Consider the following 72,089-nt stretch of genomic DNA (forward strand, 5'->3'; position numbering starts at 1 on the left):
CCTTTCAACTCTTACAACTTTGCAAAGTATGACTCTTGTTTTCTATAATTAATATTGTCAACTATGCAATACTTGCCTTAATAATCATACAATCATAACATTTATGCTCCCACTATCATGATGATTATTATAAAACATAACACTTATGCTCCCACTAGCTTCGACATATATTCATAAACATCTTAACTTTCAGAAAAACAATACCTATTGAATTTCTTAAGTCCATGTTTCTAATACTTAGTGCTTTGATAATCTTTTATCAAGGCTTCTTGAACTAATACACATTTTTCTTAGATAGTTCATATGTGTGTCTTAACAATTAAGACTAATTGCCAAACCTCACAATTCAAATTATGGAAAGGGATAACGTAACCATGATCGAATTCGAGAATGCAATTTTACAATCACTATCTTCTTAAAATCTTTCTTAGTGAAAGCATTTCCTCACAATCATTTTCATGAAGGAGGAAATCTTATGACACTTAGATTTTAAATGGTGTATGTGCTTCTATTCATGTGAATTTGTTAAAACCAAAGTTTACAACAAATTCAAACTCATATGGACCGAGCCTTTTTTTTTAAATCTTGATTTCTTGCCTTATGGTGGCACAGCTGCCCACCACGTCTTCCAAGTAGTTAAGCATCTCACCTTTTCCTATCAACGTACCTTTCATTGATTAAGGTGCCTTGCCTTTTATGCGTTCAAGATGAGAACTCATAGGACTCACATGCATAATTAACTCGATCGGATTGGCACAGAAACAAAATAATGTCAACACGCTAGGTTGTAAACCTCAACTCGTGTGCTAGTGATGATCAATAAGGTTTATTTGATTTGTTCTTGAAACCTTTCAAGACCATTAAGACTCCCAATGACTCCTTGACATATAAGATTCTCTTGTCAATAAACATTTGTTGACAACCAAATATTCAAGAGTTAGTGTAGCTTTTATCAAAACACTTCATAAAATGGTCTTAGTTGGTCTTTGTCTTATCCAAGACATCACAACTTTCCATAATTGATGAATGTTATAAACCTTCTTAATACTATTCACTCAATGTCACAATCTTAACTTTAAGACTTGTTATTGGAACGAAGTATGATTGTCTTCTTGATTTGACCATTTCATCAATCTTTGATTCCTCTTCTTGGACATACAATTGTACCAAGACTCACTTAGAGGATCAATTGAGATATGGTTCTTAATCATTAAGACCTATCATATAGCATAAAAGCTACTCTCCCTTCTTCTTAGAATGGAGAAACTCTTATCTTTCTGCCTACTTGATTCTTCTTATTCGTTTTGCTATTGATCTAAACCCTTTAATCAATTCAAAATTACACTTAATCTTGTAAGTGTAATCATATTTACTAAGCTTAGTAAATCATGACGAATATCTTTGTTACTCTTATGGTGAACTTGATCAACACACAACTTTGTGTACTCGATCTCCTAGTCCTTTCACTTGACACTTTGTCAATGAGTTAGTCTAATTTCCAAATACGTAATTTCTCATTCATCGTGCAACCAAGTTGCATGATTCCAAGTTTTGGTCCAATTGAAACTTGGGCGATGAGAAACTCTCCCTATTTGGTAAATTCTTGACCCTTCCATAAATAACATAACTAAGAATCATATCCATTCGTTGTAGAAATATGCAAACATCAATTTTCATAACAATTTCATTGCAAGGAAGTAAACAAATAAATAAGTCAAACAAAATTTATTTTATTTATAAAAGCAGCGGAAAAACATTTGTCCTTACAATGCAAAATCTATTGAAAACTATGTAAAAGAAAATTTCTAACAACTCTATCATAACTATCTAAGCTCAAAATCCAATCTTCAAGTACATGAGATCGAGATCCATCTCTTGTGATTAGATTCATCTTGCTCTCTTATCAAACTTCCTTTCTTTTCACCGATCCTTCAAAACATTTAAATGCAATCTTATCACATCATGTATTAAGAATCAATGAATAGGAACTTAATGGAGTTAGATAGTGGATTCTTACCTAAAGCGTAGTCATACTTTTGACTCTCCCATCTCTTAGATCTCTTAGGTAAATAGGGCAACTTCATCTCCAATGCCCCTTCTCTTGGCAATAAAAGCAAATTGACTCTTTTGGAACAACACATGGAACTACTTCATACATCGCCTTTCTCTTATGATCAAACTTTTCGATCATTGCATGTCTTTCATTGCCATTGTCTATATCCATAGAGGTCTTGAAGGCAGATTCACCAATCAACTTTGCTTTTCTATTGCGCCAAACCATTGTTGGTTCAGCAGCAATAAGCATGTAGGTGAGATCTATAAGGGTCACGTCGTGGTCTATCATATAGTACTCTCTTGTGAACTCACTACATGAGTTAGGAAGTAACTGAAGAACCCAATCAACAGCCATCACTTCACCAACAACGGATCCCATCATTCTTAGTCTATCAATGTGTGACTTCATCCCTAAGACGTGTGCACACACCGACTTGCCCTCTTTATGTTCACTTGCCAAAAGGGCTTGAGTGATATTGAACCTTTCAATTTTACAATCTTGTAGGTTAGGGAGAACAATTGGAGGAGGAGGAGGAAGTGAAGCATGATTTCTTGTTCCTCGATCGAATCGTGGAATATCATTTTCATGTGGAATGCTTGTTCCACGGGATTTGGGAAGACCATGATTGTCGAACTTTGACATCTACAAAACGAGAGAAAACGAATTCAAGTTAGTTGATTGATTGAGTCCTTAGTAAATCACCCAAATGAAATTCCAAGGCTAGGACCCAACACAATATCCTGCAACTCGGGAGAGGGATGCCGTAACCCAAACTGCAGAACATTTGAAGGTAAGTGAATGACGATTCACTAGTTTCCACCATGAAAAACGAAAAAGAAATTTAAGTTTTAAATCTATGAAAACTCCTAGATCCTTTGAGATTCATTGAACATTTCAATGGCATGTTTAAATCTCGATATGCCCCTCTTGTTTGTGACTGGGATGCCGAGGATCACAAAGCGGGTGTGAATAACCATGCAAACTACATGGTGCCCTCACATGTTACAATCACCTATTCGATGTGCCGGTAAACCACACACGCTCCACCGAACTATGACAAACATTGAGTCACCCTTTGCTACCTTTGCTTAGAACCATTTAGTGTGCCGGTAAACCACACACGCTCCACTAACGTCTTCGCAAGGGCACAAAGTGTAATTTCATGGAATTGCATCAATTCACTTTTGCCTAAGTAACTAAGATTGGGAATTAGAAAAACATTTAGTTACTTTGTATTTCATTATACTTATAATGGAAGGTTTCATCCTATCCTACCCGTTCGGCTAACGACCTTCCACTAGTCAAGAGTGCGGTGGGTAAAAGTGGATACCCATTCAATCGCCATTTTATAGGCAATTTCCTTAAACACCCCTTATAGACCAGCTTCGTGAATGAGGCCTACTAACGGTAAGACTGACTTTTACTCATACATATATATAATGTTAGACCTTTAATGTTATATATATAGTATAGGGTGTATTTTATACCTTTAAAATACTATATGGTTAACTTTAACAATTACACTTTTAATTCAATTAAATGGTTAACCTAAACTCTTATGGATTTATTAAATCTCTTTTAATTATACACCTTAATTAATTAATAAAACCATAAGGGTGTGATTTGAACCTTTTTCAAAACAATACAAGAGTTTTAGAATTTAATATTTCTAATTAACCTTTTAATCAACCTTTAAATTCCATAACTTGAGGGCAAGTTTTGAAACATTTCAAACCATAAGGGTTTAGAATTTAAATATGCATTAAAATTAAACTATTCAATCAAAATTTAAATTCCAAAACTTGAAGGCAAGTTTTGAAACCTTTTTCAAAACATTAGGGTTTTAACTATTTAAATTTCAAAACAACAAAACTTTTGGGGTTCAAATTTAAACTATAAAACCTAAAGGGATTAATTTGAAACTATTCCAAACTTTGATAAGAATATTCTAGATCACATAATTCAAATAAGGCAATTAACTATAATTGGTGGTTATCTAATTAGATCTAGTTCAAATTCTTGCAAGATAATGATCAAATAATTTCAATAACTTCACATATATCAAATAAGGTAACAATTATCTAATTAGATGACCAAAATCTTTTATTTTGACAAGGATAATCATAAAGGATTAACAAAATTCGAATTTTATTAAGTTTAAACAATTATGGTAATTATCCTAAGTCATAATAGGTAAAAATCCCGAAAATCCGCCTGTCTGACGAGTTGACTCGTCGAGTCAGCCTTGGACTCGTCGAGTCTGCATGGACTCGGCGAGTTCAGCCATGGACTCGGCGAGTCCAACCTCCAGAATCCAAAAAATCGAATTTTCCAGTTATATCAAGTATCAATACAATAGAAACCAATCTAGGCTCTGATACCACTGATGGGTTTTGGTCATAAGACATCCTATGTGCTCATACAAACCCTAATGCTTGGATCTAGGTTTCTCTATTGTACATGCTTTGAATCCAAGACTATAAACCCTAATTCTAGCATACATATAATCATATTAACATGAGAATAAGTTTATAGTGTTACCTTGATTGTTATGTAGCAATAACAATCCCAAATCTCCCTTGGATTGACTTTGGAATGCTTAGAGTCACAAGTGTCACTCCTCTAATGGTTCACAAACACCATAAGCAAGAGGATGAAGAGGAGAGAGGTTGGAGGCTGCCAAAACGTGTGTAAACCCTTACAAGAAGCTTAGCCACGTTTTTGAGCCTTAAGGGGTCTTTATATAGTTGGGCTATTAGGGTTATCTAACAAGGAAACCCTAATTTGGATGCTTAAGCCCTAAGCAACCCATAGACTCCTTTAATTAAGCCCATGGACGATTTCCTTATGGGTTTCCCATTAGAATTCGTCCATCCCTTAATATAAGGCAATCCATGGCCCAAATTGCAATTATCCTATAATTACAATTCCAGTCCCTTAAGTTTAATTAATCTCTTTTAGTCACAAAACTAATTACCAATTAATTATTGACTAATATTAATTAAACAATATGATTTCTCCTTTAATATATTATTCCCATAATATATTAATAAATCATATTTAATCCTTACTCTCCAGAAATCATCCTATCAAGTTGCTTTGGTGAAGGCAAACCAAAAGGACCATGCACCATCGGGTCAAGTACATACCAAAATAGTTATGGACTTAGACACTAATCCAACAGTCTCCCACTTGGATAAGTCTAACAACTATTCTGCGTATGACTTCAGATCCTGATCTGCAATCGTAGCTTTCCAAAGCCGCTGTCAACTCTGATCATATCAGATACGCGTGTCCTTAGATAAGGGATCATATATTCCTCCATTCTAGATATCGTATGAGATATGATTTCAAATCATTCTCTTTGTACTACTTCTCAATTTCCGATTTATGACAACAGACTAATTGAACAAATCAAATTAGCCCTAGCCCGGCCGAGCATTTACGTATGTCATCACTAAACCATCGAGGGGCCCAAAGATATCGCTTTTATCCTACTTTGGATAAAAGGAACAGATAAACTTTGATACAATGCTCGCTTGCACTCACTAACCAAATCACACACAACAATATGTTTTATAACACCAAGTTACTAGTGCGTTTACATATTATCAATGTACAACCGATTAGCAAGATATAACTCACACATCTCGGTTTCAAGAATATAAGATGTTATCGTCTCACTAATCACTCGAGATAGTGATCCAAGTGAGCGTGGGTTTAATCCAATGCTCAAATCATATTCATAAGCACTCATGAACGTTGCAGCAAACATTTGCTTATGTCTAATACTCTTTTAGACAATCCACACACCAATTCACGACAATCTTCATTCATACCTACTTCCAACATATGAACGACTGTGGCCCGTTTGAATAATTCGATTATTCTTAATAAACTCAATTATTCTGGAAGTCAAAACATGCAAAGTGAAACACAAGAATAATACTAATCCCATATGGCCTCAAACCTTTGAGTATAAATGAAACACGTTTTATTTATCACCATATCGATTACTCATTATTTGTCGTTTCGGGTAATCAACTTCTTACTTGAATTATTACACTTGTCCCATGCTCCTAGCATGCACACAATGTTTACCTATGGTTCTTACTTTTGTGAAATAGACAAATTGAACACATTTCCAATCATTCTCATTTTACAACTCCAAATCCATTTTCTTAAGTGTAAGAATATCAAATTCTTGTTACTTATAGAATATACTAGATTCTAACACTTTATGCAACGATCCTTTTATAATGTCACTACACCAAAGTCTCAAAGACTATTGCCAATGATATTACAAAGTCCTCTAACGTAGATTGTTACAAGACAATTCCTTAGATATGATGTCTCTCACTCAAAGTACATTCCTTTGAACATCCTTTCGCATAAAAGTTTCTAATCTAGACATAGATTTTCAATATTTACTTCCCAATATAGATACATTTCCATACTTTCCATATGACAACTCATTTCTTAATAGAATCTTTTCTATTCATCATAATGTCAATATGGTCCATTAATACCATGCTTCCAACTACTCACAAGCAACCAATCCTCGTCGAACTTTGGATTGTTCTTTGACAGTTGTTTAATTATTTTAGTCAAAATCGATTCTAGTCCCTTTTCCCTCTAAATGCGCTAGACATTTGGAAAATTTTAGAATGGTCAAACATTAAAGCATTTGCAATCGATCCTATACTCGAAGCGTATAGGACATGATGCACAATGTTTTATTTGCTATGTTCTCAAAATTCGAATTGTGAAGAGGAATGCCGTAATCATAATCAAAATTTTAAGAACACACTATGTACCTTTGACTAAATTTATTAACATTCCACAACCTAATCCTTTAGATTTGAAATGAAGCATAATATTCTCTCCTTTAATTATAGCAAAACAACCTTTCAACTCTTACAACTTTGCAAAGTATGACTCTTGTTTTCTATAATTAATATTGTCAACTATGCAATACTTGCCTTAATAATCATACAATCATAACATTTATGCTCCCACTATCATGATGATTATTATAAAACATAACACTTATGCTCCCACTAGCTTCGACATATATTCATAAACATCTTAACTTTCAGAAAAACAATACCTATTGAATTTCTTAAGTCCATGTTTCTAATACTTAGTGCTTTGATAATCTTTTATCAAGGCTTCTTGAACTAATACACATTTTTCTTAGATAGTTCATATGTGTGTCTTAACAATTAAGACTAATTGCCAAACCTCACAATTCAAATTATGGAAAGGGATAACGTAACCATGATCGAATTCGAGAATGCAATTTTACAATCACTATCTTCTTAAAATCTTTCTTAGTGAAAGCATTTCCTCACAATCATTTTCATGAAGGAGGAAATCTTATGACACTTAGATTTTAAATGGTGTATGTGCTTCTATTCATGTGAATTTGTTAAAACCAAAGTTTACAACAAATTCAAACTCATATGGACCGAGCCTTTTTTTTAAATCTTGATTTCTTGCCTTATGGTGGCACAGCTGCCCACCACGTCTTCCAAGTAGTTAAGCATCTCACCTTTTCCTATCAATGTACCTTTCATTGATTAAGGTGCCTTGCCTTTTATGCGTTCAAGATGAGAACTCATAGGACTCACATGCATAATTAACTCGATCGGATTGGCACAGAAACAAAATAATGTCAACACGCTAGGTTGTAAACCTCAACTCGTGTGCTAGTGATGATCAATAAGGTTTATTTGATTTGTTCTTGAAACCTTTCAAGACCATTAAGACTCCCAATGACTCCTTGACATATAAGATTCTCTTGTCAATAAACATTTGTTGACAACCAAATATTCAAGAGTTAGTGTAGCTTTTATCAAAACACTTCATAAAATGGTCTTAGTTGGTCTTTGTCTTATCCAAGACATCACAACTTTCCATAATTGATGAATGTTATAAACCTTCTTAATACTATTCACTCAATGTCACAATCTTAACTTTAAGACTTGTTATTGGAACGAAGTATGATTGTCTTCTTGATTTGACCATTTCATCAATCTTTGATTCCTCTTCTTGGACATACAATTGTACCAAGACTCACTTAGAGGATCAATTGAGATATGGTTCTTAATCATTAAGACCTATCATATAGCATAAAAGCTACTCTCCCTTCTTCTTAGAATGGAGAAACTCTTATCTTTCTGCCTACTTGATTCTTCTTATTCGTTTTGCTATTGATCTAAACCCTTTAATCAATTCAAAATTACACTTAATCTTGTAAGTGTAATCATATTTACTAAGCTTAGTAAATCATGACGAATATCTTTGTTACTCTTATGGTGAACTTGATCAACACACAACTTTGTGTACTCGATCTCCTAGTCCTTTCACTTGACACTTTGTCAATGAGTTAGTCTAATTTCCAAATACGTAATTTCTCATTCATCGTGCAACCAAGTTGCATGATTCCAAGTTTTGGTCCAATTGAAACTTGGGCGATGAGAAACTCTCCCTATTTGGTAAATTCTTGACCCTTCCATAAATAACATAACTAAGAATCATATCCATTCGTTGTAGAAATATGCAAACATCAATTTTCATAACAATTTCATTGCAAGGAAGTAAACAAATAAATAAGTCAAACAAAATTTATTTTATTTATAAAAGCAGCGGAAAAACATTTGTCCTTACAATGCAAAATCTATTGAAAACTATGTAAAAGAAAATTTCTAACAACTCTATCATAACTATCTAAGCTCAAAATCCAATCTTCAAGTCCATGAGATTGAGATCCATCTCTTGTGATTAGATTCATCTTGCTCTCTTATCAAACTTCCTTTCTTTTCACCGATCCTTCAAAACATTTAAATGCAATCTTATCACATCATGTATTAAGAATCAATGAATAGGAACTTAATGGAGTTAGATAGTGGATTCTTACCTAAAGCGTAGTCATACTTTTGACTCTCCCATCTCTTAGATCTCTTAGGTAAATAGGGCAACTTCATCTCCAATGCCCCTTCTCTTGGCAAGAAAAGCAAATTGACTCTTTTGGAACAACACATGGAACTACTTCATACATCGCCTTTCTCTTATGATCAAACTTTTCGATCATTGCATGTCTTTCATTGCCATTGTCTATATCCATAGAGGTCTTGAAGGCAGATTCACCAATCAACTTTGCTTTTCTATTGCGCCAAACCATTGTTGGTTCAGCAGCAATAAGCATGTAGGTGAGATCTATAAGGGTCACGTCGTGGTCTATCATATAGTACTCTCTTGTGAACTCACTACATGAGTTAGGAAGTAACTGAAGAACCCAATCAACAGCCATCACTTCACCAACAACGGATCCCATCATTCTTAATCTATCAATGTGTGACTTCATCCCTAAGACGTGTGCACACACCGACTTGCCCTCTTTATGTTCACTTGCCAAAAGGGCTTGAGTGATATTGAACCTTTCAATTTTACAATCTTGTAGGTTAGGGAGAACAATTGGAGGAGGAGGAGGAAGTGAAGCATGATTTCTTGTTCCTCGATCGAATCGTGGAATATCATTTTCATGTGGAATGCTTGTTCCACGGGATTTGGGAAGACCATGATTGTCGAACTTTGACATCTACAAAACGAGAGAAAATGAATTCAAGTTAGTTGATTGATTGAGTCCTTAGTAAATCACCCAAATGAAATTCCAAGGCTAGGACCCAACACAATATCCTGCAACTCGGGAGAGGGATGCCGTAACCCAAACTGCAGAACATTTGAAGGTAAGTGAATGACGATTCACTAGTTTCCACCATGAAAAACGAAAAAGAAATTTAAGTTTTAAATCTATGAAAACTCCTAGATCCTTTGAGATTCATTGAACATTTCAATGGCATGTTTAAATCTCGATATGCCCCTCTTGTTTGTGACTGGGATGCCGAGGATCACAAAGCGGGTGTGAATAACCATGCAAACTACATGGTGCCCTCACATGTTACAATCACCTATTCGATGTGCCGGTAAACCACACACGCTCCACCGAACTATGAAAAACATTGAGTCACCCTTTGCTACCTTTGCTTAGAACCATTTAGTGTGCCGGTAAACCACACACGCTCCACTAACGTCTTCGCAAGGGCACAAAGTGTAATTTCATGGAATTGCATCAATTCACTTTTGCCTAAGTAACTAAGATTGGGAATTAGAAAAACATTTAGTTACTTTGTATTTCATTATACTTATAATGGAAGGTTTCATCCTATCCTACCCGTTCGGCTAACGACCTTCCACTAGTCAAGAGTGCGGTGGGTAAAAGTGGATACCCATTCAATCGCCATTTTATAGGCAATTTCCTTAAACACCCCTTATAGACCAGCTTCGTGAATGAGGCCTACTAACGGTAAGACTGACTTTTACTCATACATATATATAATGTTAGACCTTTAATGTTATATATATAGTATAGGGTGTATTTTATACCTTTAAAATACTATATGGTTAACTTTAACAATTACACTTTTAATTCAATTAAATGGTTAACCTAAACTCTTATGGATTTATTAAATCTCTTTTAATTATACACCTTAATTAATTAATAAAACCATAAGGGTGTGATTTGAACCTTTTTCAAAACAATACAAGAGTTTTAGAATTTAATATTTCTAATTAACCTTTTAATCAACCTTTAAATTCCATAACTTGAGGGCAAGTTTTGAAACATTTCAAACCATAAGGGTTTAGAATTTAAATATGCATTAAAATTAAACTATTCAATCAAAATTTAAATTCCAAAACTTGAAGGCAAGTTTTGAAACCTTTTTCAAAACATTAGGGTTTTAACTATTTAAATTTCAAAACAACAAAACTTTTGGGGTTCAAATTTAAACTATAAAACCTAAAGGGATTAATTTGAAACTATTCCAAACTTTGATAAGAATATTCTAGATCACATAATTCAAATAAGGCAATTAACTATAATTGGTGGTTATCTAATTAGATCTAGTTCAAATTCTTGCAAGATAATGATCAAATAATTTCAATAACTTCACATATATCAAATAAGGTAACAATTATCTAATTAGATGACCAAAATCTTTTATTTTGACAAGGATAATCATAAAGGATTAACAAAATTCGAATTTTATTAAGTTTAAACAATTATGGTAATTATCCTAAGTCATAATAGGTAAAAATCCCGAAAATCCGCCTGTCTGACGAGTTGACTCGTCGAGTCAGCCTTGGACTCGTCGAGTCTGCATGGACTCGGCGAGTTCAGCCATGGACTCGGCGAGTCCAGCCTCCAGAATCCAAAAAATCGAATTTTCCAGTTATATCAAGTATCAATACAATAGAAACCAATCTAGGCTCTGATACCACTGATGGGTTTTGGTCATAAGACATCCTATGTGCTCATACAAACCCTAATGCTTGGATCTAGGTTTCTCTATTGTACATGCTTTGAATCCAAGACTATAAACCCTAATTCTAGCATACATATAATCATATTAACATGAGAATAAGTTTATAGTGTTACCTTGATTGTTATGTAGCAATAACAATCCCAAATCTCCCTTGGATTGACTTTGGAATGCTTAGAGTCACAAGTGTCACTCCTCTAATGGTTCACAAACACCATAAGCAAGAGGATGAAGAGGAGAGAGGTTGGAGGCTGCCAAAACGTGTGTAAACCCTTACAAGAAGCTTAGCCACGTTTTTGAGCCTTAAGGGGTCTTTATATAGTTGGGCTATTAGGGTTATCTAACAAGGAAACCCTAATTTGGATGCTTAAGCCCTAAGCAACCCATAGACTCCTTTAATTAAGCCCATGGACGATTTCCTTATGGGTTTCCCATTAGAATTCGTCCATCCCTTAATATAAGGCAATCCATGGCCCAAATTGCAATTATCCTATAATTACAATTCCAGTCCCTTAAGTTTAATTAATCTCTTTTAGTCACAAAACTAATTACCAATTAATTATTGACTAATATTAATTAAACAATATGATTTCTCCTTTAATATATTATTCCCATAATATATTAATAAATCATATTTAATCCTTACTCTCCAGAAATCATCCTATCAAGTTGCTTTGGTGAAGGCAAACCAAAAGGACCATGCACCATCGGGTCAAGTACATACCAAAATAGTTATGGACTTAGACACTAATCCAACAGGTTTGTCCCGTCTTTTCGCTTTGAATTTCCACCGCCCCATGGTTAAAGGTCTTAATCAGAATGAAAGGTCCAATCCATCTTGACCTTAGTTTGCCTGGGAATAACTTCAATCGTGAATGGTATAGTAAGACTCTATGCCCCGCCTCAAAATGCTTCCGGGAGATGGACTTGTCGTGGAAGAGCTTTGTTTTCTCATTGTAAATCCTTGCGTTTTCATAGGAGTCATTTCTCAATTCTTCTAGCTCTTGAAGTTGAAGTTTCCTATGCCTTCCCGCCTCATCAATGTTGAAATTGCATTGCTTGACCGCCCAAAATGCACGGTGCTCTACCTCGACGAGAAGGTGACATGGCTTTCCAAAGACCAACCTAAACGGGGACATTCCTATCGGGGTCTTGTACGCAGTCCGATAAGCCCATAAAGCATCATCAAGTCTCAAACTCCAATCCTTCCTTGTTGGATTCACTGTTTTCTCTATAATAGACTTCACTTCACGATTTGAAACCTCCGCCTGACCATTCGTTTGAGGGTGATAGACTGTGGAAACACGATGGGTCACGTGGTACTTCTTCAATAGAGCCTCCATCATTTTGTTGCAAAAGTGTGTCCCTCTATCACTAATCAAAGCCCTAGGCACACCAAACCTTGCAAAAACATTAGACTTTAAAAACTCGATAACCGTTTTGGCATCGTCCGATCTTGTGGCTTTTGCTTCAACCCATTTAGAAACATAGTCAACCGCGAGTAAAATGTAAACATTGACAAATGAGACGGGAAATGGGCCCATGAAATCGATCCCCCATACGTCAAAAATTTCACAAACAAGGATTGGATTTTGGGGCATTTGGTTTTTATGCGAAATGTTTCCCGTCCTTTGGCATCGCTCACAACTTTTGCAAAACATATAACAATCGCGTGACATGGTTGGCCAAAATAATCCACACCCAAGGACTTTTCTCAAAGTCCGATTAGGTCCAAAGTGTCCCCCACAAGCGAATTCATGGCAGAATTGCAAAATGGATTGGTGCTCTTGTTGGGGTACACATCGCCTAATTATTTGATCGGGACAATGTTTCCACAAATAAGGCTCATCCCACACATAATATTTTGCATCATTTTTCAACTTGTCTTTTTGAGCACGTGTGAATGTGTCGGGATACCTTTTGTGACCAAAAAGTTAACGATATCGGCATACCAAGGAATAGATTGAGTAAGGGAAAATAGATGCTCATCCGGAAACTCGTCCCGCAACGGGAGAGGAGTTTCGTTTGAAGTGATCCGACTTAGATGATCGGCCACAAGGTTCTCGCACCCGCTCTTGTCCCGGATTTCCAAGTCAAATTCTTGTAACAGTAGGATCCATCGGACGAGTCTCGGCTTTGCATCTTTCTTTGTCATCAAGTACTTGAGAGCCGCATGATCCGAATACACTATGACTTTGGTGCCAAGTAGATATTGTCGAAAATTCTCCAGAGCAAACACTATGGCCAATAGCTCCTTCTCTGTGGTAGAGTAGTTGCTTTAAGCATTGTCTAGTGTTCTTGATGCATAATAGATCACACGGGATGCCCTCCCATTCTTTTGACCCAAGACGGCGCCTATCGCGTAATTGCTTGCATCACACATGATCTCAAAAGGAAGATCCCAATTTGGTGCTTGCATGATGGGAGCGGATGTAAGCAACTCTTTAAGCTTGTCAAAAGCTTCTTTGCATGCCTCGTTGAACTCAAAATCAACCTCCTTTTGCAAGAGCTGGCACATTGGTCTTGTTATCTTTGAAAAATCCTTGATGAACCTTCGGTAAAAACCTGCATGGCCCAAAAAAGAACGAACTTCCCGAACACAAGTCGGGTAAGGTAAGCTTTGAATAACATCAATTTTGGCCTTATCTACCTCAATTCCTTTTTTAGACACAATGTGACCCAAAATGAGACCTTGACTCACCATGAAATGACATTTCTCAAAATTCAAAACCAAGTTTGTTTCAATGCATCTTTTTAAAATTTTTGTGAGATTGGTCAAACATTCTTGAAAAGAGTTGCCATATACCGTGAAATCATCCATAAAAACCTCAATTATGTTTTCAACATATTTCGAAAAGATGCTAACCATACAACGCTGGAAAGTGGACGGGGCATTACACAATCCGAATGGCATTCTACGGTATGCGAAAGTGCCAAATGGACATGTAAAAGTTGTCTTTTCTTGGTCCTCCGGTGCCACCGGAATTTGGTGAAAACCAGAGTACCCGTCTAGACAACAATAATGGGATTTCCCAGCCAACCTTTCTAACATTTGGTCAATGAAAGGCAATGGTAAATGATCTTTTCGTGTGCTTGCATTGAGTTTGCGGTAGTCAATACATACTCTCCACCCGTTTTGCACACGGGTGGGGACCATTATACCTTTGTTGTTTTCGACCACCGTGATCCCCGTCTTCTTTGGAACGACTTGCACCGGGCTCACCCATTTGCTATCCGAGATTGGATAGATCATCCCCGCATCTAGGAGCTTCAAAATCTCTTTCTTGACCGCTTCCATCATCGGCGGATTCAACCTTCTTTGTGCATCCCGTTTCGGCTTGCATTCATCCTCCATTAAGATCTTGTGCATACAAGTGGAGGGGCTCAATCCCTTGATATCCGCAATCGTCCATCCCATGGCTTCTTTATGCTCCTTCAACACCTTGACGAGTTGTTCTTCTTCAAATTCGGTTAAGTGAGTTGAAATGATAATTGGAAGGGTTTCATTCTTCCCCAAATAGGCATACTTCAAGTGTTAAGGTAAGACCTTCAATTCCAATTCAGGTGGTTGAATAAGGGATGGGGGCAATTTTGTATGAGTTGGGGGCAATTCAACTTGCTTGACATCTAATCTTGTGGATTTCTTCATCTCCATTTTATTTACTAGCTTCTCAACTTCCGGATTCAAATAATAAAGCTTTAATTGCTCGGCTAGCTTTCCACAATCGAACCCTTTGCTTAAGATCATCTCCAATATATCACCGTTGGATAACTCGAATAATTCTTGAGTAATTGGCTCGACAACATCAACAAAGTACAAAGATGAAACATCACTAGGATATCTCATGGCATCATAAATATTAAAACTTATTGTTTCACCATCAAACTCCATTGTCAAACTTCCCGCATACACATCGATCTTTGTCCTAGCCGTCTTCAAGAACGGTATCCCAAGCAAGATTAGAGCCGATTTGGATGATACTTGCTCATCTAGATCAATCACATAGAAATCCGCCGGGAAGACCAATTGGTTCACTTGCACTAGGACATCTTCCAAAACACCTCTAGTAAAGACACTTGATTTATCCGCAAGAGAGATAATGACACCGGTTTCACTTAAGGGTCCGACATTCAATGATTCATACACCGAGTAAGGCATAACGTTGATAGAGGCACCAAGATCAAGCATAGCACTACTAAAAGTGACATCCCCAATCTTGCAAGGAACCGTGAACATTCCAGGATCTTTGCATTTTGGTGGAAGTTTCCTTTGTAAAACCACGGATGCGTTTTCATTCATCAAAATTTTCTCATTTCCCTTCAACTTCCTCTTGTTGGTGCAAAGTTCTTTCAAGAACTTTGCATATCTTGGAATCTGCTTGATCGCATCAAGTAGAGGGATGTTTACTTCCACCTTTCGGAAGGTATCCAAAATCTCTTTCTCCTCCATATTCTTCTTTGAAGTTGCAAATTGGGAGGGGAATGGTGGTTGAGTGGCTATTGGTGTTACTAGAGGGATGGACTTCTTTGGAACTCCGGCTTGTGCATTGTTCTTGACTGTATGTTCTTCAATGGGAATGATCTCTATTTCTTCCTCTTCTTCCCTTGGCTTCTTCTTTGAACTACTTTCTCCGGCTTGCTTGCCACTTCTCAAGGTCACCACATTGACATTTGGGTTCTTTTCGGTTTGAGAATGGAGTTTACCACGAGATTCCAACTTGCTTATAGATGTAACTATATCTCCCATTTGTGCTTCAAGGTTGGAGATACTAGTCTTTGTCTCTTTTTGGAATTGTTGGGTACTAGTGGCTAGAGATTTGACAATGTCTTCAAGAGACATTCCGGAGCTACTTGGTTGAGATTGAGGAGATTGTTGATGATGATGTGGAGGGTGCGGTTTGGATTGATAGTGTGGTTGTTGATGTTGGTATTGAGGTTGTGGTGGTGGATAGGACGGTCTAACCAATGCATTGTGAGGCAATGGTCTTGGGTTGTAGCTTCCGTTGGGATTTGGCTTCCAACTTGAATTATATGCATTTTGGTACCCGGATGGTTTGTTGTGGTAGTTTTGGAATTCTCCTGTGGCATTCACATGCTCCGCATCTTCTTGAAGGATGGGACACATATCCGTAGGATGTCCCATGGTTGCACATATTCCACAAACCATCACTTGTGGAGTTTGTCCCATGGCTAGCTTTTGGACGACGGATGTTAGATCTTTTATTTGAGACTCAAGATTCGATGTTCCCACTTCATTAACTTTGTGTTGTGTGTCTCTCTTCATGTCTTGGCGAGGGCCAAAATGTTGTGAATTTGCGGCTATGGTGTTGAAAAGTTGTCTTGTTTGTTGTGGGGTTTTACTAAAGACATCTCCACCACTTGAGGCATCAACTAGTCTTCTCTCCATTGGCAAAAATCCCTCATAGAAGTGTTGAATGAGGAGTTGTTCCGGAATTTGGTGTTGTGGGCAACTATAGCACAAGTTGTTGAACCTCACCCAATAATCATGGAAAGTCTCATTTTGACCTTGGCGGATTCCGCAAATCTCATTTCTAAGACTCGAGACTCTTGAGGTGGGATAGAATTTATCAAGGAAAGCTCTTGTCATGTCGGTCCATGAGTTGATCGACCCCGGTGGGAGATAGAATAACCAATCTTTTGCTCTATCGGCTAATGAAAAAGGGAATGCCCTTAGCTTGATTTGGTCATCGGTTGACCCTTGTGGCTTCATGCTAGTGCAAATAATGTGGAACATCTTCAAATGCTTATGAGGGTCTTCATTCTCCAATCCATGAAAAGTTGGTAGGTAATGGACTAAACTTGACTTCAACTCCGAGCCTCCTTCCAAAACTGGGTAATTGATACCGGTTGGAGTTTGTGTAACATCGGTCTCCATCATTTGCCTCAAAGTTCTTTCGGGAACTTCTCCTCCATCCGCCATTTCAATTGGTTCAATAATGGGTGGATTTTGTTGTAGAGGTGGTGTTTCGGGAATTTCTTGGCGAGGGTCGGGACTGGAATCGGGTTCTATATCGCTTAATGAAGCGGTTTCAACCTCCGGGTCCCCGTGGGGGTTAGAAGTTTGACCACGTTCAACTCGTTTTTCCTTCGCCAAGCGCCTTGCTTCTTTTTCGATTTCCGGATTGTAAATCAAGTCACCTGTACGTTGAGATCTGGGCATAGAGAAACAAATTGATTAAAAATAAACCAATCCCCGGCAACGGCGCCAAAAATTTGGTGGTTGTCGAGGCCAACACAAATAATAACCCTAAGTATTACACACTAAAATAGTGTATAGTGGTAAAGGGATCGAATCCACGGAGATTGGTTCAATTTGATAACTCTATGAAAAATCTCTTTGTAAAAATACTTGGAATATGACAATAAATTAAAAATGGGGGTTTTGATGTTTTGAAATACTTGAAACAAACTAGAATTAACTATGATTTAAATAGACAATTGCAACAAAAATAAGAATTTGATGTAAAATCAATAAGGGAAAGATGGTTGACTTAAAGTTTTCTCACTTTGACTTTTGATGAACATATCATTAGAATCCAATAGTGCAATACTTTGATTTAAATCCTTAATTTGGTTATAGTAATCCAAGGAGCTTGAGATTACCTAGACTTTTCTTAATTGTTGAAATGGCTAGAGAAGCTCATAACAATTTCCTTAGTCAAAGTCACTAATTCCAAATAGCATGTAATTAGTGAAAGTCAACTAGCATTAAGAACCAAAAAATCACCAAATCCAAGAGGAGTCAATTGCTTTCACCACCATGTTGGAGGAAATGTTTTTATGATTGTGTGAAGCAAAAACAACACAAAAATCACTTGTTGCTTGCTAATTTGAGGATCATTTACTTAATCAAGAAATTAGCCAACTAATCACCACAAACATATTTAAACTCATGAATAAAAACATACTAGTAGTGATAATATAATGAAACACAAAACATTTCCATAAAGATTCAAGAACAAGTTCATAGATTCTTCAACATCCAACAAAAGTTCAAAGGATTCAACAAAAAGTCAACCAAGATTTGTTTAGCCAAGCATGGCTAAACTCAAATGAACAAAGTTAGATAAGATTGTACCAAACATTTGACAAGATTCAAGAGGTGAAAAGAAGATGTTCTTGAGGTGTTCTTGGCCTTCAAAAGCACTCCAAACTCCAGAGAGAAAAGCTCAAAATCGGATCTCCAAGATTATGCTAAAGAGGCACACCAACCTTCCCAATATAGAGCTCTAAGCAAAATCCCGAAATTGCCCTTGTCAGGAATCCACGCGGGCCGCGGGGAATCTTACGCGGGCCGTAGGTACTGATGGGAATTTTGGGCTTCTTCAAGTCTTGGGCCCCCACAGCTAATCCGTTGGCCCAGTTCGAGTCCAATTAGCTTCTAGCCCATTTTTCTTCAATGTTTCTTCAATTTGAGCCCAATTTATCTTTCCACATCACTCAAAACTTCCGCAAACTCCCAAATATTGATCTTGCATACTCAAGAATTCTCCCGCATCTTTCAAATTTAAAGCTTAATTCTTCCAAGCCTTCAAGCAATTGACAAGTCCACCCCATGAATCACCTTCATAGCCATCAAGCATGAAATCTCCAATTCCCTTCAAGCCCAATCGCCTCCCAAGAGTGCCGCCCCGCTAGTTTCCAAGAAAATCTGCAATAATGCTCAAGAAACTAGAAAGTACCCCGAAATGGTCATAAAAATAACAAAAGGGAAAATATGCATGAAAGTTAACTAAAATGCGAATGAAATGTACTAAAATAAACTATAAAAAGAAGTAAATAAAATGAAGCTATCACTCATGCAGAGGGGACGTGTGATAGCCTACGCATCGCGACAGTTGAAACCGCATGAGACCCGATACCCCACGCACGATTTGGAGCTGGGGGCGACGGTGTTCACCCTCAAGATATGTAGACATTACCTTTATGGGGTCCGCTGTACCATTTACACGGATCACAAGAGCTTGAGACACATCATGGATTAGCCGAACCTAAACATGAGGCAGCACAGATGGCTCGATATAGTCAAGGACTACGATTGCGAGATCCTTTACCACCCTGGTAACGCGAATGTGGTTGCGGATGCTTTGAGCCGCAAGTCGGTGGGGTCTTCCACTCCCGCAATATGTATGAAAATAGTCGTGGACTCCCCTCTTGTGAGTTTGATCAGGGATGCCCAGATAGAGGGCATGCGATCGGAAAATTTGAAGAGGGAAAGGATCAAGGGTGAAAACACAAGGTTCGTGCAGGATAGTCGGGGATTACTGACCAGGTATAGTCGGGTTTGGGTTCCGATGTCTGGCGGGATCAGGCAGATGGTTATGGAGGAGGCTCATAAGTCTCACTTCTCCATCCACCCAGGGGCCACCAAGATGTACCAGGATTTGAGTTTGAGCTATTGGTGGTCGGGCATGAAGCGCGAGATCGCTTGGTATGTCAAGAGGTGCTTGACCTGCAGGATGGTTAAGACGGAACATTAGAGGCTGCATGGCAAGCTGCTGCCCCTGGAGATTCCCATGTGGAAGTGGGAGCATATCACGATGGACTTTATCACCAAGCTGCCAAAGACGGTGAAGGGATTCGATGCCATTTGGGTCATCGTGGACCGATTGACCAAGAGTGACCATTTCTTGGCCACACGGGAGAGTTCGTTGGCCGAGAAGTTGGCCGAGGTGTATGTTCGTGAGATCGTGTATCGCCATGGGATTCCCGTTTCCATTGTCTCGGATCGGGATGTCAAGTTTACCTCCTGTTTCTGGCAGAAGTTTCACGAGGAACTGGGCACACGATTTCACTTCAGCACAACATTCCACCCTCAAACAGACGGCCAGAGCGAGCGGACTATTCAGACCCTCGAGGACATGGTGAGGGCGTGTCCCATCGACTTCGGTGGGAGCTGGGATTCTCACCTACCGCTTGCAGAGTTCGCCTACAACAACAACTATCAATCTAGCCTTGGCGCCCCGTCATTTGAGCTGTTGTACGGGCAGAGATGTCGCACCCCGATTTGTTGGGGGGAGGTGGGTCACAGGGTAATGGGCCGGACGGAGGTGATTTTGCAGACGACCGACAAGATTCATCAGATCAGACAAAGATTGCAGACAACTCAGAGTCAGCAGAAAAGTTACACCGACAGACGCCGATCTGAATTGGAATTCCAGACCGGCAACATGGTACTTCTAAAGGTCTCGCCCTGGAAGGGTGTGATCCGTTTCAGGAAAAGGGGAAAATTAGGCCCTCGATACATTGGGCCATTCAATATCATCGCAAGGGTTAGCAAGGTGGCTTATAGACTAGAGCTTCCGGAAGAGCTTAGTTGGATCCACAATACTTTCCACGTATCGCAATTGCGAAAGTGCATTACGAACCAGGAGGTTGTGGTATCATTGGATGATGTTCAGATCGACGAGCGCCTGAACTATGTGGAGAGGCCTGTGGCCATTTTGGAAAGAAAGACGAAGATTCTGCAGAGTAAGGAAATACCTTTAGTAAAGGTACAGTAGGAACATCGGAGGGGATCCGAGTGGACATGGGACTCATGGGAGTCGGAAGCAAAGATGTGCGAGCACTACCCGACATTGTTTATTCCAGCGGACTTCGAGGATGAAGTGTAGTTCAAGTGGGGGAGAGTTGTAACGCCCCGATTCTCAAGTATTGTTCAAATTATAGTTTCTTGGTTTTGGACCTACTCGACGAGTCAGTTACCCTACTCGTCGAGTAGCAGCGGAATTCGATGGCACCTTAAGTGACTGACTCGGCGAGTCCACTAGTGGGACACGGTGAGTAGGAGCTAGCAAATGAAACCCTAATTCCTGGGGTTTGTGTCCATATTTAAAGGAGCCTTAGCCTACCTTGGGTATCTTTACAGTCTTAGAGAGTCCATGATTCAAGTATGTGTGCTTCTTGGGTGTGTGAAGCTTGATTTGGAGATTTTGAAGGAGAAGGCTTGAAGGAAGAGGAGGTTGGAGTAATTAAGGTGGGGAAATCAGCTCTATTTTCAGTTGTCATCTTCTAGAGGTATTTTGAATTACCATCTCTTCTGTGAGTTTTTCCTTTGTATGAAGTTCTAGGGTTTTCTATGGACCTTAAGGGTTGATAAGTTGAACAATGAGTTGGATCTAAAGTTGTAACTTTAGATCTGGACCTTCTCTAAGCTCTATAAACATAAAGTCACAGAGTTGGTCATGTATGAGGTCCCTCTCATTAAGAGCTTAGACTTGTCATTTAGAGCCTTAAATGCAATGCATGTACGTAAAGTTTGTGACTTTACGTGATAAGTATGTCATAGAATCCTAGATCTATGAATTGGAGCCACTGCATGGCTCAGAACAAGTTTGTACGGAAAAAGACCAAACAGACTCGACGAGTCACAAGGATGACTCGGCGAGTCTGATGAAGGAAGCCGTGAACTCGACGAGTTGGATAAACAACTCGGAGAGTCCGATGAAGATTGTCATGAAACTTGGTGAGTTGATGAACAACTCGGCGAGTCAGATGAACTTTCCCAAGGATATGCACACGTATGCACCCGTCGAGTTTCGCTTAGGAAAACCCGAAGAGTGGCTTTAGAGTTCAGCCGAAAAACGAGGGAAACTCGACGAGTCACTCGATGACTCAGCGAGTGCACCGGAAGCCAAGGAAACTCGGTGAGCCAGGTCAACATGGACTATTGACCTTGATTGTTGACTTTGACCATTGACCTAAGTGGATCTGTTAACTTTTGAGGACAGTTATAGAAGGATCAGAATCTTATGTATGCAGTTCGTGATAAATATAGGTGGTGGGATTTGTGACAGTAACCCGAAGGTTGGAACTAATTTCTGTGAGTCGACGTTTCGAGGTGAGTTATCGTCACTATACTAAGGGGTCTAAGGCACCAAGGCCGGCCCAATGGATTTGATATTCTAGTAATTATTGATATGTTGAGTTGAGTCAGTAATATATGCCAGTTGACATGCTGGTCGGGTAGATATGTAGGACTGCCTGTGATACTGACTGATTACGTGTATATGCATTTATCTGTTACATGTCGACATGTTATGTGGGGTGGGTTGAGGTTGTACTGCTCCGTGTGGTAGCCGAAAAACCCGAGAGTATTCCAGATATGAGTTGAGGGCCTGGTAGGCATTCCAGACTCATACTGAGGACTCAAGAGCATACCAGATACGAGCTGAGGGCCCGGTAGGCATTCCAGACTCGTACTGAGGGCCTGGGGGTAGCCCAGCTTGTAAAGCTGGGGACCCAGTGTATGATGTTCTGTTTTGATTGATATGATATGCTAATGTTGATATTGTTATGTGGAGTGTATGTGTATCGGTATTTTGGGGTGACTCACTAAGCATTCGGGTTTACAGTTTCAGTTTATGGTTTCAGGTACCTCAGGGGATCGCGGCAAGGCCAAGACGTGATCGTACAGCTCCTCCTACTATATTATGTTTATGGGAAAAATACTATGATAATTAATGTTTTGAAAACTAAATTTGTAATATTTTGATGAACTTGACATGTTTTTAAAAGTTTAAATTTGTTTGAAATTTTGGATGTTACAACACATCAACTTAGTCCTGACCGGGCCAGGCATTAAGTCAAAGCAAAATCAACGAGGGGTCCAAGATATCGCTTTTACCCTCATAGGATAAAAGGAACAAATAAACTTCGAATTATATGTTTGTACTATTACTTATCAGATTGTACACAACAATATGTTTTATAACATCAAGTTACTGATGCGTTTACGCATTATCAATGCATAATCAACTTGTAAACAACAACTCATATATCTAGGTTTAAAGATTATATGATATTATCATCTCACGATCACTTGTTATTGAATTCCATGAAGTGATTCATGTGAGTGCGGGTTTAATCCAATACTCAAATCTTATTTCAAGAGCACTCATAAACGTTGCAGCAAACCTTTGCTATGTCTAAACACTTAGACAATCTACAAGCCAATTCATGACAGTATTCTTTCATACCTACTTCCAACGTATGAACGACTGTGGATATTTTAAATAATCTTATTATTTAGGAAGTAAAAACATGCAAAGTAAAACAATAGTAAATAATTGACACAAGACAATAACATTACTTATAAATAAAACACCATTATTTAATCATCAAAATGTCAATTACAATTTATCTATTACAAGTTTCTAAGTCTATTTAATCACTAAAATTAATATCGCCCTTTAGCCCGATGCTCCTAGCGTGTTGCAAGTGCTTAACCCTACTCAGTCCTTTCGTAAGGGGATATGTTGGGTTCTCTTCTAACGATATCCTCTTTACCACGAAGAGCCCCTCTTCTGCCCGATATCTAATGAAATGATATTTTCTATCGATATGCATGGATCTGCCATGATCCCTCGGTTCCTTTGTTAAGGCAACCGCACCTTCGTTATCGTAGAAAATGTCCATAGGCTCTTTTATGGCCGGTACAACTCCCAAGTCTCCAATGAAGTTCTTTAGCCATATCGCCTCCTTCGATGCTTCGCTCGCTGTTATGTACTCTGATTCTCACGTTTAATCAACTACGGTCTCCTGCTTGGAACTTTTCTAAGTCACTACTCCTCCATTCAAGGTAAAGACCCAGCCCGACTGCGAACGGAAATTATCCCGGTCAGTCTGAAAACTAGCATCACTATACCTTCGCACTCTCAAGTCATCACTCCCACCAAGGATAAGAAACCATTCCTTAGTCCTCCAGATGTACTTAAGAATATTCTTTACTGCGGTCCAATGTGCTCTACCAGGTTTCCCTTGATATTTGTTGACCATGCTCAAAGCGAAGGCCACATCAGGGCGAGTACAAGTCATATCATACATGATTGAGCCAACTACGGAAGCATAAGGTACTCTGCTCATCTCTGCTATCTTAACTTCGGTACTCGGGCTTTGAGTCTTACTCAGCTTGGTATTGCTTTGGATTGGTAACTCCTATTTCTTGGAATTTTGCATGCTAAAACGTTTTAGCACTTTATCCAAGTAAGTACTTTGACTAAGTCATATTAGTCTTTTACTCCGATTTCTCAATATCCTTATCCCAAGAATATAAGCGGCTTCTCCGAGGTCCTTCATAGCGAAGCACTTCCCAAGCTAGGATTTAAACTCCTGCAGGGTTGGGACGTCATTTCATATGAGCAGTATGTCATCCACATATAAAGCGAGAAAGCTAACTATACTCCAACCGGCTTTGACATATACACAAGACTCATCTTTGCTTCTCGAAAATCCAAACTCTTTGACTTTCTCATCGAAACAGAGATTCCATCTGCGAGACGCTTGTTTCAATCCATAAATGGATTTCTCAAGCTTACATACTCTATTAGGGTGCTCTGCATTGACAAAACCCTTTGGCTGACTCATGTAAACATCTTCAGCCAACTTCCCATTAAGGAAAGTGGTTTTGACATCAATCTGCCATATTTCATAATCATGAAATGCAGTTATGCTAGCATAACCATTATAGATTTAATATTCGCTATTGGCGAGAAGGTCTCATCATAGTCAACTCCGGAAGTTTGAGTAAAGCCATTTGCAATCAATCGTGTCTTATACGTGTGTACTTTCCCATCCATGTCGGTCTTCTTCGTGAAGATCCACTTGCACCCTGATCGTCTTACGATTTGGTACATTGTCAACCAAGTTCCAAAGTTGATTGTCATATATAGACTGAATCTCGTTGTCCATAGCCTCTTTCCATTTCGTAGACTCTAGGCATGTCATGACTTCCTTGTAGTTGTTAGGTTCATCCATATATATATATATATATAATATTGTATTAGGATTTTGAGTATTAAGTAATGTAATTCTTGTTTTAGTAGATTTTTTTTTTTTTTGTGAATATTACTTTCTGGCACACATCAAAATTATGTAATTTTACTATTATAAAAGTTTGGGTTAATGGGTTGGGTATTTGTTCATTCGGTGGTTGCGGGCATGGATTTTGTCATTCAATACCTAAGAGTTATTACAATGGGGTCGATTATGTTTTCAATTTTTTATAAGGGTTTAGATCAAGGGTTATTCACTCCAAACTCATTTCATTGACATGTCTATTTTGTGATCTTTTGTATGAAAGATGAAGGGGCCCATAGCTAATGTATGAAAGACTATGGGGGCATATCACTTGCATGAAAGATTATAACGAGATTATAGCATTCACATGGGTATGTGATATTTTATAAAACTTACTAAGTTTTGTGCTTACTAGTTCAAATTTAAATATTTCAGGTTGTTCTTACAGTAAGGGGAAAGACGCGACTTAATTGCATTGCATCCATGGATATTTTTTGGAGACTTCCGTACATTTGATTTCACTATCTTTTATTACTTTGATTTTTATTACAATTTATCAAAACTTAACAATTGTTATTTATCTATCTTTTGGGAATGAAATTTGAAAGATTGCTTTTAATTAAAATGAAAATTTTAATTTGAAACTTAAGATGTTACATATATATTCAAACGATAAGTATACAATTCAAAAATGGGAAGAAAAGTAAAGAAGACAATAATTACATGGTTCACATGATTAGGATAATTGTGTTATGTTCACTAACAAACAAATCCTGAGGTCAATATTCAATTACATTGTGCTCTATATATAGAGTTAGATAGAGAAAAATAAAATTACTCTAAAGAGTGTGTAACACTAACATAGTTCACCCCTTGTTTGATGTTTATATCATTCACCAACATCATTGAAGTCCAATTTGGGACATCTTTGACCTCTACCATCATAGTCTCTACAACTCAACAAAAATGCAACATTCATGCTTTTTCTATGGAATTTATGTTTTATCCCTCTACATAAATATGAAATATCGTTAGGTGGAGTACTAAATGACAATACATCGCACAAAGTTCTTATATGGCGACATGTTCTTTCCATGACCTTGACCCGCTATCCATAAATACTTGCCGACCTTTCGCAAACACAACTCATTTTTTCAGTCTAATTTCTTAGTTTTGTAATTTCATGATATTCAACTTGTCTTCATTCTAACACTCAATCAAATCTTAAAGTTGGTACTTGATACTCCACAATATATAAAGCATCATGAACAAATTATTCCATAAAAAAAATAGAAAAATATAAATGTTACACGATCTTATTTATCCAACCAATTTCTAAACTCAACTTACATAACTTCCTTTTACAACACCAATATGTTCTTAACTTTAGGCATCTATGTTTTCCATACAACATTTTGGTATACATCTATTTTTCTTTGTCCACGTTCAAAAAAAAAAAAAAAAAACGGAATATATGTACAAGATGAATATGATCATATACATCTACAAGTGAATGATTAAAGTAAAAAACAAGCAAAATGTCATCTACAACAAGTTAATCATCATTAAAGTAAAAAAGAAGTAACAACCCTATTCCAAATACTCCTAAATTCCATTAACCGGGCTTATGCAAGATTATTTGAAAAAAAAAATGAAAAATGAATATCCTATCTAAAACTTGTGACCAAAATTTACATGTTATATATTTTTTATTCTATTAAAATACATGTAGTAGTATAATACTATTATTTATCGTAGATATTCACCCATGTGTATAACTAGTTGACTGTGATTTGTTACCTTGTGAACTTCACCCAAACAAAGCCCCTACAAGACAAAAGATGAGATTTATGATATGTTAGAGCTTTTATTTGTGTCGAAATGTTTCACAAAAATTAATAGTAAGTTTTTTAAATATAGAAAATTATAAAAAACATAAAAACCACAACTAAGTTTCAACGATCTCAAAAGCTACTTGAAGTAGCTTTTGATTCGGAAGCTTTTTGTTATAAAATAAAAGCTTTATGTTATAAAATAAAGTTTTTTGTTTTTTACATGTGCCGAAATATTCGACAAAATAGTTTTAAGCTTTTGAAATATATAAAATCACATAAAATCTAAAATCTAAAAGCTATAAAAAAGCTTCTTGAAGCGACTTGAATTATAAGTTTTTTTTTTTATTAAAAATAAAAACTTTGACCTCTTAATTCAAGTTTGTTTTGAAGATTTAACTAGTGATGTTTGACATTTGTAACAAAGTGATATAAGTATTATTGTAGGTTATGTTAGATAAACCAATAAAAAAATGTTTTACAAAATTATTTTGTTTTCAAAGATAATAGAATGTTGTATGAAAGAGGTATATCATGATACAAAATCATTCATATTTACAAAACAAAATAAATTAGAAACAAAGCATTCCCGAATATGCCTAATTGATCACGATTCACGTTAAAGCATAGACATAAATGATGAAGGAAACCGACGCCCACGTGACAACAATAACAATAATAAAAGTTATTTATATTTAAATTGCCGACTTCAATAACAATCTACTTTTAACAAATTAATCAAAAAGTAATTACAGTTTTGGTCCCTATGGTTGCCACTTATTTGACGTTTTGGTCCAAGTTTTGATAAATTAATATTACAAACCACATTTAGTTTTTAGACTAAATTACATTTTTGGTCTGGAACCATAGCTTAAGGTTGTTTGATATGTATTTTATTGGATCTGATAAAAGATTGAATATGCTTGTATCTAGGGATGAGCAAAAGGACCGAACCGGCCGGAACCGACCCGAACCGGACTGGAACCGGGAACCGGCTTCGGCCAAAATCAAGAACCAAACCGGCCCGGCGGTTCTACCGGTTCCCGGTTCCTACCGGTTTTTGTCGTGTCTTCAAATGTTGGAACCGATCCTTCAAAAATAGCATCATACGGTTCCGGTTCTTGCCGGTTCTACCGGTTTTTGCCGGTTCTACCGGTTCCGGTTATATCGGTTCCGGTTCCTACCGGTTCCCGGTTCCAAAAATCCATAAAAATAACGTCCCGGTCCCGGCCCGACCGGTTCCATCGGGTTCCGGTTCCGGTGCCGGTTCCAGTACCGGTTCCGGTACCGGTTCCGGCCGGTTCCTCGGTCCATATGCTCATCCCTACTTGTATCAGATTCAGACTGTTTATACCATAAATTATAAAGCTTTGATTCGATCTTATTGCCTCTTATATGCTTCTTACTTTGCCTTGTAAGAAGTTAAATCTGACTCAATCAACACCTATCAAACGTTTTTTAATTCTTGTTCTATAAAGTTTTCATGTGCATTTTCTTTTGTATCCTTGTTTAAGGTTTTTTCTTTATCCCTTGTTACAAATAGAATGATTGTATCAATTTGGAACAAAATTACAAAAATTACTAAAATCATCATTTTACTATAAAAACCTTAAATAAGGACCAAAAATGAAAATAAAAATGTTTTGGTACGAAAAAGCCAAATTATCTAATTTTTATTTACTCACAAATTTTGAGGGGCAAAGTGATAAAAATATTTTTTTTATCGAAAAGTGTCACGAAAGTACCTTGGGAGGAAGTTCGATTTAGGTTTCTACTCCTTCCAACTTCTGTTGAAAATACTCTTCAGCCGGCTACCGGAAAGTCTCTGTAACGCTTTCTTAGCTCCGACGACCTCCGTTTCACTCAGCCGCTGCAAGTAACTGTTGGCACCGGCTTCCATTAGCTTCCGCCGGCAGGTGTTGCTTCCGTCGGTCATCAATGTATAAACAACCGCCACCGGAAACTTTTTCGGAACCGATTCGGTCAACGGATCCAACATATGAACTAGCCTCATCATGCTCTTCTCATCTCTCGCAAAAAAGCTTCGATTTTGTTTCACCGACAACAGAGAAGTTAATGCTTGCATTGCTGCCTCTTGTAACCCTACCGGTTTAGCCGATTCCATAAGCTTCACCAGAGGTCCCATGCATCCGGCGATTCCACGCTTGTTAGAATCGGTAATACACAAATTAGCTAATATTGAAGTTGATATTTGTTGTAGAGTTGGATTTCCTTGCTCGATGAATTCGGCGATTTGTGTTATGAAAATCGATGATGAGGATAACAATCGGGAAACAGAATCGGAAGTGGAGAGTGAGTGAATTGAACGTAATACGTACTCTAATGTATCTGGATTTGATGATCTGTGAAGCAAATTTAAAAGGCTTTCCAATCCTTTCTCTTGTATCAACAACCTCCTGAAATACTTGCTCGATGAAGCGACAATCGCAATACAGTTAGCCGATTTTTCTTGTGAAGCCGCGGAGCCGGAAACAAGTAGCTGAACCATCACCGCAACCGCAGATTCTTCGCATAAATAAACACGCACGTCTTCAACTGACGCTACGTTCATAATAGCGCCGATTGCGTGTGATTGCGCAGTTAACGATCCAGATCTACAGACATCAAGTAGTATCGGAACACCGCCGTACGCTGTAATAGCCCACGCATTATCAACATCGCCGGTGATTGCTTCAACGGCAATGGACGCCTTTTCTTTCAATTGAATAGAACCAAATTCCAGAATCCTCAACAACGGCCCTAATCCACCTTCCTCGAAAACCGTTTTTCTAGATTCTTCGCTTGCGCAGGCGAGAATCGATACAGCAGACACCGCTTGTTCACTAAGATCGTTAACATCAAGAAGCTGAATCAAATACCTTATATTACCTTCATTCGCAACAACTTTAACAGCTTTTTCATCTTCGATAAGTAATTGCACAAGACATTCCATTGCCTTTCTCTTAAACTCCACTCCCCCAATCTGCAATCTAGTGAAAACGTCTCTAACAAAAAAACCTAAATCTTCTGAAGAAGATCCAGGTGCGGGTTGAGAGAGAACAATCGCAGTTGAATGACAGAGGACGCCGGAGCGGATGAGCAAATCAAGGTCTTGAAGCTGCTTAGATAGCCAACCGGTTGCCATGTCAAGGTCACTCTGCATAAGGAGCTTCCCAGTTTTGTAACTGAAATCGGTGCATTGGTCGCATAGGGTTTGGATACGGCGGAGGGTGGATAAGAGGTCCGGGAGTAACGTCTGGAGGATATGATTTTCCGACCAGTGAGTCGAATCGGAAATGCTTGATAATGAAGAGCTGAGAACGACAAGCTTTGAACGGATAACTTGCCAACGGGCGGTGAAGGAGTTGACGGAGGACGACGCCGGGAGTATTGTGGAGAGGAGGGTGGTGGTTTGGTGAAGGGTGTCGACGGGAGAAAGCGGCGGAGATGGTGGTGCAACGGCGGAGTACATTTCTAGATGTCTGGTGGGATTGGGAATGGGGAAAGGAAGTACATTGCGAAGTGGGAAGGAACAGAGAGAGAGGAGGTTTGAAGGTGGTGGGGTTTTGGGGTTGGGGTAAGAAGCGTGAGAAACGGGTGGGTTAGAAGGCAAGTTCTTGTGAATGCCAACCTATCACGTGCGCGGCTAGTGATCACAACTACCATCACAATTAAAATGGATAAATTGTTTTTGTTTCTTATTATTTTAAGGTCCTTATTTTATAGCTCATGTTATCTACACAAGTAAATGTATTTTCGTTCCATCTATAATTGTTAAACAAGTTAAACACGAAACCATAAAAATAAATAAATAACTGATGAAATACAATTTTTTTTTAAAGTTTGCCTTCAGATTATCGCAATTAAAAATATAATAGCAATCATCGACCAATTTGAAGTTACGGTTAACGAGATGTATGGCAATTTTTATTTTGGAGAATATATATATATATAGAGAGAGATAGATAGAGAGAAGTGTAGGCTCAAATGTTTTTATTATTTATTGTATCGATGTATTATTGTATTTATTTATAATTGATTTTGGATCAATCATTTTAGTTGTTTTAAAAAAATAATTAATGGTTGTTAAACATTTAATATTTAATTAATACTCATTATATCTTCAACGTTTAATATGCATTAATTAATTTTTTAAAACAACTAAAATGATTTGTTCAGAATCAATCATAGATGCACACAATAAATAGTTAAAACAAAATAATCTAATACTGGTATTTTGGGCAAATTTTTAATAAAATCCTAAATTTTATTTTTTAAATAAATAAGTCCTGATTTTTTCACCTTTTGAATAGAAAAACTCAAGAAATCGGCTAATTTATTCACTTTAGTCCTTTTTAACCTGTTCAGCGGGTCATGGGACCAAATTGTAATTTTTCGAAAATAAAAGAAACTTTTTGCAGATTTTGTCAAAAATTTTATATAATGTATAAACATATTTTTTACATATCTATATCTATTTTTACGTATTTTTGTATTTTTTTATATTTTTATAAGTACACATTTACGTATTTTAAATGTATAAACGTATTTTTTTTTACTTATTTATATGTATTTTTAACCATTTTACATATTTTTTTATGTACTTTTATGTGTTATTTTTTATATATTATGATTTTATATGTATTTTTATATATTTTGACGTATTTATGTATATTTTTTAAAACTTTTTATATAAATTTATATGTATTTTAAGTGTATAAACGTACTTTTTACGCATTTATATATATTTTTAAGTATTTTACATATCTTTTATGTATTATGTATTTATATATTTCTTTAAAGTTTTTTATATAGATGTTTTTGAATATTTATGTATTTTAAATGTATAAACGTATTGTTTTACGTATATATATATATATATATATATATATATATATATATATATATATATATATTAAGTACTTTACATATATTTTTTTGTGTTTTTTTATGTGTTTTTTATGTATTATGTATCTATATATATTTTTGCGTATTTATGTATTTTTTTAGTTTTCTTATATATATGTTTATGTATTTTTATGTACATTAAATGTTAAAGTGTCTTATTTTTACGTAAAAAATATATAAACAGATAAAAATAATACAATTAAACATTTAATATACATAAAAATACATAAAAATCTATATAAGAAAACTAAAAGAATACATAAATACGCAAAAATACATATAAATACATAATACATAAAAAAACACAAAAAATATGTAAAATAGTTTAAAAAAATACATATAAATACATAAAACAATACGTCTATACATTTAAAATACATAAATATACAAAAACATCTATATAAAACACTTAAAAGAATACATAAATACGTAATACATAAAAAAAATATGTAAAATACTAAAAAATAGATGTAAATACGTAAAAATATGTTTATACATTTAAAATACATAAACATCTATATAAAAAGCTTAAAAAATACATAAATACGTAAAAATACATAATACATATAAATACATAATACATAAAAAAAATACACATAAAAATACATTAAAAAAATATGTAAAATTGTTTAAAATACATATAAATCAGTAAAAAAACATACGTTTATACATATAAAATACATAAAAATACGTAAATATATACATATAAAAACATAATAAATACACAAATACGTAAATTTTGATTTAGATATGTAAAAAAATATGTTTATACATTATATAAAAATTTTGACGAAATCTGGAAAAAAATCCCGTTTATTCGAAAAATTAACAATTTGGTCTCATAACCTGCTGAACATATCAAAAAGGGCTAAAGTGAATAAATTAACTAGTTTCTTGGGCTTTTCTATTCAAAAGGTGAAAAGGTTAGAACTTTTTTATTCAAAAAATAAACTTTTAGACTTTATTAAAAATTTCCCAAAATATCGGAACTTTTCTGGTATATATATATATATATATATATATATATATATATATATATATATATATATATATATATATATATATATATATATATATATATATATTAATCTTACTTTAATCAATCATACTTCAAAGACATGTTATCCATGTCATATTTAACATGTTAATCTTACTTCAACACAATAATAATCAACAAAATAAATTATGCAATTTGATAATTAATCACACTCTAATACTTTAAGTCTTCAATACAATTAATAAGACAATACATATATGGTATGAGTGGAAGTCGACTTAATCAATATTTTAGTTTGGCCTAAGAAAAAACATTTTTATTCAATGTAATGGCACAAAAAACATTTTATTTATGTAAAATAGTTCAAAAATATAATTTATTCAGATAACGGTTGTAGCGTCACTATAGTGGTGACTATAATTGCAGTAAATCGCATTGTTACACCTCCGTGAAACGTTATAACACGCGATTAACTGCCCAACCAAGCTATTGATATTTTGGCTTTTCGGTATTCCTTTTTCTTTTTATTTGTATTTTTTTAAAATGTTAATAAATTCATTAAAATAATTAATTCACTAAGAGTTAACATATTTTTAGAACGACAAACACAAATCCGTCTAAATTATATCTTCAACCCCGTGGGTAATATTTTGATATTGTTAGACCAAATGCTCTTTGGTACTAAAAATTAATATATGACGATGACGACGTAACTAAATGCTCAATTTTCAATTTAACAAACGAAGATATATATATATATATATATATATATATATATATATATATATATATATATATATATATATATATATATATATAATGTTTTTAAAAAACTTATATGTTAAGTTTGACTTGAGCATTTGTAGCATTCTCATGACATAATTGGATTTTATGGCGCAGTTGCATACGGTAGCACAATTGGATACAATGGCATAATTGGGGTTTGATGCTATTTGGGTTGTCGTTGATCGGTTGACCAAAAATGCACATTTCTTGGCCATACGGGAGAGTTCGTCGGCAGAGAAATTGGCCAACATGTATGTCAACGAGATTGTCTCTCGCCATGGGGTTCCAGATTTTATCGTTTCCGATCGGGATGTCAGGTTTACTTTCCTTTTTTGCAGAAGTTCCATGAGGAACTGGGTACGCGACTGCATTTTAGTACAGCTTTCCATCCGCAGACAGATGGGCAAAGTGAGCGGACCGTCCAGACCCTCGAGGATATGTTGAGGGCATGCGTTATTGATTTTGGTGGGAGTTGGGATTCTCACCTACCGCTTGTAGAGTTCGCCTACAACAACAACTATCATTCAAGTATTCGCACCCCGCCTTTTGAGTTGTTGTATGGCTGGAAGTGTAGAACCCCAATCTGCTGGGGTGAGATTGGGCACAGGGTAATGGGGCGGACAGTGGTAGTTCTGCAGACTACCGAAAAGATACAACAGATTAGACAGCGTTTGCAGACCGCTCAGAGTTAGCAGAAAAGTTATGCTGACCGACGCCGATCTAAACTGGAATTTCAGGTGGGTGACATGGTTCTCCTGAAGGTCTCGCCTTGGAAGGGTGTGATCCGCTTCATGAAGAGGGGAAAATTAGGTCCCCGTTACATTGGGTCGTTCAGGATTGTTGTCAGGGTTGACAGGGTGGCTTATAGGCTAGAGCTTTCGGAGGAGCTTAGCCGGATCCAAAGCACATTCCATGTTTCGCAATTGCGAAAATGCATTATGGACCATGAGACAGTGGTATCGTTGGATGATATTCAGGTCGATGAGCGTCTGAACTATGTGGAGAGGCCTGTGGCTATTTTGGAAAGGAAGAAGAAGATTATGCGGAACAAGGAATTACCTTTAGTAAATGTACAGTGGGAACATCAGAGGGGATCCGAGTGGACATGGGAGCCGGAGCCGGAGATGCGCGAGCATTACCCGACATTGTTTATTCCAGTGGACTTTGAGGGCGAAGTCTAGTTCAAGTGGGGGAGAGTTGTAACACCCCGATTCTCAGGTACTGTTTTAAATAAGATTTCTTGGGTTAGACCTTACTCGACGAGTTGGTTTCCCTACTCGTCGAGTAGCAGCGGGGTGGGATCGCGAGTTAAGTGACCTACTTGACGAGTCCATATTGGGACTCGGCGAGTAGGAGCTGGCAGATGAAACCCTAAATCTCGGGGTTTTGCACCCTATTTAAAGGAACCATAGCCTCCCTTCGGCCTCTTTACAGTTCTAGAAAGTCCTTGAGAACCCTAATACGTGTGTGTGCCCATTATGTGTTCGAAGCTTGAAAAGAGGATTTTTGGAGGGAGAAAGCTTAGAGGAGAAGGAGATTGGAGCAAGTAGAGTGTGGAAATCAACACTTATCTCAAATACCATCTTCTAGAGGTACCCAAATCGCAATTTTTCCTTGTAGATCTATTCTATTGGCTGAGTTTTAGGGGTTTTGTGGAATATTAAGTTGGTAAGATGAGCTATGGGCTAGATCTGAGGTTGTAACTTCAGATTTGGACCCTCCTTGGATTCTAAAAGCATAAAGTTACAATTTTGGTCATGATTGAGGTCCCTCTTGAGCATGAAGCTCCATTAGGAACTAAAAATATGCATTTAGAGCCTTTATAGCCATGCATGCATGTAAAGTTTGCAACTTTACGTGGTAAGCATGCCCTAGAAGCTTGGATCTGTGATTTGGAGCCGCTGCATGGCTTAAATCATGTCTGTATGGAAAAAGGGTTGAATGGACTCGACGAGTCGCAAGGTTGACTCGGCGAGTCACATGAAGATGGTTGTGAACTCGACGAGTTGGAAGAACAACTCGGTGAGTCCGATGAAGATTACCATAAGACTCGACGAGTCGAAGAACAACTTGACGAGTCGGATAAGTTTTCTACAGGAGATGTATGCATGTGTATCCGTCGAGTTGCAAGGAGGAAACTCGACAGATGGCCTTAAAGTTTGATCGAGAATCGAAGCAACTCGACGAGTCACCCCGATGGTCGGTGAGTTGGAATGTGCTTCAAGGAACTCGGCGAGTAGCCGAGGGTACTCAGCAAGTTGAGGTCAACATGGACTGTTGACCTTGACTGAGGACTTGACTTTGATCATGGGTTGACTAGTGGGTTATGGAGTACCTTAAAAGGTTAAGGACTTATGAGTATGTTGTTTTATGGTAATAGGTGGTGGAGCCTGTGTTAAGTGATCCGAGAGTTGGAGTTTACCTTTCGAGTCGACATCTACGAGGTGAGTTATCCTCACTATATCGATAGGGTCTAAGGCACCAAGGTCGGCCCTTTAGTTGTTATCGTTATGGTATGCTACATGTGGATATGATCTGTTAGATCAGAATCATGATGGACTATATGTTATGTTCTTATGATCCGTAGGGATTGCTATGTTAGTGACTTGGTAGGTCAGTGATCTAGTTATGAGAGATTTCTATGTGTGGTAATCAGTGAGATAGATATGTTCGATGTTTTGTATATGCCAGTAAATGTTTGTATGCGCACATGGTTATTTGCTTGTTGATTTGGGTTGAGGCGGTCCTGCTTTGTGTTGAAGGCCAACATACCCTATGAGTGGTCCGGGGAGACTGTAGGCCCACGTGGCGGTCCAGTCATGCCGAAGGCTCGGTGTAGATTCAGTAGGTTGTATGCCCTGGAGGGCGGTCTAGTCAGACCAATGGCCCAGTATGCATGCTATTGATTTGTGGTTACATATTTGGTATTTCAACGTGGTATTGGTATTTTGGGGGTAATTCACTAAGCCCTCGGGCTTACAGTTTGCAGTTTATTGTTTTAGGTACTTCAGGAGGAGTTCATGGCAAGGCAAAGGCGTGACCGTACCACTCCTCATCCTTATGATGTTGTTTTGGGACACTCTGATGGATATTGATAAAAAATCTTGTAAACTGTTACTATCTGATTTTATTTATGCTTGAAAAGTTTAAATTTGGAGTAAAAATTTATGGGTGTTACAAACATACAGGAGATCATAGATAAAGAGACCTCAGTCTATCCTACATGACCACATACAGTCCCTATGACATCCCTATACTAAAAGATAACCAAAACTAGTGAGCCGACATTGGTGCCTTCGACCCACGAGTACAATGAGGTAAAACTCACCTCTTGGTCTGAAAAATATCTCTAAATAAAACACAACTCCAAATGTCAGCTCAATTGATCACATATTAATCAAATAACGACCAATCTCAATTACCACTCTAAATACCCAAAATACCATTAGGTCAAACTTGGTCAAAGTCAAAGGCTCACGTCAGCTGGACATGCTACCATGTCGTGGCCTCACATGTTGTAACGCCCGTAGATCCGGGCTAGTCATTTTAGAGACGATAGGCATCAAAAATGAGTTTTTGATGAAAGATTATTTAGAATGAATAATCTTAACTAAGTTATAGTATATGTTACAAGGTTTTCGTACATATAAAGAACGCCGAAATCCAAATTATAACGAAGAAGTTATGATCTGTCGAAGTTTCGCGGCAGAACCGACACGACGCTGAATGACGTAAAAACTGAATTTACGTTAGATTGATATTTATCCTTAGCAATCTAAACGAAAGTTGTAGAGTTCGTTAAACCATAAGCGTGCATAAAAAAACGTCCCAATATGACTTCGTATGATGAAGTTATGATTTTTCTAAGTTTCGACTTAGCGGTATGCACCCCGAATACTCGATTTGAGATCGAGCTGTTTTTAGCCAAAACAATCTAAACAAGAATCGAAGATATCGTTAATTTTAGTGAAACGATAAAAAGAAAGGCGAAAACGGACGTCGGATGAACAAGTTATGAATTTATAACGGGGTTTTCCTATCCCGACCTACTAAAAATAAATAATAAAAATAAAATCAAAATTAGCCGACGAAATCTAAATGAAAGTTGTAGAGCGTAGTCTCACCTACGCGGGGATATAAATAACGTCGAAAATGGAGTTCGTATGAGGAAGATATGAATTTTTGAAGTTTATTTAATAATTTCGGTATTTAAATTTAATTAAAAATATCCGATATTATCCAGGGGGGGGGGGAGTCAGCGTTCTTATCCCCATTATCCCCAGCGTAATGTAGATTTACGCCCAACGTAAATGGGTTTCCAGCCCTCTATAAAAGGGTGTCGAGGGCAACCAACTTCTTTACTCATTTCTTCCATTTTTCTCGCGTTTTTGCATCGTTTTTCGTGCAAGAAATATCCCGAAGCCCCAGTATCATTCCTGAGCCCCGGAGCAAGTCCCGAGGCCCCGAAGATCCCGATAAGTGTGATTCCCGAGCCGAAGCTCTGCCCGCGAGGAGCGCGGTTTTTGTGAAGATCTTCCAGATCTACCGAAGAATACTATTTCTACAAGTCGTAGTGCTGTCCGATCATCTTCTAATGAAGTGTGTGTGTGGTTACTTTCTTCTAACGCATAACTATGAAGTATTTTATACGAAATACGTGTTATGTGTATAATTTTGTTGTTATGTGTGTGAATGTATATTCACTTTCTTCTATCTCATAGATCTAATTTATTCTCTATGAAATACATGTTATGTGGGTGTGCCTCATCTGTTATGTGGAATAGGTATTGAATGAGAATGATATACAGGTTTTAAACTATGTATAAAAATATATATTTTTTATCTACTAATATGTTGGGTAGAACATTGGTAGATACTTGATGTGTGATAAACAGATGAGAGGCCCCGATGTTGTTGTTGTTGATCTAGTTATTCAGCGTAGTATGGATTAGACCAAGAGGTTAGTTTTAGATCTGGGAGTATGGATCAGGTAAAGAGATAAAACTTGTTATTAGTCTGGGAGTATGGATTAAGACTAAGTTAATTGTCCCTAGTCCGGGAGTATGGATTGGGCACAGTTATTGATCCGGGAGTATGGATCAGATCAAGATTAGGGTATAGTTAATTGTCCTTATTCCGGGAGTATGGATTGAGTACAATTATTGATTCAGGAGTATGGATCAGATCAGGAGGTTAGTTTTAGATCCGTGAGTATGGATCAGGTAGTTTTAGATCCGTGAGTATGGATCAGGTGAAAAAGGTTAGTTTTAGATCCGTGATTATTGATCGGTGAAGAGGATAGTTTTAGATCTATGAGTAGGGATCAGATAAAGAGGAAAATTTTAGATACGAGAGTTTAGATCGTATCGTTGTGAGGATCGATGGGGTGGGATAAGAGTTGCCTTTATATGGTGAAATTGTACAAGTTTGAATGTTCTATATTTATAAATATATGATATAACATTGTGAGATGAAAACCCTATATGCTCACTAGGCTCCCAAGCCTGACCCACTCAGTTTTCTTTGTATCATAGGTATCGATACGAAGACATATTTCACAGAGAGATTTAAAGGAGATAAATCATTAGTGTAATTGAATGTAAGTTCTGTTTATGCTTATATGTCTGTATTGGAACATGACATCCCGAGGTTTTATTATTAAATGAAAATACATTCTCGTTGATAAATGTTTTGATAGGTTATTATCATATCTTGTTTCAGGAACAAATTCCGCAACCGTTTTCGTTAAAAGATTACACTGATTTTATAAAACAAAGCATAAACAAATCGGTCTTTTCTGGGCGTGAAAATGGGGATGTCACAGTTGGTATTAGAGCATTAGTTTAAGCGAACTAGGAATTTGTAGGAAATTTCTAGACTTAAACTTAGAATGCTAAGTAATGATTGTGAGCAGTGTGTCTAAAATATGTTAGGTAGTGCACCTAAATTGACACAAACACTAGTTTATTTTAGGAATGATGCCTAAAATACTTGTATGTGCTAAATGTTTTGTGTGATAGCTATATTGGTGCTATTATTTGTTCGGATCTATGGTCTGTTGCCGACCGGATCTGGAAACCTTATGTGTTTAGGATTCTAAGCGTATGTCTACAATATTAGAACTAGCATGTAAACGTTTCGGAGTGATAAGAATGATTTGAATATCTATCGTGAATAAGGATCTAATTTCACCTTATTCGGTGTATAGATCAAAAATGGTGAGAACAAGAAGTGGAGTTGGAAATGCTGATGAAAACAGGAATCAACCACCAGTGATTGAGCAAATACTTGTCATAGCAGCAGCACATGAGCCGATAACAATGGCCGGTGTACAATTGATGATTCAGACGATGTTGGACCGTCAAATGGATGAAACGATACGTCTGCTTCAACAAAATCGTGAAGAACTGTTAATTCAAGTGGAAGAGCCCGAAGTGAATGAAGGGCACTCGGAAGGTGGAAACTTTAGTGGATTTGTTGGTCAAGCCAACCCACCGATAGTTAGGCAAAACAAGCATAATGGAAGGAATGATGGAATGAGATGTAAGTATAAGGATTTTCTGACTTGCAAACCATTGACCTTCACTGGAAAGGAAGATCCGATCGGAGTTATGGATTAAATATCGGAAATGGAGCTAACCTTCATGACTTGTGGCTGCAGAGGCAGGTTGCAGACTCCAAATGGATTCATTATTGGACGTAATCCAAAAACATCACCTCAACATGGGACAAAAGTGTATCCTACACTATATAGAAATTATTTTGACAAATATAGAATTTTGACCTCCATTCACCATCATTTTTTCTTACATTTAGTACAACAACATTGAAGAAGCTTCATACTCGATACTAACATAAGTTTCATTTCCAAAAACAGAAGGCCAACAGTTAAGCGAGTAATACTTTTTTTTTAATTGTGTTATAATATTATATATCAAATAAAATAGAATGGATGGTAGATGTTGATCTACTTGCTTGTTAATGACACATCAGACTCGTCTCACTTGCAATTTCCACTTGAGGAGACAAAGACCAACAACTCTGTAATCTACTTTCAGACCCATGTTTAGAGATGTACACAACATCCTCACCCTACAAATGAAGAACTACATAAGTATAGGTTTAAGAAGAAAATATCTAACAATCTTGATTCCAAACATGTTGGATATACTTATTCAACCTATTAAGAAAATATTTGTACATGTGGTATTGACCTTGAACTCTCATCTGCAAAGTGAAAATCTTGTTTGAATACAAGTGTCAAATGGAAACCTTAGCTAAAACTATGTTATCGTTACCTTAAATTTGTTTACAAATAGAACAAATTCTTCAATATCTAAAGGCCTCTTGACATGATGTTTTTCATCATTTAATGAGAGCACAAACTAAAATCCCTTTGGAAGAAAGGGATTGAAACCCAATATCGAATAGATTGATTAGAAAGGGACTCACATATCCATTGGGTTGATTAACGCCAATATTTCGCTTAGGAAGGAACTGGAAGGTCAGTTGACACGAAGATTTCCGTGACCTAGACGGACCGAGTCCAGAACAAAGACAAATTTATGAGGCGACGAACGATTAGTAAACATCTGAGAGTTATGGAGGATTGAGGCAATAGTTTGGAGAATGTAGGGAGTGGTGGAAGGAACTGAAAAATTATTTGATAGAAGAATGATATAATCGATCGGTGAAGGGACTAAACTTGGCAAACCCTCGAAATAGTGTGACCAAAATCTAAACAACACATATTGAGCTATTCATAAGGGTTGGTCACTTTATTTATAATAATAATAATAATAATATTTTTTTATGTATTTATATTGTTTATTTCACCTTTTAGAAACAAATGACAATATCCAGTCTACTATATAAAAAAGCCCGTTGGATTTCAACTTAAGCCCACAAACTTATCCGGATTGACGATTGTTGAATTTTTATTGCTCCATAAGTCCAGATCCAGGCTGTTGGATGGGCTTCGTTGTAAAACACTAAACTAACCCCACAAAACCCTAATCTTCATTGCGCCTTTAAGAACAACTTGCCATAGAAAAGAGACACCCCCTTACTCGCCTGCTCGCTGCTTTCAGACTTCCAGTTGGTAAGCTTCTTAAGATCCTACATTCATATGATCCGCATGCTTGTTAAGTCTCTTCTTCAATGAGCGTTTCTGTGATTCTTACACGTTTGATTACCAGAATCATTATCTATGGATAAGTATAACGGTATTGCGTGTGTTAATCTCGCATTTTGTTGTTTATATTACTTTCGAGATGTGATTTGTCCGATTTAGGTATTTTGAATGCTTAGATTTGTTACTGTAATGCTTAATCGGAAATTGTTGGTTTTGCCCTCGAAAGTCGAAATGTTTTTCTTTTCTTTGCTTGTAATCAGGTGACTTGAACATAATTATTGAACTTTCTCTTAGATTTGGTATCTCTATCAATGAATTTATGATAAGACAGCCATTTTGCGAGCATCATTCAACCATTGAAGTTATTGTTCCTACATCTCAGATTACGTGAATTATGATTTATGAACAATTACCTGTTGTATCTTCGATTTTGGTATTAAGAATGCTTAAAATATCACTGTAATGTTGTTCTTAAGTCGAAAAATCTTATGCTGGCTTATTTAATGAACATAAATTATTCATGTAGTCTGAAGAAATGGCTGAAGTTGCTAAGGCAGGACAATTGGTTCCTGAATCTGTATTGAAGAAGCAGAAGAGAAATGAGGAATGGGCTGTCGCTAAAAACCAACAAGCTGAAGCCTTGAAGAAGAAGAATGCTGCCAACAGGAAGTTGATATTCAACAGGGCCAAGAAATACAGTGAGGAGTATGAAGCTCAGGTATATACATGATCATATAATTCATATCCCATTGTTATCCACCTGATCTCTTTGAATCTTAAACTAATATATCTTTTTTTATAAATTTCAGCAAAAGGAATTGATTCAGCTGAAACGTGAGGCACGATTGAAGGGTGGATTTTATGTGAATCCAGAAGCCAAGATGCTGTTCATCATTAGGATTCGTGGGTATGCATTATTACAAAACTGTAAATGACTAAATTCTGCTAATATTAACAACACCTGATTCTTTATTTAAAATCCCATCTTTTCTAAACATTCAGTATCAATGCCATGGACCCGAAATCCAAGAAGATTTTGCAGCTCTTGCGTTTGAGACAGGTGATGTTCTTTGTTCCATTATTCTTACTTCTTAAAGTAAATTTCACTTTTGGTCCCTGAATTTTTTAAATTTTATCCGAAACCAATGAAACTTTTTGGGACCATGATTGAAAAAATCAGCTATACTCAGGGACTGAAATTGTAATTTTTTTTTGTTGTTATCATACAGATATTCAATGGTGTGTTCTTGAAAGTCAACAAGGCAACACTGAATATGCTACACAGGGTGGAACCATATGTTACATACGGGTATTTATCGAGTTTTCATTTTACAAAATTCTTATTATTATTTTTAAAAATTCATTTTTCTTTTTCAGATACCCGAATTTGAAGAGTGTGAAGGAGTTGATATACAAGAGAGGGTATGGGAAGCTAAACAAGCAGAGGATTCCATTGACAGATAACTCCATTGTGGAACAGGTGACACTTAATTTTTTTTTTTTTTTTTTTTTAAATATTTTATTAATGAAATTGGTTTATGATATAATTTGTGTGGTGGTAATTAATTAATTATAGGGTCTTGGGAAACATGGGATTATTTGTGTTGAGGATTTGATTCATGAGATTCTTACTGCTGGGCCCCACTTTAAGGAAGCCAACAACTTTTTATGGCCATTTAAGTTGAAGGCTCCATTGGGAGGGATGAAGAAGAAGAGGAATCATTATGTTGAAGGAGGTGATGCTGGTAATCGTGAAGATTTCATTAATGAGCTCATCAGGCGTATGAATTAGAAAAGAACAAAAAAACAGATTTTGGGATTTTCCGATTAGTTTGTGTACTTGGTATTTTTCTTGATTATTGAGAGTTAAGTAGACACTTTTTTGAACAAAAATGGATGTAACTTTGTTGAGAAGATTTTGGATTTTGTCATCAAATCGTTTGCTATATTGTTTGGCATGATCTTGTGTTGGTTTTGTATGTTTTAATTTTTTTAGGCTAAAATGGTGAGTTTGTGGTGAAGAATTGAATGTAAACATTCACAAGTTAAAACTCAAAATGTTGAAAGCTAATGTGTTAAGAAATGGAATGTAGATTTTAAAGTGAATAATCGTAAAATTAAAAAGCCCATTCAAGTAAAAAGCTTGTTTTTAACTTGATTGTTGCATATGATGGATTTCTTCCAGCTAATAGAAGCTATGATGCTTCTTTTACAACTCAAGAAATTCTAGTTGTGGTTGTGTGGTGGTGAAAGACAGAAGCGTTTGATGGTTTTCCACTAATTTTGTTAAAGGATATCAGTCTTACTTGAGAAAGATGTGGTAGATTTTGTAATGCAATTTCAAGACTCAAACCACACACGCGGTGTTTGTAATGCATCATTTGTTACTTAAATTCCTATATTGTCGAATCCTTTGTTATTGTTAAGAGTTTTAGGCTTATTAGCTTTTTGGATTTTCATATAAAGTTTAGCTCATAAAAAGGTCTAAGATTCTAGAAGGGCCTCTAATGGTAAATGAAATCGCTTAAATAAGAGGAAAATTTTATGCTTTTCAAGGTTGACTTTTGAAAAATATATTGTTCAGTTAGTTGGAAATAACCGTATAACAATATGGGGGATTTTAGGAGTTTCCTAAAAAATGAAGGAATTTGCATAAAAGCGTGCCTCTTGTCTTCTTACACTTCGGTTCTTGTGGATGGTATCCCACTAGCCCGACCTATGAGTTTAATTTAAAAAGGGTGTAAATGCAAGACGATTCTCTCTCACCTTTCCTTTTGGTTTTGTTGAAGGAAGGTTTACGTATCGGAATTGAAGATATCCTTACAAATGGTCTTCCGCGTAGAGCTTAGGTTGCTAATAATAGATTTTTGATCTATCATTTCTTTTATGCGGATGATGTTATTTTTATAAGGATATTGGCCGTATGATAATGTGATTAACATTGTTTGTGTCTTGTCTTGGTTTTTTAGCCTCAAGGAATAAAATTAACCTTCACAAGTTGAACCTTTACGAAATTTGTGTTGATTGGATAGGAGTTGAAACTTTGACACATCCAAAATATGTATTTTTATAGGGTTATAGGTGAAAGCGGTCTAGAGTGTTTGGAAGTTGTATGTATGACTACCCTTTAGGAGTAGATATGTAGAAATTTGGTCTTGTTTGAGCTCTAAAAGCAAATGAAGTACGCATTTTTATAGGATTTTCAAGCATTTGTTTAAATAAATGTTTATCAAAACGTTAAAATTAAAGTTAATTGGTTTGAGTGGTTGCAAAACCTAATGATGGATTTAAATTCTTTGTAAATGTTTTTATGTTCACATGTCTCCATAGTTTTTTATATATAATTCAGTTGTTTAATAAAATTTTGTTTGATGTAAAAGCAACCATAATAATTTATCATTGCTAAAACTTATTTATCATGTCAAATAAATAAAAAAGAGTATCTTTAAAAACAATCTCCAATGCATAAGTCAAAAGTTATTGTTGAAAGCATTTTAATAATTAAACAATAAAGTTATAAATATATAATATCATCCCCTAGTGGAATTCCATAATGAAGGTTCGTGATTCAAACTTTGACACATCTAAAATATTGCTAGTGTTTTACGATTGACCTTCTATATGGGCTCTAAGACAGGTTGGCATCTCCCACTCAGATGGTGTGGTTTGCCATTTTTTACAATATCATTAAGGAGGTTCATGATTCAAACTTTGACACATCTAAAATATTGCTAGTGTTCTACGATTGACCGTCTATATGAGCCCTAAGACAGGTTGGCATCTCCCACTCAGATAGTGCGGTTTGCCATTTTTTTTACAATATCATTAACGAGGTTCATGATTCAAACTTTGACACATATAAAATATTGTTAGTGTTCTACGATTGATCTTCTATATAGGCCCTAAGACATGTTGGCATCTTCCACTCATATAGTGCGGTTTGCCATTTTTTTACAATATCATTAAGGAGGTTCATGATTCAAACTTTGACACATCTAAAATATTGCTAGTGTTTTACGATTGATCTCTTATATGGATCCTAAGACAGGTTGACATCTCCCACTCAGATAGTGCGGTTTGCCATTTTTTTACAATATCATTAAGGAGGATAAACATGACATGTTATTAAGATTATGGCATAGAAAGTAATACTACATACATGTTTACATGATTGATAAATAATAAGTAAACGGAATAGTAAAGAATATTAATGCACTCAAATGGTTATTGAAGAAGCTCTAATTGTGAAATTCAAAGCTAAAGAAATCGCTAAAGAATATCTACCACAAAATCCATCCATTCAGTTGATTTATGAGTGTGTTACAATAATATATCTTACATGACTTTACACTACGAAGAAAAATGGGTCATATATGTCTTGTTTACGTATTTATCTTTCTATTAATTTCTATCTCAGTATTATAAAATACGTCAAGTTTATACTGATACATCGTGAAGTGACCTAACATTATATTTACATCTTCCTATAAAATAAAAAAGAGTACACAGTATATACAAATTCAACCATTATATATACATCTCCCTATCATTAAATCTTCTTCTATAACAACAAAATATACAATTCTTGATAAACCTATAATAAGCTTTTGTCAACTCTGTTTCGTGCTTTTATTAGGTAACATCCTTCGTTCCCTCGATTCCGGCTGTAAACAAAATAAACAAAATTCATAAAAAAACATTTTCAAAACTCCAATAAATATAAATTGTTAGAATTCAAGACCTCTGATCTTTGAATAGGCTGATAAAGTCTTCGTATAAACTCCCGTAAATGGTTGTATATACTGCAGATTCAAACAATTTCAAAGCATTTCAATCAAGCTCCTATTATTTGGTACTTTTTTCGAAAGGAATAAAAGGGGATAAAACCTAAGGGATTTTAATTTTAACAAAACTAAACTTCTTATTATTATTAACAATGTATTAATTATTATCATTACTTTTTTCTGAATCTGACCTTAGTCTGTGTCTATTGCAAGCTGCAAAGAACGCAGCAACACCATATAAAATGCTCTTTATAGCACGAAAAACCTACAACAAGAACGATAATTCCACGAGTAAAAAAAAACTTATTAGTATATTTTATAAACAAAAATAAATAAAACACAAATTAAAAGATTTAAAAAAACCACCTGAGAAAAAAGGTCGTTCCAGAGGGTGCGCCACATGGAAACTTCATAAGTTTTCACAGTTGCTTCAGCAGTTGAAGCAACTTTTACAAAACTGCTTATAAACAGCCATATACCTCCAACAAAATTATACATGTATTTATATATAAATCCCAAAAAATTGGATAATTTCAGAATGAGGTGAATTGGTGCATAGATTGCTCCCCAAAGGCACAAGAATATTGGGGACATAACAGTTGTTGCTGCAAAAATTGGCAAAAATTAAAATATTAGCAATATCACTCAAACCATGGCGCTAGTTTAATAAAGTTGCAATGGAAAATTACAAAAGAAAAAATATATATATATATATATATTTTCGACAGTTTTGCGGTTTAACTAATAATAATTTATTTTTTCCAATCAAATCATTAAAAATTAAGACATTTTTTTTTCCAAATCAACCATATTTCACTAGTAATTGTTATACGAGGTTTCATTTGTACGTTTCATAATTAATCATTTTGACATGTTATATCAAGTTAACATGATTAAACTGAAAAAAAAAAAAAAAAACTTTTGAGTTTTTATGATTTAGTTGGAAAGAATTTTATAATCACAAAAATGATTATGATGTGACATTTAATGTGTCACATTATATAATAAATATAAATGGTTAAACGGTAAAATTGCCCAAAAACATAATGTTTTTTTTCTATAATTTCCCAAAATGTAATAAAAAAGTACGTTACCAAAATTGGAAACAACGGACGAGATGTACCAAATCGGAAGCAAAAGAACATCAATAAGACTATCAACTAGATTCCAAGAAGTTTCTAGAAGAATCCCAACAATTGAAAACAACCCATCACCAAACTCGATAACAACGTTCCACAACGGCGACAAAACATCCAAAATCAAAAGAACCGGTGCAACCAACGGTTGCGTAAGAACCGAAACAAGTGACCGAATCGTCCTCGTCACCATCAAAAACCACATGATAGCTTTCTCCGCATTATGCAAAAACAACATCGTACCCAAATACTTAATCCTAGACACCATCTCCCATGTTTCTATCCAATCAAACAAAGGTCCAAACAAACGGGAAGCCGTTGCTTTAAGAAGTGGTACGTTTTTGTACAAGTCATAGAAGCCAATTACAACCGTTACAAACGAAATCGCAACATACAACGCACGTGCTAAAGGACACATCCATGGTCGGTACAGATGACAAAATACAGGGTAAGATTGGAAGAAAATAACCCAAGATGGAAGTCCGGCTTCTAATAATGTAAGTAATCTTAAATCCGACATTATTATTTTTCGTAATTCAAATGGAAGGTGAAGATCGTTAAAACGGAATAATAATAGTACGTCTATGTATTGATCAGGGTCGGTTGATTCTACACATTCGCTTGGAGATGGAGAGGGTATCTGACAGCTGGTAGTGTCAGTGTCATTGTCATTGTCATTGTCATTATCATTATCGTTGTCATTGTCATTGTCATTGTCATTGTCATTGTCATTGTCATTGTCATTGTCATTGTCGGTATCAGGAGGGGGTGAATTTGAAATATTTGTTTGGTCTTCTAATTTTTCGGGATATGGGTTTTTTTCATCGTTATTGATATTTGGAGGGGGTGTGTTGGAAATATTTGTTTGATCTTCTAATTTTTCAGAGTGATTTGGACTACATGGATTATCATCTTCTAATAATACTTCGATTTTTGAGATGTTTTCGTCATCACTTGAACTACATGTGCTAGGGGTATCGGTACCCGCATCATGAAATGCTTCTCCTGGAAATAAATACGTTTGTGTAAGGGTAAAATGGTCATTTAAGATGTATTTGAATTGTGAATGTGAATGTTTACCTATCATAGAATTGAGATGTTGTTCCAAGAGAAGACGTTCAAATGGAGTCCCAGGAAGCCATAAAGTTATGCACTTAGCAGCTTGAGCAATACTATCGAATTCCCATCTTCTCATGGATTTAGCTTCTAAAGCAAGACATGTATCAGTCTGCTCATATTGCATAAACACACTTATAAACATTTGTCCACCATTAATAAAAAAATGAAAAATACAGAAATAGGTAAAGAAAATACCTGCAATTCATTCAAGTAATTGACACCACGAACATCTTTCCACACAACTTCAAAAACAATAAATCCATAAAGGGTTCTATGCAATTTGCTGTTTTCAACTAAGGAACTCCTGAGTTTCTTTACAGGTAGCAACACCCTCTTTTTTGAAAGTGTTGACATTGACAACCATCTTTTCAACTTTTGAGCTCGGCTTGAAGGTGTTGAACAATAATTGAGATCACTGAAGTCGGGATTATCTCTATTATCCTTTCGACCTTTTGTAATTGCAAAAGGGGACATTCTGGACTGAATATGTAATCAAAAGAAAGAATCTTGAATCATTAAGTAGTGAAAATTTACTTCAAAGTTAATAGTTAATTCGATTAAGAGAATTGTTAACCTTTGTAACCATTAATTGCCATATCTGTGCAGGACCAGAGACTAAATCTTCCAGCCATGGTCGATTGTCCACCAGTATGTAAAATGTCTTGCTTTCAGGCGCCAAGAAAAGGGTAAGATCAGAAAGATATGATTGCAAATCCCTAGAAGCAAACAATGATATGATGATTGGAATCGTAAATTACCAAATCAAAACCCTAACAGAAACTAAAAGAAGAAAAGTATGAAATCAAGTATAGGTCGAATTGAGAATGTTGATTACCCAATTTGAAAACTATTTAAAGGAAAAAAGTATCCAACATTTTTGCATCTCCCCATGTAAACCACGGTTTAACCCCTGCAAACAAGAAACAAAATTGAATAAAGAACCTGATCGAGTATATGAACAAATTCGTAGAAGAATGACGAAAAGGTGATAAACGTACAATTACAGAGACGTAATGCACGCACATATTGATTGAAAAATCGTGAAGGGAATTGAGTTATTAATCGAATAACTATGTCATTGCGCGGAATCGGAAGAATATACGAAATAAACACCATCGAACATGGTAACAAAAAGAAGGATCAGGCTACGCATATCGAAGCAGCCATTGAAAGCGTGAATGATACGAAACTATGCGATTCAAAGTCAATAATTCATCATGTTCCTTCCTGAATGGATGAATAAAGAACGATAACTTCGTTGTTTTTTCTCTCTCTCACATACCTTTTGTGTGTGTCTGTGTGTGTTTCTCTCTCTAAATTTGAAAGGAAAAGGGGAAGATTTAGAATACACGTGGTTTTTGTGCACGTGGAACACGTGTTGAATAACATACTCGCGAATCGCGATACAATAACTAATCGATAACCCTTTGTCTTCAAAGTATTAACAAAATGTGCAACTTATTTTCATGAGTCATTGACTTATGGATGCATATTTTATGCGACAACGAACCTAAAGATCAACATGGTTGGCTAAAAACTCGAGTGTGTTTTAAATTGAAAAATATAATAAATGGATCGATGAATAATCAAACATCTCCTATTTATATAAAAAACATATCAATAACTTATTAAGTTGATATATTATCAAACAAATACTGGACGAAGTATACCAGCATGAATTTTAAGATTCAATTTGCCAAAAGTGTAACCAGCTAAACATGGATTGCTAGGTTTTTGCTTGTATGTGGTTAGAGACTTTTAAGTAGCGGCAATAATGACGAATCCATAATACAAAAAAATGTTGTTCCCTAATTAAGTGAAGTCAGGTAACTTGACTACAACTACCATATCAGATCACACGTCAAACCGGTAAAAGAACAACTGATTTGCTAAAAACAATGTCCAATCGGACTGGAACACCTTAAAAACTAACAAGAGTTGATCTAATTGACCCCTATAGTTGGATTTTTTGCAAAAATAAATAATTACTTAATATTTGGGATTTTTTTTAAATAGTTCATTTGAAACACTTATTTTCTACGACGATCAATGTGGAAGAAGAAGTTATGTTATTTTTCATGTTTTTCTATAACTGTTTGTGTTGCAAATTTAAATATAAATCTTCTATTTCTTTTGATTTTTTGTGTTTTATTTTGTCAAATATTATTATGTAAGTCATTAAAATTTGTAAAATATATCTTATTTTTTTTCGTATATAACTTGTAATACGATTTATAAAATTAGGTGGGTTATGGAGGAGCATTCACTTTGCCCTTGAGCGGCAAAAAGTTACAAAAAACATACAATGTAAATGTTTAGAGTATCCCATGTGACAAGTATACATTTATATCCAAGTATACATTTATATCTTACTTTTATAAAAAAAAAAATGTTACTTAAAATTTTAATTTTAAATATTACTCTAGATGATACATTAATTAATTAAAAAACTACCGTAATAACTAATTTTACTACTACAATTTTGAAATTTGTAACGCTTTTTTACATTTGTTTTTAATGTGTTTGAACTCTTAGAGAAGTCTAGAAGTTTCCATATTGACATTAGATATCCATTTTACGGCAAATTTTATTTATTTTCTAACATTAGTAATCATTTTCTTTTTTTTTTTTGGATCTCTACTATCAAAGCATCTACACATGAATTTTTTCTCCTATGCCTTTTTTAGTCCCTCTCTTGTGATTTAACCACTCCAAAATAGAATATGTCTCGGGTTCAAATCTCACAAACTTCAACATAGAAGTTACCCATTTCAAAAAGGAATTAGAAAACCCAATAACTTGATTAACTCTTTTGTAAAATGTTAATCGTATACCAAACCGATGAAACAATTAAAGAATTTTATTTATAATCATTTGATTTTTACAAAGACAATCTTCTCTCGCTTATATCATCTGTATTATTTTCATCTTCTCTTTCTTTCTTCTCAACTCTATGAATTCACGGGCTTCTAAGATCCAAATCATTTGCCGATGATCTCGGAGTCACGCATTCTGATTCAGTTGGCGATGTTCTACGAGATGCATATTTGCTCGATGACTGGGATGGGCCCGCCCTCATCTTTTGAAGTGACACAAAGGATTCTCTCATAGCTGTAATTGCTTCAAAGTACCTCGTACATGACACCAATGCCACAGGAATTGGACGCAACATCTCCTGTTCATAGCATAAAAGATTAATATCATAAATAAGTAACAAACTATTTGTTTTTTTAAACCATGATACCAACACCATTGTTTTTTTTAAAAGTACCATCAGAACATAAGCAACTGAAACATTTTGTTCACAAATAACCATCAAAATAAGTGAACACAAAATTCATGCGTACCTTCTGATGGTAGTTTAAATTAAATTGTGTTTTGTGAGAAAAAATATATATTTCGTTAGCTGTTTATAACATTAACCCTAAGGTAAACCATGATCTGGAGTGTATTTTTTATTTTTATTTAATGAACTTAAGAGTGTTTTATTTATTTATTTAATGGACTTAACACTGTGTTTCTTTCTGACATTACCACAAAAATGACTCTATAGAGAATTCAGAAAATAACTTAAAGTCAACATTTTTTACAATTTTGTCTTTGTTTTTTTTTTTTTTTTTTTTTTACATTTCTCCACATGTGTCATATTTTCTCAAATGGTTTTAAATTATTTATTCAAACAACACTTAATAAGAAAAAAAAATTATAAACATACCCTCCATATAGACGGTGGTTCCTTAAAGTTTTCAGCCCAGTGGAGATCAGAAACAGATGCCATTAACGTACCATAATCACTGGCTGCCATCATTAATAGTTCCGAGAATTGTTTCTGTTTATTATTAAAAAAAACAAAAAACAATAAACTCAAAATGAGAAAAAATAATACCCGACTGAATAAGACAAATTTTCTAGCACTGAAAAGGGCATTCTTGTCTTTTTCCACATAGCAGAGAGAATCTCTTTCACACCTTGTGCTACCTTTTTGGGTGTCTGAAATACGACCCCGTTAGTCTAAAATACAACCTGTTCTGTTCTATTATGTTGTCTAACCTGATATTCTGCTTCCACAGGAATGCAATCTACGGGATATGGTTGATGAAGACGGGCTAAAATACGATCCTTTTAGTCAAATCAAGAAATACAAAAGTGGAAAAAAAGTCAAACATTGCAAATGTCATATATTTAATATTTTATTAAATGATGTTAAATACCTTATTCTGGATAACACCTCTTAATATACGAGTGATCCTTGCTAAAGTTTCTATCTTTTTTTCCATTTCACTCACATGCGTCAAGTGCGAGACATTCATATCTTCCTTTAAAGAAAAAAAATCACTTTATTTGTTAAAACATAACATGTTTAACTAAATTTGAACATAAAATTTAAAATTAGAAACCATAATAAGTTTAAAAAAAAAAAACATGTTTACATAATTACATGATCACCTTTCGACCTTGAAGTTCCACATGCAGATCGGTAATTTTCCTTTGTACAATGGTAAGTTCGTGCAATAGTCTTACAAAGTCCTCACACTTTTTATCATTGCTAAATGATAACTTCTGCAAACAATTAATAACAAAAATTAAATCTAAAAAACTAAAGCTTTTAAAAGCCCTTAAAAGCTATTGTAACTTGTAAGTAGCTTTTTCATCATCAGAATGATCGGATTTTTGATTAAAATAAAAGTTTTAAATCCGTAACTCATTTTCTTTAATCAAGATTTTTCTAAAAGCTCTTAAACAAAGATAAGACAACCTTAACCTTAATTACTATGCTCATGCATAAAACAACACAACGATTGGACCCCATGAACGCAAAATTTCTATATTTCATGGATGAATAAAGAAAAATCCTCATTGTAATATTTTTGAAAGTCAATCTTTCCGCTTCAACAGTATCATATAAAAGTGGAATCACAACATTGGAACCCTAGAAATGATAATATAGGACAGTGGCGCCGATTTTCTCATGAAGGTTGAAATCGATACCGACTTTGATGATGAAAAACTATACGATTAATATTCAAGTTATAAGATCCTGAATCCGAGTCTACAAAATTTACAGAATTGAGTAAAAAGTGCTACGAAATCCATGGGCATTGGAGATACATGAACCCTAAAAGCGATAAATCAACTGAATTTCATGATCACATACCTTGGATGGAGGGGATCGAACAGAGAAACCGAGGTCGGAAGCGATGGAGAGAGCATCGGAAATTCCACCAAGTTGTCTCGGTCTTCTTTCCACCCAACCACCGTCGCTTCCCTGAATCGACGACGCCATTTAATTTTGATGAATTCTCACTTTGCAAGATCGAACATTTGCTGAATACTCGATTTTTTATAAGGATGTATATCTATTTCTTGCACTCGCACTCTATTTCTCCTTCTGTTGTTCCCCAGAAATTTGAAAATTGTTGAACGAGCAAATCCTTTCAGGCCGATACAGGTGGTTGGTGATCGGATTCGAAGCTTGGTCGCACGACCATTCGAATGAAAAAAAACAACGGTCTCTCATCTATTAGCAATTTGTATTTCTGGTCCTCCAGTTTTGATAAATAGTGATGTGGTCTCCCCTAAATTTTAACCATGTGTTCCCGAGTGGTTTTAAGGAGCATTATCTTCTACCTTTTCCCCCAAAAGTGAAAGAATTTGGAAAGAAAGAAACTCATTATAAACAATAGGGTAAATTACACCAATGGTCCCTCGTGGGCATGTCAGAAGGCGTGTTTGGTCCCTATTTAAAAAAATTCACTCGGACCGTCCCTGAATTTCTTTTTTCTTGCACGCTTAGTCCCTATTGACATGAAATGATTATTTTACCCTTAATAATTTCTTTTTTCATTTTCTTTTATTCATTTATCAGTTTTAGATTATAAAATAAATTAAAAAAAAAAATCATATATATCCACCCCTCCCCTCCCTTTCTCTTTCCCTTCTCCTTCTAACTTTCTTGGACCAGAACCACCGTCTACCACCACCGACTACCACCGGAAACCACTCGTCCTCCTCCTTTTTCGACAAGATTAACTAGCCAAAATTCGTTTGTTTTCCCCTCCTTCATATCACCATCATCCAGCTCAAACAACCATTGATGAACATACCTGATTTTCAAACATCAAATATTCAACCCAAAACTTGCATTCTAATCTGAAAATCAAACCCCTCATGAATCTCAAACCCATTTAGATCTACATTTATATTTGAAACTCAAACCCATATCAGAAACTCGAACATCAGAAACCACATCATCTCATCATCACAACCCACCCCCATCGCATCACCCTTCTTTGCCTTGTTTGCCGTCGGATGCCTCACCGGAGATGTTATCGCCATTTGATTGCTCCATCGAAGCAGCATGCCTCGCATCCCACTCCATCGCTGCACCCACCGAGACCGACGAAACCCTTCTTGCCTCTTCCCCTCGCACCTTTCCCTTCTTCTCGTCGAGCTCCCTTGCCAAACCCTCTCGTCTGCGTTGCTGATTGCTGCTCGCGACCACCCCTCCCCTTCCCCCTTGGCACCTCACTGCCAGAGGAGAAAGAGCGCGGCCCCGCTGATTCTTCCCATCTTCTTTCTTCGGTCTCGTCGACCCCAGGAGACGCTCCCTTCTTGCGATTGATCGACAAAACCTCAGATTAACTGCCTGCGAGCCTCCGTGATTTCTTGCCGGCTGTCGTTCGTTGGTGTTCTACTTTCGATCATCCTGTCTATTTTCCCGTTCAGACAAAAGACGGGGCACAAAGAGATTTGCACACTAAACAGCATATAAAAATAATTATAATACTTTTTAATAATTAAATTGATAAAAATAAATGAAAATGAAATTGAAAAGGGCATTATAGTCCTTTCATGTCCCACAAGGGATAAGACGTGCAAAGTTCAACTAACGAGGGATGAAGTGTGATACTTTTAACGACATAAGGGACGGTCCGAGTTAATTTTTGAAAATAAGGACTAAGTACGCTTTCTGGCATATACACGAGGGACGATTGGTGTAATTTACCCTAAACAATATTCTGCTACAATTTGTTTCTACTTTTTCTCCTACCATATCAAATAATGTTGATATGTGTCGTATTTAATTACATATTTAATGAAATTAATAAGCATTTAATCCATTTGTCAAGATATAATATGGTAGGAGGATAAATAGGAACAAATTGTAGGAGAGTATTTAATTTCTCTTATAGATATGTTATTTATCGATTTTAGTGAAAAAAGATTGTGTAAACTTCCTAATCAAGAATTTCTTCAACTTCTCTAATTTACGATTTTTTTTTTCAACGTTTCCCTAATCACAATTTCATTTCCTTTCGTTCAATTATTAGAAAAAATTACAAATTTAACCAAATACACTAATTATTTTGTGGAAAATAGCCAAAAAACTAAAAATTACATTTTTAGCCACTAAAATCACAGATTAGTATAATACATCCGTGATTTCATCATGCCATCTGCGAACGTACAAATGACTAAAGCACAGACGTCCTTTAGCGACTTGTACGTTGGTAGATAGTTTTTTTTTTCACTGTATATATACCTCATTTTCAAACCTAAAATCGCAGATGGACATACGTTTGTGATTTTGTGATTTTTTTTGTTTTTTTTTATTATTTTGACTACGAAATTGATAGGTTTGACTACGGAACAACCTTATTATATATAACTTTTTTTCAAAAAATTATCATTTTTGTTGTTATTTCTTTGGAAAATTTGTTTAAAATGTCTCTAAAAAAATGAATGAATATTTGATTTGCGTTGTAACTAGCGGGGGTGGAAAAAGAAAGAAAGAGATTCTCTAAAAAAGATAGTGAAATACAAAATAGCTATGAAATCGCAAATGAAATGTACAAAATCATAGATGGATTGTTCCATCCACAAACGTACAAGTGCCTAAAGAACGTACAAGTGCCTAAAGAACATATGTGCTTTAGGCACTTGTACGTTTGCAGAAGGAAATGCGAAATCACAGACGGGTTTAATCCATCTACGATTTTAAGGGCTAATTTTGTAATTTGGATTTTTTTGGCTATTTTCTACAAAGTAATTAGTGTATTTGACTAAATTTGCAATTTTTTCCATTTATTATAATAGGTTACAATCTGTGGAAACCACAGAAAAATATTTATAAAAATTTATTAAATTAATAAGATTTACTTTTTTAGACTTTTGTATTGATTATTTAAAATTAATATATATATATTTATTTAAAAATCTGATATATGTTATATATGTGAAGATATTTAATATAATTATGATTTATAAAACATAATATAAATTTCAATAAAGTGTAAAAAATACAATCAATCATAAAAATGACATTGATATACAAAAAGTTAAATATAAATATAATATAATAAAAATAAATAAACACAACACAGTAAATTAAGGGATATATACAGTAAAGTCCCAATATTTTCATCGATTTGACAAGAAAGTTCTAAACTTTATTTTTTTAATAGTAAAGTCCAAATTACCGGCAGTTTTTGACACTTTTACCCTTTTTTCCCGGTTAGCCGGTAATTAGGACTTTTTTGTAAAAAAAAATAAAGTTTAAGACTTTCTTGTCAAATCGTCAATTAGGACTTTACTATCAAAAAAATAAAGTTTAAGATTTTTTTGTCAAATCGTTGAAAATATTGGGACTTTAGTGTATATATAATTTTTTTTTTTTTTTTTTGGTTACAAATTTAATGGTATGGTACTCTTTAAGCATAAGAGTTATTGAAATCTTCTCTAATCTACTAGATCCTATTGAGATCCTTAACATTTGCTTCTTGTTAAATCGTTTTTTTAATCTTAACAAACCGACATTGAAAAAAATTGAGATAATCAAGACAAAAAGAAACAAAGAACCACGGTTGTGTTGTCTTTTTGCAGCCCAAAAAATGGAGAAATATGAAACCGAAAAAACAAAATTGCCCATCTTTCCCTTCTCCACATTCCAACCTCATTGTATGAATGGCCTAGTGGAGTGATGGACTTAATGGGTTAAGTGAAAAACACATAACCCTAATTGTGATTTTATGGGAAAACCCTAATTTTGCTCGGGCCTTGAGTCGGGCCTTTCTTTTGGGCTTTGGTGAATGGGCTATTGATGGGCCATATTTATGGACTGGATTGGTGGACCATATTTAAACCTTATAATGTGAAGGTTGGTTGGTCTTAGATCCTAATGGGGTTATTTGTGGGTTTGGCTTAGTGATAGAAGTCGGAGTGTAGCAGCAACATTTATAGGATATGTTCGCCATCCAAGGTGAGTCTTCTCACTATACTTACTTGCGTTGTAATTTGTGTCTGACCGGGGGGTCTTATTCATGTTGATGACTAGAGGGTCGTATTTACACTATTGACCGGAGAGTCTTAGTATATTATTGACCATAGGGTCACCGTACGTTATAGATTGGAGGGTCTTAGTACATTATGGACCGAAAGGGTCTTGTTTGTTTATAACGTGATATGTATTATGGTGCATATTGTCTTTGTGACTTATGTTGTTATAGTAATCTGTGTATATGTTGATCTTATGTGCTTACTTGAGTTATGTGATATTATGCATTGTTGTTTTATGTGATATGTGTTATGTTCTGAGCTATCAGAGTTAGGACTAAGAGGGTTCATCAAAGTTGTGGGACTGGAGGGTCCCACTGAGACACATTGACTAGAGGGTCTTATGGAGTTATAGCCTCAAGTGGCTATAGTGTTGGACGTGTATGGTATTTTGGGGAACTCACCAAGCTTCGTGCTTACCGTGTTATGTGTTATGTGTTTCAGGTATTTCTCAGGATCACGGGAAGGCGTCGGCTTGATTGTACACACGAGATGAAGTTGTGTTTTGAGGATCTTGGATTTTATTCAAATAATTATGAACATGTATTTTAATAATTGATATATTGAAATTTTGGGAAGTGTGCTGATGTCATATACGTGAACATAAAAATGAAAATTTTGTGCGAAAATTTACGGTGTTACAGGCATGGACAGGTTGAGTCGGTTTGGAGCTATGATCAACTGTGAGCGTCAGATGGTGACCATACGATACCCTAGTGGGGGAGTGCTTATGGTGTATGGCGAGGGTACCAGATCTGGATCAACTTTCTGTTCTGCTGCCATAGCAAGACAAAGTCTAAAGCAGGTTTGTATGGGCTTTTTGGCGTATGTGATGGATACACGGGTTGCTACAGGGAGGCCGAGTTCTATCTCTGAGGTTCCAATAGTATACGAGTTTCGGGATGTTTTTCCCGAGGAGTTATCGGGAGTACCTCCCGAGAGTTAGATGGAGTTGCGGATTGATTTGGTTCTGGGTGTGGCACCTATTGCGAAGGTACCTTATCGCCTTGCGCCACTAGAGATGCAGGAGTTATCCTCACAGCTTCAAGAGTTGCTAGGGAAGGGGTTCACCAGACCGAGTAGCTCACCATGGGGAGCTCCGATCCTTTTACTCAAGAAAAAGGATGGTTCACACCGGATGTGCATTGATTAACGGGTGTTGAACAAGCTGAAGGTCAAGAACCGTTATCCACTTTCGAGGATTGACGATCTATTCGATCAGTTGCAGGGGGCATCTTGGTTTTCCAAGATTGATTTGAGATATGGATATCACCAGATGAGAGTGTGCGAGGAGGATATCCAAAAGATAGCCTTTAGAACTCGTTAGGGTATTACGAGTTCGTGGTGATGCCTTTCGGGCTCACCAACGCACTGGCAACATTCATGTACCTCATGAACAGGGTGTGCAGACCTATTTTGGATCGATCGGTGATCATGTTCATCGACGATATTCTGGTGTATTCAAGATCCAGAGAGCAACACGAGAGATTCTTGGAGTATTGAGTCGAAGAGGCTTTATGCCAAATTCACCAAGTGTGATTTCTGGTTACGAGAGGTCCAATTCCTTGGACACCTCGTTAATTAGAATGGGATATTGGTCGATCCGGTCAAGATTGAGGATTGTAACGCCCGTGTTTCTAGGCTTGCCATTTTTAGCAATGTAATAGTCTAGGTTAACCTTGTAACTCAACTTGAAATAATAAGAATGTATTATTTGTGAATTATTTGAATTATGTGATTTATGTGTGTATTTTCTTAATTTTATAATTTAATAAATTAAGAATAAAATAAGCATCAAAATTTAAGTGTGAGATAAGCCCGAGATCTTTGCATAAATTTGTAGTGGTCGAAACAAGGATTCCGGAGATATAAGGAATGCCAAAATCCGAGTTATAACGAAGAAGTTATGACCTGTCGAAGTTTCGCGACAGAACCGGTACGACGCTGAGTGACGTAAAATATGAATTTAAGATAGAGAGATATTTAGCCTTAGCGATCTAAACGAAAGTCGTAGATTTCGTTAAACCGAGAGCATGCATAAAAGGAACGCCCAAATCTGACTTCGTATGAGGAAGTTATGATTTTCTGAAGTTTCGACGTGGTAGTATACAGCCCGAATACTCGATTTGAGATCGAGCGGTTTTTAGTCGAAACAATCTAAATGAGAAACGAAGATCTCGTTGTTAGTAGCGAAACAATGACAAGTTAGGCGAGAACGGACGTCAGACGAAGAAGTTATGAATTTATAACGAAGTTTTTCTGTCCCGGCCTTCTAAAAATAAATAATAAAAATAAAAGTCAAAATTAGCCGACGGAGTCTAAATGAAAGTTGTAGAGTATGGTCTGACCTTCGCGTGGATATAAAGAACGTCGAAAACGGAGCTCGTATGCGAAAGTTACCCAATTTAGAAGTTTGACAAGTCAATTACGCCCCGCGTACTCAGTCGGATGCAACTTGTCTGACCAATACTCGAGTGCCACCAGTCGACGCACGCAGTGACGTCAAAGTACGCCCCGTGTAACCCGAGTACGCCCCGCGTAATTTGAGTACGCCCCGCGTAATCCCAGACCCAGCAGCTTATAAATAGAACTCGAATTCAGCCATTTTCTCTTGTTCAAACTCTTCCCTCTCTCAAAGTTTTGCCTCGATTTGCGTGCCAATCATACCCCAAAGCCCCGGTAATATTCCCGAGCCCCGAAGTAAGATCCGAAGCCCCGAGGATCCCGAAGAGCGTTATTCCCGAGCCGAAACGCTGCCCGCGAGGAGCCCGGTTTTGTGAAGATCTTCCAGATCTACGGAGAAACACCTCTTCTGCAAGCCGTAGTGTTGCCCGATCATCTTCTGATCAAGTGAGTGTGTAGTTATTTTCATTCCAACGCAATATTATGAAGTATATCATATAAAATACGTGTTAGGTGTATATATTTGGTTGTTATACGTGTGAGTGTATATTCACTCTCTTCTATCTTATAGATCTGATGTATTCTCTATGAAATACGTGTTATGTGTGTATGCCTCATCTGTTATGTGGAATATGTATTGCTTAAAGCATGTTATACAGGTTTTTAAACTATGTATAAAAACGTATATTTTTATCTACTAATATGTTGGGTAGAACATGGGTAGGTAATTGGTGTGTAATAAACAGATGAGAGGCCTCGGTGTTATCGGTGTTATTGGTGTTATTCTAGTCATTCAGCAGAGTATGGATGACGAACACGGACTATTCTAGACTGTCCTGTGGAACACTAGCAGGCTCATTACCTGTAGGTGTTGTGAACGACGTGTTCACCGGTGTACTCTATCCCCCACATGGTTGCCTTTAGGATACTTATTGTTGAGGAAGCCCCTCTGCAGTAATATCCGTCCCGATGAAAAATCCTGAAATAGGTTCCTTATAATAGACGTTATTTTTAGGAACGTAAGGTGAGGATAACGGGAATGGGTAATCGGGTTTATTGTTGATGGTTGAAATTAAATATAATTATTGTGGGTTGAAAACCCTATATGCTCACCAGGCTCCCAAGCCTGACCCACTCAGTTGATTTATTTTACAGGAAGTGGCGCAAGAGCTTAAGATGGGCGAACATCAAGTTGTTTTGTTTACAAGTCTGTATATGTATATATTTGTTGAATGACTTGTAATGCTATCGTTTATGCTTTATGATCTGTATCGGAACATGACATCCCGACTTTTGAATATGAAATGAAATCATATGTCTTATGAAATGTTTTGATAAATATCTATTTTATCATGTTTTGTTTTTGGGAACAAATTCCGCATCTCTTTTAAAATTAAAAGGATTTACTCTGAAAATTATTTTAAAAAGCATAAATGAAATCGGTCTTTTCTGGCCGAGATTTTGGGGATGTCACAAGGATGTTATGAGATGGGAGGTGCCGAGATCCTCGTATGAGATCAGGAGTTTTCTGGGGCTGTTCGGCTATTATCGAAGATTTATCAGAGATTTCTCCAAGATTGTTGTTCCTCTTACCCGATTGACCAGGAAGGGTGTTAATTTTGTTTGGGGGCCCGAGCAGCAGGCCTTATTTGAGACCCTTTGCCAGAGATTATGTGAAGCCCCAGTGTTAGCCATTCTCGAGGGTGTGGAGGAATTTGTAGTCTACTATGATGCATCTATATCAGGATTGGGTGCGGTGTTGATGCATAGGGGGCATGTACGGTCTTCATCACATTTCACTCAATTCCATTCCAGTTCTAGCATATACATGATTCTACCATCATGGATGAATTTGACCAATTCAATTGGGTTTATTGTAATAAAAAATCATTTAGGTCATAGAATCCATTGCAATTTAACATAGAAACATGAAATCCCTAATTTGAATTTCCAGGGATCATGAGGGTTTTCACCCAAATCCTTAAATCCATCAAGGGGATGATTGGACCGAGATTGGGATCATCAAAACAACTCAAGGGAGGTTAGAAAACCAAACCCAAATCAAGGAATCATACCCATTTCGACATTGGGGTTTACCCACCTCACAAAATTGATTTCTAGGTTGAAATGAAGAGAAATTATACCTTTCAAGCCTTGATTCCTTCTCTTCTTTGTTTGGTTGCTTAATTCCTAAATTGGAAGGAACCCTAAAAGCCCTTGAGATCCAAATAGCCATTAGAGGAGGTGGTAATAAGCTCAAATATGTTTTTCTCCATACGAGGGAATGGATGCATCTTATTTCTCCAGATCTCCAATTTGGTCCCCCCAAGTTTTCTTGTTTTGGTGAAAACTCACCAATCCTCAATATTTGTGATTTCAACTTATGTTTTGAAATATTAAGTCCTTAGTCAACCCTTTAGCCAACTTACTTTCCCAATTTGACACTCTTGGCCCTTTAACTTTTTAAAATGTTATTATTTTTATTTCTAACATTCTAAACTTCATATCAACTAATAATATGATTATTCATTAATGATTTAACTTTATAAATAAATTTCATTTATTTAATTTATTAATTTAAGAACCTAGTCTTAAATTTTAGGATGTTACATCTAAGCTAGTAATCACCAAGTTCCAGACTTTTTCTACCTCAAATGGTTGCCGAAAGTGTGATAGATTTTGGATCCCAAAGTTTCCCTCCAAGCTAAACAACTTCAAGCTCTTCCAAACCTTCACCAAGCACCAAAAGCCTACAAAAATCCACTCAAAACCGCAAGATTCCCCACAAGAGGCTCACAACTCGATTTAGGGTTTCAGGAGGACAAAGAGGCTGATAAGGAAGTTTAAGGCCTTTAAACAAGGTGAAAAACCATGAAAATTATGGTTTCTCAAACAGCATCCAACTCGTCGAGTTGCCTTCACCAACTCACCGAGTTGGTCCTTATGAATGCGCGTGCCAAAGGTCGCCAACACGTCGAGTTCCTCTCCAAGATCTCGACAAGTTGGCCCTTACAAAAAAAATTATTTCCATAATTGACCTTGTAGATTCCGGGTGTTACACCACCAAACCGATTTAAAATGTAATTAAAAAAAAAAAAACGTAAAACACATGCACAAATAGAATGTAAATATAAAATGGAGCCAAAAGATACCAACTTAGAAGGTCATTCCAAAAAGTTACCAATTTTTACAAAGATGAAGTTGAAAATGGTGGTATAAAGTTATAAACTCTACTTTTTGTATATAACTGCAGCTCTCAACTATGAATTGGAGCATCATACATCATGACCAAATTTTTTTAAACAAAGAACACTTATTTAAATAATTGGTTTTCGATTTAATCTTTATGAAACCTCACAAACTCAGAACGAGTAAATCGTTAAATCTTAAAACAATACTAAAAAGATAATCGATTTAAGATAGGTGCAATTGATGTAAAACTTTAACAAAAAAAACCCTAGAAATATGAAGCACATGTGCACCTAGTTTTCGATTGATTGTTCCGATTATATCCTCCCCTAAAAGCCAAAGATCTTGCAACTAAAAAAAACTCTCAATTTAAAACCACAGTCTACTCAATTTGGCTTTGTATATATTATTTTTTCTATTTTTCAAAATAAATATCCATTTGGTCCTTCACCGTAGAGAGCAACTCATTACTCTCAAATATATGGCCATCAGGAGTCTAAAGAACTTGACCTGCATCAATTACGTAAAACTGAAAATTAAAATTTTACATTTTTGTAAAGAGTTTTAATAAGTATACATATAATAAAAAGTATTTTTCCAAAAGGGTTCATCTTAAGAAACTCAATAATCGTATTAGGCTCACCCATCTGTAAGTTTTCAACCATTTAAACCTCAACACCAACATATTCTACAACAATTAGCTCCTTGTAAACATTAATGTTGTTTGACCACACATTCATAATCTGCAACAGGCACAATACATTAAATGAATAACAATTAACTAACACAAGAATGTAAATATCAAATCCTCAAGTAATAAGGGGGAGAGCCTTAGAAACACAAGTAATATTAATCTTAATAATTTCTAAACAAAATACCTAAAATCTTCATATTGCTTAACTAAACTTGTTTTTATAATATAGCAAAAGTAAAAGAAGATTGAAACGATAATATAAATATTTAGGATATTAGCATAAATAATAGATGAGCAAGATATCGAATCGATTCAGGAATAGACAAAGGGCCTATAAATAAGGTGCCTTTCTTCTTACAATAGATTAAGTTGTCATAGTTAACCTCGTCTTCTTCATTTTCAACCCTCGTAATATATGTAGGAGAGAGAGAGAGAGAGAGAGAGAGAGAGAGAGAAGGAAGACATGGGTTTAACAGCTCTTTTATGTATACATGGTAGCAAGAGGGAGATAATTCATCTTTATCTTAGGAAAGCCCGAAAATCAAAGACAAAAACTTTAACCTGGGAAAGAGTGGAGCAGGAAGCATTAGGTATGGGTCATGTTACAACATTCAATTCACATGTCACCTCATCCATAACACCACCATATCATAAAGGGGGAAACGGTATTCCCCATGTTATAACATGTTAAGAGGTAGAAAGAGAAAGAAAGAAAATAATTTGATTGGTTGGTAAAGGCAACAACCAATTAAATTTCCCGTTGCATCTTGTCTTCGTTACAACTAGATATACCATAACACCCCCTTAACAAGAAGGGGTGGTGTTCATTGCGTTGAGATGAAATTATGGCCGCCGCCTCGGCCATAACGCGACCAAAAGATGGCCGATACTGCGTAGTTTAAGATGATTTCAATGTAGATATGAAGTTGACGGAGACACAATAATATCATTTAATCATCGGGACCACTTCTGATCAACTTTACTTTCCTGACCAGGTGGCTTCAATTCATACAAGTGATTTTTCCGTAGATATTAGAATTTTTATGATAATTTCTCTTTAAATGTATGACAATTATTCAAACGATTGTATATCTAAACAACTCTATATATAACAAAAAAAATCATCGGAAAAAATTAATAATAATAATAATAATAACCAACATAATAATAAATAAATAAGAACAAAAAAATCAATATAGCTTCTAAATATATAATCACCTTTCGGTATTTCAAACATATTATCAACAATCTAGTTTCATTTAAGAAAAGCAACATCAACTAGACATTGGGCTCTTGATGAGTATCAAATTTGGTGATTGGGCCGAGGCTTTCCTTCTATTTTGACCTAATTTACTATTACAATTCGCTATATATATATATAACTCCCGGCGTTTTCATTTATCATATCTTTCACAAAGTTTCTACACATCCGTTCGTATCTACAACCGATCAGAGTTCTGAGCTTAGATCTATTAGGTTTTTCATCGGCGCTACACAAAATTTCGTATAATCGCAAAAAAAAAAAGAAAAAAAAAAAAACTGTTATCTGTTTTACGTTATCAGGTTCGATGCCACGTCGGCGGTAGCAAAACCTGCTTTGACCGGCGATGCTATGATCGGACCAATATGAAGCTTTCGCGTTTCGCATCTTATAGGAACCTGTGAACTGATAAATTTCTGTTCATTCACAGAGCCGTTTAGTGCGATTACATTTGTTTATAGTTATTTTTCCAAAACCAATTTCTTATGGCGTTTAACGATTTGATTTGGAAAATTGAAGCCGATGATGATTTAATTATAAAATGTTGGAATTACCGACTGATTATTCATTGATGATAACTAGGCTGCCTGAGGCTTCTTTTTCTACTTTAATTTATGGTGTTTTACCACCATTTTCATCCTGATTACGAAACTACAATCTTTGATTTGTTCGTTTGAGTTAAACTCGGATTTTTATTAAATACTTTAGATTTTTTCTCTAAATTAAACCTCCAACAGTTGCAAAATATCTCCCTACATTTTGAAAAATGTTTCTCATTTAGTTGTTATTTTTCTTTAACTATCACTAAACTAACCAATTTTTATGTAAACAGTTTGAATGTAAATTTTTTTTTTGAAAATGTATTTTCTATAGATTAACAAACAGCCGCGTTCCCAAAGAAAATTAATGTGGTATTTGTTTTGGAAGCCGTAAAATACTAAAATCCTTTTTTTTTTCAAAGTATTTTTCCAAGCTTTCACACAAGAAGTTTTTATGCAAAATATTGTTTGTTTTTAAATTTAGTATGTCGACTCTTTAATCATTTTTGAATTAAATTATTTTTAAGAAACAAGCTAAATGTAAGTTATTGGACCAAATTAAGTCATGGGTAATTTGAGGTAAATACATAATATTATGTAATCGAGTTAATTATCCAGGTTTCCAAAATAGCAGTGTACTCTGAGGATGGTTTCTGTACTTTAAAATTAATGATTTGTTCGAAAAATTGTGATAATGGAAAACCACAATATAATAAATCTAATAGTTTACATATCTTATATACTAGAAAAATGATAAAGTATACACCCCTCAACTATATAATAAATCTAATAGTTTACATAAATATAAGCTAGACTAATATCCTCCCTCAAGCAAGAGGCGGTGACCCAAGGCGCAACATGTGACGAAACTCCTCAAACTGCGGTCGAGGAAGACTCTTGGTGAAGATGTCGGCGACTTGAAGCTTGGTAGGAACAAACATGGTGACCAGTTTTCCGGATGCAACTAGCTCGCGAACAAAATGATAGTCAAGGTCAATGTGTTTAGCACGTTTGTGAGCGACTGGATTTTAAGTGAGAAATAATGCACTCTGATTATCACAAAGAAGTGTATGACGACCGGTGGGCAAAGCATATAACTCTTGTAACAGATGAGTAATCCAAATAATTTCAGCTGCCGTGTTCGGCTCGATATTCAGACTCACAACTGGAGCGGGAAACTATGGGCTGTTTCTTAGCACTCCATGATACAAGATTACCCCCCAGGAATATCAAGTACCCATAAGTAGAGCGGCGAGTTTCAAGATACCGGGCCCAATCGGCATCAGAATAACCAACAATGGCAACAGACTGAGGGCGTGTGAAGGTGAGGCCAAACGATAGAGTACCCTTGACATAGCGAATAAGGCGTTTGACCGCCTGAAAATGAGCCTCGGTCGGAGCAGCAAGAAACTGGCTAAGTTGGTTAACCGCATAGGAAATGTCGGGGCGAGTAACGGTCAAATATTGCAGAGCGCCAACCAACGAGCGGAAGAGGGTGGGATCGGCAAAGGCAGGACCGTCACGAACCAAAACGGTATTGGCAGCAAGAGGAGTAGGCACCGGTTTGCCATGAAGAAGACTGGCACGTGAGACAATGTCATGAGCATACTTGGCCTGACACAGAAACAGGCCACTAGAATGATGCACAACTTCGAGGCCAAGAAAGTAATTTAGCCGCCCAAGATCTTTAATACGAAACTCAACATGAAGACGAGAAATAAACGAGGATATGATAGCATCATCGGAGCCGGTGACAATCAAGTCATCAACATAGACCAACAAATAAATACTACAGGAGTCTCGGCAAAATACAAATAGAGACAGATCAGCACAGCTACAAGTAAAACCATGCTGAACTAAAAACGAACTGAGATGATGAAACCATGCACGCGGTGCCTGTTTTAGACCATAAATAGCTTTATTAAGTTTGCACACATAGTCGGGATGGCGAGCATCCGCAAAGCCCGGGGGTTGGTGCATGAACACCATGTCATCCAAGGTGTCGTGAAGGAAGGCATTGTTCACATCGAGTTGGCGCAACCGCTAATCATTAACAACGACAAGAGTGATAACGACACGAACGGTAGCCGCCTTGACCACCGGACTAAACGTATGAGAGAAATCAGGACCCGAAACTTGACTAAATCCTTGCGCAACAAGGCGAGCTTTGTGGCGCTCAACCGTCCCATCTGCACGATACTTCGTGTGAAACAACCACCGACAACCGACAATATTGTCTTGAGACGGACAAGGAATGAGAGTCCACGTCTTATTTTGATGAAGAGCCGCAACCTCAGCATGCATGGCATCACGCCAATGAGAAATACACAAGGCATCCGCATAAGACGAAGGCACCGGGGCGGAAAAAACCTGCTTAAACAAAGAGTGAGAATATAAGTGTGCCAAATCAACCCAGTAACGCAACTTGAAGATCCCAAATTTCGCCCGTGTGGTCATCGGATGAGAGGGAGGCGGCATGCGAGGCGACGGAGGAGAATCCGACTCGGAATTAGGGCCCGATTCAGCACCAGTATCAGGATCGGAGTCAGACCCGGACGACGAAGCATCGGAGGCGGATGATGGATCAAAGGCGGCACCCTGCAACGAGTCGAATCAGACGGGAAAGTTGTCGGCGTCTGGGGTGGTACCGGATCAGTGCACACGGCGTAGGGGCGCGAAGTAGTCGGGCTGGAGACCTTGGGAGGAGGAGCAGGAACAGCGGCAGGAGGAACCACGGGGTCGACGGGCTTGGAACCAGTGACAAAGGATTGCAGCGGAAGTGACCCAATGTGGGCGGTAGTTTGTGTGTCTCGAAACGGAAAACAAGATTCATCAAACCGGGCATGGCGGGTGACAAACACACGACTAGAAACCGGATCGAGACAAAGAAACCCCTTGTATTGCGAGTGATACCCAATAAAAACACACGGAATGCTCCGTGGTGATAGTTTATGATCCGCATAGTCCCGCAAATATGGATAAACCCGACAACCAAGAATACGAAAATTGGCATAAATGGGGGCGCGATCAAATAAAACCTCAAATGGAGAGCGCATGACCAACACCTTAGTGGGAAGATGATTAATTATGTGAACCGTGGTACTAAAAGCATGTGTCCAATAAGAGACCGAAAGATAGGCATGAAACATCATAGCAAGGGTTGTTTCCACAATATGACGGTGTTTACGTTCGACCCGCCCGTTTTTTTGAGGCGTGTAAGGGCAAGAGATACAGTGAAAAATGCCATGACTTTGTAACAAAGCCTTTACTTTATTGTTTAAAAATTTCGTACCCCCATCAGTTTGAAAAGTCTTGATTTTTGTAGAAAATTGTGTCTCAACAAAGGCCATAAATGTCGCAAAAACTCCATAAAAATAGGATTTATTTTTAAGTGGATAGAACCACATGAAACACGAAAAGTCATCCACAAATGTAACATAATATCGATAGGAGGCAACCGAAACAACAGGAGATGGACCCCAAAGGTCACAATGAATTAAATCCAAGACCTTTGAGGCACGTTGGTCATTAATCTCAAAGGGCATACGATGAGACTTGGCAAGTTAACAAGGAGAACATACAACAGATTTTGGTAAAATAGAAGAAACCATTACATGACCATCTTTATTCAGTTTAGAAATAACATCAAAATTCACGTGCCCTAAACGGGAGTGTCATAATTCAAAAGATGCGGTGGGACGTTTAGTAGCAAACAACGAACAAGCCACCGGTTTATTGGGGAGAACATAGAGCCCGCGGTCATGCCTTCCTTGTGCTATAATTTTCTTCGTGACTGAATCATAAATAGAACATGAATTTTTCGAGAAAAAGACATCGACATCATTATCAGAAGTCAACTTGCTAACAGATAATAAATTTTTAGTAAGTTTTGGGACAATTAAAACATCTCGCAATTTAATACGATTTGTGAGAGTAGAAGTCCCAGTAGAGGTAATTCGAAGAGTTGTACCATTACCAAAATGAACCGAACCGTCGCCATGGAAAGGCTCGGATTGAGTGCCCGAGCCCGAGGAGGAGACCATATGGTCTGAGGCCCCGGAGTCAACATACCAATTCGGAGCGGGTGGAGTGACACGACAATTCGCTAAAAACGCCTTCGTCAAGTCCCTTTCATTTGGAATAGAGTTAGATGCAAAAGTGGAAAGTCGAGGGCAAGCACTAGCAAAATGTCCATTTAGTCAACATAGTTGGCAATGAGGAGGCCGACGGGCGCGACCACGACCGCCACGAAAATCACCACGACCACTGGAGCCACCACCGCGACCCCGGCCAACAGAAAACGTGGGAGCAGCCCCGCTAGGCGCTGAAACAGCGGAAAAGGCGACAGTAGGGGTGAGCCGCCCATGGATCGATTTGATGAACAATTCATGGCTTTCGGCTTGCGCAAGGAGATCCCGGAATGAGTGAATGATACGCGAGGTGCGAACCCCAATTGAAAAAGCTTCAAAACTGCCGCCGAGGCCACATAAAAACTAATGACATTTTTCGGATTCATCAACGGCTTGACCAATAGCCGCTAGTTGGTCACAAATGGCCTTGAACTTCCGACCATAATCAGAAACGAGAGAGTCACCCTTGGAGAGAAGCCAAAGTTGGTCGTGTAGATTTTGAACCCGTTCCATGGAGGAGTTTCCATAGGCGGATTCAAGAGCAGTCCAGATGGTGCGGGCGGAGGAAAGACCCACGATTTCAGAAAAAGCTTCCTCCGTGAGGGAGGCTTGGAGGAGAAGAACCGTGCGTTGATCGGCGGCTTGCCATTCTGCAAAGGCCGGATGCTCAACTTGCTTGGCGTCCACGGTATGATGAGTGGGTGGAGCTTCCCAGGAGCCATCGATATGTGCAAAGAGATGTTGATAATTTAGGAGGGGAACCATTTGATTTACCCACAAAAGATAATTGGAAGAAGAGAGACGAATGGTGATGAGATGAATGAGGGTGTTCATCGGGAGGGTGGAGTCATTAGAGGAGCCGGCCATGGTGAGATCGTCGGAAACAATGGAAGAGTCGGTTATGAGGAGGGAGAGGAAGGGAGGGGTTGAAGGGCTCTTGATACCATGTGATGAATGGAATACCACACCAATAGGCATGGGAGTTATCTTATATAAATACTAGAAAAATGATACAATATACTGTTGGGTTTTGGTCATAAGACATCCTATGTGCTCATACAAACCCTAATGCTTGGATCTAGGTTTCTCTATTGTACATGCTTTGAATCCAAGACTATAAACCCTAATTCTAGCATACAAGTAATCATATTAACATGAGAATAAGTTTATAGTGTTACCTTGATTGTTATGTAGCAATAACAATCCCAAATCTCCTTGTATTGACTTTGGAAGGCTTAGAGTCACAAGTGTCACTCCTCTAATGGCTCACAAACACCATAAGCAAGTGGAGAAGGTATAAGGAGAGAGGTGAGAGGTTAGAATTCGTATCTAGGACCTCTTGGGAAGGGATACACGAATTCATGGCCCTAGGGGTGTTTATATAGGTGTAGAGATAGGGTTTCAGTCATTATCCTTATCTAGTTGATTATCCATTAAGCAACCAATAAGATAATCCTTGAATCCTTATCATACTCGAATTCTAAGGGATTTACACCTCAAATTCGTTCACCATATATATAAGATAATCCTTACCTTATTTTGTAACTATCACATAATTACAATTCAGCCCCTCTAGTTTAATTA

The 72,089-nt window shown here is 36.5% G+C and overlaps 4 protein-coding genes and 2 non-coding genes across 9 annotated transcripts; 3 read left to right on the plus strand and 3 right to left on the minus strand.

The window, feature by feature from the left end:
- Positions 1–26,825: 26,825 nt before the first annotated feature.
- LOC145014928 (uncharacterized) lies at positions 26,826–30,687 on the minus strand. The gene is made up of 2 exons (XM_078973373.1): positions 28,838–30,687; positions 26,826–27,087 (listed from the first exon to the last, which is right to left on the minus strand). Exon 1 carries the CDS (start codon positions 30,562–30,564, stop codon positions 28,864–28,866), a length of 1,701 nt encoding a protein of 566 aa, XP_078829499.1. The 5' UTR covers positions 30,565–30,687; the 3' UTR covers positions 26,826–27,087; positions 28,838–28,863.
- An 11,076-nt stretch (positions 30,688–41,763) lies between these two features.
- On the plus strand, positions 41,764–43,875 carry LOC145017104 (large ribosomal subunit protein uL30w-like). The gene is made up of 7 exons (XM_078975185.1): positions 41,764–41,884; positions 42,444–42,635; positions 42,727–42,824; positions 42,920–42,977; positions 43,147–43,226; positions 43,295–43,397; positions 43,494–43,875. Exons 2-7 carry the CDS (start codon positions 42,453–42,455, stop codon positions 43,707–43,709), a joined length of 738 nt encoding a protein of 245 aa, XP_078831311.1. The 5' UTR covers positions 41,764–41,884; positions 42,444–42,452; the 3' UTR covers positions 43,710–43,875.
- Positions 43,876–46,370: 2,495 nt separating this feature from the next.
- On the minus strand, positions 46,371–50,254 carry LOC145018354 (uncharacterized). Of its 4 annotated transcripts, none has more exons than XM_078976251.1 (10): positions 49,980–50,254; positions 49,792–49,866; positions 49,531–49,672; positions 49,152–49,436; positions 48,918–49,065; positions 47,796–48,842; positions 47,068–47,306; positions 46,893–46,966; positions 46,659–46,719; positions 46,371–46,581 (listed from the first exon to the last, which is right to left on the minus strand). In XM_078976251.1, the coding sequence occupies exons 2-10, from the start codon at positions 49,845–49,847 to the stop codon at positions 46,528–46,530; spliced, it is 2,106 nt and encodes a 701-aa protein (XP_078832377.1). In that variant the 5' UTR covers positions 49,848–49,866; positions 49,980–50,254; the 3' UTR covers positions 46,371–46,527. The 4 variants fall into 4 exon arrangements, with proteins under 4 accessions (XP_078832377.1, XP_078832376.1, XP_078832378.1 ...); XM_078976250.1 differs by having other exon boundaries at positions 49,955–50,254; XM_078976252.1 differs by lacking the exons at positions 49,792–49,866; positions 49,980–50,254 and having other exon boundaries at positions 49,152–49,431; positions 49,531–49,641.
- Positions 50,255–51,798: 1,544 nt separating this feature from the next.
- Positions 51,799–54,485, minus strand: LOC145014204 (AUGMIN subunit 2-like). Its single transcript, XM_078972576.1, has 6 exons — positions 54,112–54,485; positions 53,403–53,516; positions 53,168–53,272; positions 53,007–53,075; positions 52,672–52,785; positions 51,799–52,131 (listed from the first exon to the last, which is right to left on the minus strand). Exons 1-6 carry the CDS (start codon positions 54,238–54,240, stop codon positions 51,916–51,918), a joined length of 747 nt encoding a protein of 248 aa, XP_078828702.1. The 5' UTR covers positions 54,241–54,485; the 3' UTR covers positions 51,799–51,915.
- Positions 54,486–66,137: 11,652 nt separating this feature from the next.
- On the plus strand, positions 66,138–66,289 carry LOC145018901 (small nucleolar RNA snoR2/U65). Its single transcript, XR_013667262.1, has one exon. It is a non-coding gene; the product is annotated as a small nucleolar RNA snoR2/U65 (small nucleolar RNA).
- Positions 66,290–66,352: 63 nt separating this feature from the next.
- On the plus strand, positions 66,353–66,435 carry LOC145018896 (small nucleolar RNA snoR77Y). Its single transcript, XR_013667257.1, has one exon. It is a non-coding gene; the product is annotated as a small nucleolar RNA snoR77Y (small nucleolar RNA).
- The last annotated feature ends 5,654 nt before the right edge of the window (positions 66,436–72,089 follow it).

This window comes from Lactuca saligna, chromosome 9, assembly GCF_052625555.1.
Source record: "Lactuca saligna cultivar CGN05327 chromosome 9, ASM5262555v1, whole genome shotgun sequence".
In the NCBI taxonomy this organism is placed as follows: domain Eukaryota; kingdom Viridiplantae; phylum Streptophyta; class Magnoliopsida; order Asterales; family Asteraceae; genus Lactuca; species Lactuca saligna.

Coding starts and splice junctions, on each gene's coding strand:
- LOC145017104 (XM_078975185.1), top strand. CDS start 42,453: ATGGCTGAAGTTGCTAAGGCAGGACAATTGGTTCCTGAATCTGTATTG. Junction 42,636..42,726: donor GTGAGGAGTATGAAGCTCAG/GTATATACATGA, acceptor TATAAATTTCAG/CAAAAGGAATTGATTCAGCT. Junction 42,825..42,919: donor TTCATCATTAGGATTCGTGG/GTATGCATTATT, acceptor CTAAACATTCAG/TATCAATGCCATGGACCCGA.
- LOC145014204 (XM_078972576.1), bottom strand. CDS start 54,240: ATGGCGTCGTCGATTCAGGGAAGCGACGGTGGTTGGGTGGAAAGAAGA. Junction 53,076..53,167: donor GAGGTGTTATCCAGAATAAG/GTATTTAACATC, acceptor TTTGACTAAAAG/GATCGTATTTTAGCCCGTCT. Junction 52,786..53,006: donor CTGTGGAAGCAGAATATCAG/GTTAGACAACAT, acceptor AATAATAAACAG/AAACAATTCTCGGAACTATT.
- LOC145014928 (XM_078973373.1), bottom strand. CDS start 30,564: ATGTACTCCGCCGTTGCACCACCATCTCCGCCGCTTTCTCCCGTCGAC.
- LOC145018354 (XM_078976251.1), bottom strand. CDS start 49,847: ATGGGGAGATGCAAAAATGTTGGATACTTTTTTCCTTTAAATAGTTTT. Junction 48,843..48,917: donor ACATCTCAATTCTATGATAG/GTAAACATTCAC, acceptor ATTTATTTCCAG/GAGAAGCATTTCATGATGCG. Junction 47,307..47,795: donor GTCCGTTGTTTCCAATTTTG/GTAACGTACTTT, acceptor CAATTTTTGCAG/CAACAACTGTTATGTCCCCA.